General features: G+C 37.6%; 1 protein-coding gene across 1 annotated transcript; it reads left to right on the forward strand.

Moving 5' to 3' along the window:
* Positions 1 to 11,176: 11,176 nt before the first annotated feature.
* Positions 11,177 to 53,510, forward strand: LOC149775935 (beta-hexosaminidase subunit beta-like). The gene is made up of 16 exons (XM_089943543.1): positions 11,177 to 11,314; positions 12,505 to 12,542; positions 14,130 to 14,272; positions 17,688 to 18,212; positions 25,126 to 25,238; positions 32,273 to 32,383; positions 32,845 to 32,946; positions 34,982 to 35,087; positions 35,653 to 35,860; positions 36,404 to 36,511; positions 37,651 to 37,741; positions 43,790 to 43,961; positions 50,200 to 50,287; positions 51,234 to 51,338; positions 51,916 to 52,084; positions 53,297 to 53,510. Exons 1-16 carry the CDS (start codon positions 11,177 to 11,179, stop codon positions 53,408 to 53,410), a joined length of 2,331 nt encoding a protein of 776 aa, XP_089799669.1. The 3' UTR covers positions 53,411 to 53,510.
* Positions 53,511 to 72,089: the final 18,579 nt, after the last annotated feature.

A 72,089-nucleotide genomic window follows, 5' to 3' on the forward strand; every position in this document is an offset into this window, starting at 1 on the left:
AGATTCAGGTCAAACTGAATTTTCTGGAAAATATAAAATTCCTAGTGAACAAAAGTATATTACATTGACATGTAATGAAACTAAAAATTAAAAAATATTTAAAACCTACAAACCGACAATTGAATTAAATCGAATATAAATTAAATCCAATATACATAACACTTCCCCCATAAATAAAAAGAAAGATTTATATGATAAAGCTTTCTTTTTAGCATATATTAATTATACATGAGGTTAAAATGAACTCTTATAAAATATATAAAGTGTATATGAAATAATACATTTCTATACACGACAAAGTGCACCTGCCATTAAATAATATTTTCACTTGATGAGCCCGACGTCAATATTATATTCCTGTAACAACAAACTCTACCTTAGTAATCTTTGATTTCTATTTTTCATCTTACCGATGAAAGTAAGGGGGTTGTGGTCACTAAATACAATAATCGAAGAAGGAACTAATGTACACTTCAAAATCTTGTAATGCCACTATCAAAGACAAACATTCCTTCTCGACTGTTGAAACATTTCTTTGGTGCTTATTTAATTTCTTAGAAAAATAGTACACTGGATGATGAGTACCATTTTCGTCTTCTTGAATCAAAACTGCTCCAACCCTAACATCACCTGCATCAACATATAGTTTAAATGATTGGCTAAAATTTGGAGCTGTAAGAACAGGCGCGCTTTTAAGTATGGTTTTTAACTTGTCAAAAGCGTCCTGACATTTTTTCAGTCCAAATGAACTTGTTTTTCTCACTCAATAAATTTGTCAGAGGTTCAGCAGTTATAGAACAATTAGAACAAAATTTCCGATAGTATCCGGCCATACCCAATTATCCCATTGATACTTTTTATTAACAGGCACATAGAATTCAGAGATCACCTTGACCTTAGCATCTATAGGTTTAAATTGTCCGTGTCCCACGATATGTCTTAGAAAAGTTACACTAGCACAGCGAAACTCAATTTTGGATAAATTAATTGTTAAACTTGCATCTGTGAGTCTGTCAAAGAATTTCCGAATTGTTGCTAAATGTTCTTTCCCATGTGTCGTTGTAAATGATGACATCGTCGATGTAAGCATCACAATTGTCTAGACCAGAGATATATAGAATCTATTTTGGGGTTTGAACCGAGACAAGGAAATCCCAGTCAAGGGCTTACATTAGGTGTCTTCCGAGGAGGCTTGCCGAGGGGAGGAGATATATAATGTAACCCCGCGACTAGGATTTCCTTTGACGCACACATAATGCTCAATAGGTATTTTTTGTTACCTTGCTTAGTATTAGGTAAGGGACCAACACAGTCAACCATAATTCTAATGAATGGTTCGCCAAAAGCAAGTAATAGGTTGCAGATGAGCCTTAAGTATCTTCTGATTGGCTTTTACTACCATTTGACAAGTAACACAAGATCTACAGTATTTACAAACATCACTTTTGATTTTTGGCCAATAGAAGTGAGTCAAGAACTTGTGATAAATCTTATTAATCCCTAAATGACCAGCCAAAGGCGTTTTGTGGGCCAGACTAAGTATTTCCTGTCTGTTACGTTTTGGAACTACAATTTGATAGTTCAATGACCACTCTCCACCAGCAGGTACCTCGGGAGGTCTCCATTTTCTAATAAGAAATCCATTTGTCAATTAAATAATAGACAGGAACTTCAGTGGCTTTATTTTCACCAATGGCCCTTTGAAACAAACAGGAATTCTCAGAATATTTTCCTGTTGACCACAAGTGATTGTCGTTTGTCACCCTGATTAGAATAAAGAGAATGAGTGGTTAAAAGAGGATCACTGTGATCAATACCCTCTGATTGATCCAAACAAGGAGTGAAATTGTCCTCATTAAAAGCCTGACCAATACACGTGTTAGCTAAAGGAATACTTTCCTTATCAACATCATTTTCAAGATGTCTTTGCCATAGCTCTGGTAACTGCACAAGCTGGGAATAAATCAGGGGAATTCTTTTTCAATTGGATCGACTTTCTGATCCAAGCAAGGCTTGTCAGTTACAAGTGGATTAACCACAACCTTGTATCCAGCTAGGTCGTTTCCTAGTAATAAATGAATGCCCTCAGCGGGTAAAACAGACACTGTGCTGACTGTCACGGGTCCTGAGACTAAGTCTGATGACAAATTTACACAGTGGAGAGGAACATTAGCAAAGCCGCACTCTACTCCCTGAATAAGAACACGCCCAATAGAAAGAAAACTTCTGAGAAAAAGGCAACGTACCTACCAATAAAAGACTCTGAGAAGCTCCAGTGTCCCTTAAAATTTTAATAGGGGTAGGATTAGCCGGATCACACAAGAGTGATATAGAACCCTTCGATCTGAATAGTTCATAATGCTCCATAATAAAATCAGACTTGGGTTTATTTGACCCAACAAATGTATTGCTTTCAGTACATGATAGTGACCTAGGCCTATTAGAAATAAGAGCATTCGGAATAGACCTGTCTTGATTCTGATGCCTATTTTTCAATTTGTAGCAATAAAAATAGACCTGTCCTTTTTCTTGCATTAGGTACACGTAGGAAGAGACAAGTATATTTAATCAAGCTTATCAGAAGCTTGATTTTTATAAGTTGTACCAGTTAGAGTTTTAGAAGGACTTGTATTAGACTGAAATACTTTTCTGCCAGAAGATTGTTAAGCAGAAGTCTTATTTACAAAAAGGAACTGTATGAGTTAAAGAATACTCATCAGCAGCACGATCAGCATTTTCCAAGGTTTCAATCTGATGCTCGTCAAGATAAATCTTAATGTCACTATTGACACCGTTCTTGAACTCTTCAAGTAATTCAAGTTGTTTGAGACTTTCATAATCTTCTTCAACTTTCTTGGCTAAGCACCACCTTTGAAATAAATGCTCTCTTTCTCTAGCAAATTTGACACGAGTTTGTCTAGCTTCATTTTTACAGTTTCTGAATTCTTGACGATGAGCTTCAGGGTCTACCTTATAACCTCTTAAGATGCATTCCTTAACAGTATCATAGTCACCACTTTGTTGAACTGACAGTGAACGGTAAATATCACTAGCTTTACCAATAAGTACACATTGTAATAATTGAGTCAAATGCTCCCTTGGCCATTTCAAATTTTCAGCAACGTTTTCAAAATAAGGAAAATATTTGTCTACTTCTTTTTCTCTAAAAGGGGGCACTAACCTAATATTTTTTGTAACATAGAAACATAAATTTGGGTTTGAAGTGGGAATGTGGTTTTCACTTGCCAGCTCCATTTCTTTTATTCTACATTAACATTCCCTATATTCCTTCTCACTTTGCATCCTCATCTCTCTCTCTCTTCTCTTTTTCAAATTGTAACTGCATTTGTTTTTCTTGTAACTGCATTTGTCTTTCTTTCTCTTTTTCTTCTTTCTGAAGTTCCAGCTTCCTCAACTAAAATTCCTTCTTGTATTTTAATTATAATTTCTTCACTTTTATGTCAGAGTCTGATACACACTTACTGATCGAAGCCAAAGCATTTTTAACCACAACATTATTTTCTACCAAGTACTGGACCACAACATTTTTTATTTCTTGCTTCGTTATGGATGTCCTTACCTCAGAAGGATAATATTTTCTGGCAAGTTGAATTAATTCATCTTTTCTTGAAACGGTCTAATTGTTAGCCAAAATTCAAATATCCAAAGACTAGGCACGAATTCTTATGTTACGTGTTTAGGCTCTAATAAACTGTAACTACAAAGAAAGAGTGAAAACAACAGGCCCTGAAAAAATTGACAATCAATTTATTTCCCTGAATAAACAATGTAAAAAATTAATAAAATAAGATTGATTGATTGATTGATTTATTTTTAACGGCGCATCGGCACTGTTAGGCTATTTAGCGCCAAACAAAGTGTTATTTCTATAATCTTTTAAAACTTATAAAAGGTCCTATATCGACCAGCGATATAAAAGAACAAATGGTTGAAATTAAAAAACGGTAAGATGATAACGGTGCAAAATAAAGGTTCCCGCTCAACGGGAGATGTAAAAATGATGAATAGTTATTAAAATGGGACGGTATATGTATATTGCATAAAACTGCACAAGGTGATAGCATAAAAGTCAGAGTTTAGGGTAAATATTTACGGCTTTCAGGAACTCTATAATACGAGTGATGTTTATAGTATCAAAAAGTTCTTTCATGTCATGCACAATGTAATAACGATCGCGCGTAGGTTGTAGGTCAAAGCACTCTATCATAAAGTGCTTGACAGTGAATGGTTCATTGCAAGAAACGCACTCTGGAGGGTCTTCACCTTTTAGTATGTGGGTGTGGGTGATATAAGTATGACCAATTCGGATTCTTGCAATGACTATCTCCTCCCTACGAATGGTTCTGTAGGAAGGAGTCCACTCTCCTAGAGTTGGCTTGATGGCATGAAGTTTGTTATTTACAGCATCATTCCATGATGCCTGCCACTTCTGACGAAAGAACTTTCTGATACAAGGTTTAAAATCAGTATATGGTATTTTATAATCAGTTGGTTCTTGAGTAAGGGCCATTTTAGCAGCGCGATCTGCTTTTTCGTTACCTTTAATGCCAATGTGGCTAGGTAACCAACAGTATATTATATTGTGGGAGATACTCAGCTCGGTATTTTTTACGAGTATGTTTTTTAATAATGGGTTCTCCAGTTTTCTATTGTGTAGTGACTGGAGTACTGATAGCGAGTCGGAGAAGATGATACTGTTTAAAATGTGTTTCTTTTCTATATGTTGCAGAGCAAGGTCTATTGCTCTGATTTCGGCTGTAAAAATTGATGCTCCGTTTGGTAAACGAACTTGCGTTGTGTGATTTCCACAAACAAAGGCTGCAGCAGCCTTTTCCTCATCCTTTGATCCATCAGTGTAAATTCTGGTGTAGTTTTTAAATTCGGTGAGGAGTTCATGGTAAGAGTTGTGGAAGACAGAAGGGTTTGTTTCGGATTTTTTGCCATCGTGTAGCGTGAAAAGAACTTTTGTTTGTTTAATTAGCCAGGGTGGTGTTTCGGAGATGGACGTTTTCTGAATTTTAGAAAGATCTATATTTGTAGTGTCAAGGCTGGATGATATTCTAATGCCAAAGGAAGGTATGACGTTTGGTTTATTTTCGTATAAAGTTTTGTATTTGGGTTGAAAAACAGCCGAAAAAGCAGGATTCAGAGGGTTTGATTTTAATTTCAGAGCATACTGTGCGGAAAGCATTTGTCTGCGATGCGATAACGGTGGTTCATTCGCCTCAGCTAGAAGGCTTTCACACGGGGATGTTTTAAATGCTCCCAGAGCCAGTCTTATTTCCTGATGATGAATTGGATCAAGCATTTTAAGATATGACTTTCGGGCTGAACCATACACAACGCAACCATAGTCTAGTTTGGAGCGAATAAACGTTCTGTATAAATTTAGAAAGAGTGAAAACAACAAGCCTTGAAAAAATTGACAATCAATTTATTTCCCTGAATAAACAATGAAAAAAATTAATAAAATAAGAACTTACGGTTTTAAGAATCAAATCCAGAATTAATACAAGTATAATCCACAAATGAAATTTTAGACGTCCTAGTAATGAATTCAAGTTGGAAGGCGATGACGTCAATAGTAGTCAGTATGGTGCTGTAGTGTCTACAGTTCTTTGTCATTCCACAGACAAACATATTCCGATGTTTGAATCCCGAATAAAATTTAAATAAATGTCTTTGTCCAAGAATTCTTTATGAGTACTCAAATATTTCCAGGAAAAGAATCCAAATAATTTGAGCAAAAATTAAAATGTAACACCAAATTGATCACAAACATACACTTTCCGTGTCCAAGGTAAAAGCTCAACTGATTGTTTCTCTATAGACAAAAAGTGCGCAAAACAGATGCCCGTTTAATGGTCACGTGATCACATTTTTAGAACATTTTAGAAGGTGTGTGTGTGTGTGTGTGTGTGTGTGTGTGGTTTGGATTTTTAACGTAGCTCTAACAATTTTTCAGTCCTATCGCTGCGATGATGTCCAGCACTGGGATCACGTATTCCAGTACAACCTAGATTTCACTATTATCATTCACACATTAAAAATGAATTTCAAAAAGAAATTGGTTACTTGATTCTCAGTCAAGGCCAAGAACTAGGTCAGCAAAACATAAAAAGTTCCGTGTTTACGACTAACATTCAGGTCAAACTAATTTCTGGAAAATATCAAATTCTTAGTAAACAAAATTACATTACTTTGAAATGTACGAAATTAAAAATAAAAAGATTTGAAAACTTACAAACAATTAATTTAAATCAAATGTAAAATTAATCAAATGTGCATAACAGCTATATGTCTGCAGCATAATACCCCAGTGCTATACAAGAGTATAAACCGCCACACTGCAAATTTCGTAGCGATATGACTGGAAATTTGTATAGCTACGTTGAAAATCCAAATCTCTACCTAAATATCTCTCTCTCTCTCTCTCACACACACCCACGCACACACACACATTCAAAAATAAGCTACTTTAATAAAGTTGTTTTTCTTCTTATCTCATTTTTGTTACTGTGTTGTAGAGCAATGTACCACGATACATTTCGTACCACGTATACCTCGGTATTTCTAAACATCGCGCTAGATCTTCCATGGTATACTGCAGTTTTATTAGGGACTAAGAATATACATTTTCTGCCTATGGGGCCTGTGATTTATTTTAAATTTCAGGCTCTCAAACAGCTTTGAAAAAAGATACAATATTATATACGTTATAATACATGATACAAATTCATTGATGTAAGATAAAAGAAAATATAATGACTCGAAAGAAAATCGCTGACATTCATCCCCCTATCAAACAAAAATGTATGGGCCAGTACCTTATAGTTGGATGGATTTTCTATATGTATGTTAATTCTTGTATAAGTTGTCATCTGAAGATTATTAAGGTCGTCCATTTGATACGTACGCATGGAGGGGGTTAACCCAAATGCATACGCTTGCGTATGGGTGGGGGTCTACTGATAATGTACGTACACATGGGGTGGGGTGAAACCTCGATAATAATTTGTCTAATACGTAACCTATTCGACTTTCAGTCGGCGTTTGAATTTTAGCGGACAATAGACAAGCTTTTTATAGATACGCAGCTTATTTATTTGATGCAGCCAGACATTCAACGTCGGTGGACTATCTGTTTTATTAAACATGTTAATATTATTAATCCTTGATCGTTTCTGCGTGGATTAAATGTATGCCGTTCTATAGCATTGGGGGGGGGGGGAGGCGTCAAGCTTACATACGCATGTGGGTGTGTGTGTGTAAAAAAGTACCCATGTGTACAGGCAGGGTGGAGGGGTCAAGCTTTGCCAGATCTTTGCGTACGTACTAAATGAATGACCATAAGTTTACAAGGTAGATGTCGCCCTGCAAACAAAAAACTGTGATGACACTGGAGACGTTGTTGATAACAATGGGAAGTGTTGACATGGCCTACAGTTTAATAGCTGTACTATTGATATAATCGGCAGGTAACTTCTAGTCAGATGTTAACGCCCGGGAAAAATAATTATCAGTCATGGCCAGTAAACATAACACACCCTGGCTCATGAAATATGCGTGGGTGGGTGGGTCGATTTTTAAGGCAGCTTTAACAATTTGAGCAATATCGCTATGATGTCTGCATTGTGACACTTGATAATGATGTATAACACTGGGACATCATGCCGCAGACAAGTGGCATCATGTTTCATCCAGTCACTTTATGCTGACACCAGGCCTACCAGTCCTAACACTAGCCTCTTGTCGCTGAGCGCCAAGAGAGGCAGCTGCTAATATCATTTTGGAAGTCTTTGGTGTAACTCGGCCGGGGTTCAAACCCACGACCTCCCTCATCCAAGACGGGAGCTCTAACCACTTAGTCCACCAGAGTGGTCCTCATAAAATTAGAAAATATTTGATGGACTACAGAAATTGCGTACAATTTCAAACGAACATAACTGTTATCCTGAAAACAGTATAATAAATCGCAGTTAGAAAGGAATACTTGTAATTAACACATTAACATAAGCTAGCAAGTAATTAAAACACAATGACGTTTTGTTTTCCTTTTCTTTCGAAATTCTTTTCCAATAATTGTATTGTGGTATGAATATCTTTTGGATCATTCCATTCGGCTGCAATATTTGCATTCGTGACAAGTCTCAAAAATTGTAATTAAAAGTTCATAAAAATAATTATATTTGCAATATTTGAAATTAATTTGCGACAAAACATACATTAGGTAAAAGAAATTGCAATTGAAAAATGAAAACATTCTTTTATTATCGTTAAATTCGTAACAAGATTAATCGCGAATTTCCGTGCATTCCCTACTGACGATTAATACCGACGTATCGGTACAATAAAATAAAAACGTGGTACGTAACATCGGAAACTCTTACCTCGGTAAAGCGATATAAAGGTATTTGTTGTTGTTGTTGTTGTAGGGTTTAACGCCATTTTTCAGACATGATAGGCTATTAACGGCGGCCAGTATTAATGATGAAGGAAGATCCCGGTAAAACCCCGGAAAGAACCACCGACCCACGAGAAACTACTGGCAAGCTTTCTCACATACCCACATTGGCTGAATCCGAGACTCGAACCCACGCAGACAGAGGTGAGATGGCAGTGATCCCTAACGGAAAGCACTTTAGACCACTCGGCCACTCGGGGCCCCCGATATACAGGTAGCATCGCGCACGCCTAATCAGGGCCGTAAAGAGCGATCATGGGCCCTGGGGTAAGTGTTGTTCTGCCCGTGCCCTCGTACGGGCCCCGGGGATATATCTCCAGTTGCCACTACCCCCTCCTTGTCGGCCCTGCCTCTAATGTATAATATACGAGAGACAGACAGACATACGCATTGGGTAGGATAACAAAAAATAATAGCAATATGAAAAACATGGAGATTTTGCTCGAGGAAAAATAATTGGTGTGTGCGTCATGATGATACCAATCTGACCCTTATCATAGAGGAAAGGTGTCTGTACAAGATGAACTACGGACATGTAAATTTCACTGTCGATAGCCATGAGCGAAAATCAGCTACACTCTCTTTTAAAACGAGAAAAAAAAAAACATATTTTGCCTGTGGCTTGTGACGATGAAAAGTTTAAACATCAAAAACCTAGTGTAAGTCTGGATTGCACTGTCATCAGAGATTAAGTGATGATTCGACTCTAAGGATCAAGGTTACTGTATTTCAGTTCCTTTATTTAATTTTCCAACGGGCGTATTTGTTTTCAATTGCAATATATCTGGGATCCCTTTCGCAAAAGTTATGTCGCTGTCATTTTTTCTTCATTTTCATTTATCCCGTAACCTGGCCGGTCGTACGGGCGCCACTGACGACACTGCAACAATCTTTCTTCATTTTGCATTGTTCTCCTCAATTCTTTGGGACTTTGCAAAGTTCATGGCTATCCACGTTTTAATGTTATCTTCCCATCTCTTCTTCTGTGTATCTTATTTTCTTTTTCCTTTATCTGTGCGTTGTAGAATGGTCTTTGACAGGCCAAATGAGCTTGAGAAGTGATCCATTTGTGTTTCTTTACGGTAGTGAGCAGATCGGATTCGAACGCGCATCTTCTCATTAGAGACCTTGTCTAAGTTTGAGATTTTCAGGATCCTTAAGAAACACTGCATCTCTCAAGCATGGATTCTTCTCTCAAGTTATGCTATCAAGATCCATGTCTTACATACATACAGGAATACGAACGTGATGAAAGAACGCATAAGCTTGATCTTGCAATCAAACGTAATGTAGCTGTTCTTCCAAATAGGCGTCAGCCTAGCCAGCTAGTTATTATCTGCGCAATCCTGGAAAGAACCCCATGTTTTGAACGTTCATTACTGGTTATAACACCTAGATATTTCAAGCTTGTCATTATTCCCAGCTTTTGTTCATTCACTCTTATTTCCTTTATAATGCTATTCGGGTTGGTTGTCATTAGCTTGGTCTTTTCAGCTCTGATCCCCATCCCATACCTTAGTGATGCTTGAGAAGATTCACTAAGCTGTCCAGCTTGTTCATCTCTTGCTAAAGCCATATGTATCTTCAGCGAAACTCAAGGTGGTAATTGTTTTGTCTCCAACACTGATACTGCCTTCGTGGTCTTCCAAAGCATTGGACAGTTCCAGGCAGATGTTGAAGAGTGTGGGTGAGCCAAGGCACCCCTGTCTGACCCTGACTGTGGTTCTGAATCAATCTTATATATTGCCTTTGACGAGAACTGGGCTAATGGCCTTGTCATATGGGTTTTCTATGGTACTGATTAGTTTTGAGTTATGTTGTATCCGCATGGTGGCTCACAAGACTGCATATCATACCCTGTCGAAAGCTTTCTTGAAGTCAATCAAGACACGATAGAGGTCCTGTTGATACTGCAGATACTTCTTAAAGAGGATTCTAAGACTGGAGATCTGTTCTATAGTCGTACGTCCTCCTCAGAAACCTGCCTGTTCTTCAGCAGTGTAGTGCTTTCCTTTGGGGTTTAATTCTGTTGATCTTAAGCATAACCTTGCCTGGGTGACTGATGGGGCTGAGTTTTCGGTAGTGCTGGCACAGCTGCACTTTCCATTTCTTTGGAAGAGCGATGATCAAAGACTGGGTCCATGGGACGGGTCATTCTCCTGTTTGCCAGATTTTTTGAAAATTGTTGTGAGAACATCTTTCATAAAGGTTCCTTCTGCTTGAACGAGCTCTGCTCTTATGTTGTCTACTGAAGCTGAATTCCTTTTCTTTTGTACCTTTACTGTAGCCTCTACCTCTTCCGTTAGAATCGGTAGTCAACCTCTGCTGGGGTCAATGGGAAGAAGAGTACAGCTTCGTCTCCACAAGTCTACTGGTTGTAAAATTCTGAACAGTATTCCACCCAACTGTTAAGAATCTCTTGACTTTCTGTCATACTCTTACCAGCCTTGTCCTAGAGCGTGGTAGATCTCCCCTGTTTATCTGGTCTTAGGTCGTTCACTAGCCGGTATGCCTTTTTACTGTCATTCTCGTTCAGGCTTTTCTCAGCTTCCTTATATGTTTCTTCTGTCCAGCTTTTCTTCGCTTTATTTAAGCTCTTTTGACATTATTTTAATCTCCTTGTATTTTTCTGCTCCTCCGTGGTCTTTTTGCTTCCTCATTAAGTTTTTCCTCACATCAAAGAGATCGAAGATGTCTGCTGTGGCCCAGAGCTTCTTTATCTTACGATGCTATGTGCTTGCCAAGGATCTCGCTAGCTCGGCCTATTACTGCCATGTTGAAGGTGATGATCAAGCTCGGTCACTAGTAACCCTGGTAGGGACATATCAGGTATGATAAATCTAGCCATCATCATTTCGTCAGCGTTCTGTATAACTCAACTAAATATTGGTGTTAGTTCTATTGGGTCCGTGGCAGTTCTGGAGGAAATCATTAAACATGGTGTAGGTTTACAATTTAGGAAAAGCTGGTCTGGTTATCATCCGTTATCCTCGCCCGCTCACCCCATCACACCTCATCCCCGCATGCACACGCTTCAGTTACTGTAAAACAAACAACAACGCCCTGATTTCTCAAAACTGAAAAGAGGAAAATTAACGATCATGTTGGATTGTGGTGGTGACACTGCAAACAGCACGACTGCAATATAAATTAAATATTTGTTTTGGGAAGGAATGGAGATTTATACAATTTTAGACAAATAAATGACGAGTTTTTGTGTTGTTCGCGTTGTTGTTGATGTCGCTGTTGTAAGCGCCGTATTTTGACAAATGAACCAACCTTTCGAATTTTTCTTTTATTATGTACTTTTGTATTCAAATTCGAACTATTACGACTGTAAATCTTAAAATATGTAATAATAATAATAATAATAATAATAATCTTTATTTAACATGATAACACATTTGGTCATGAAGGACAATATACTTTACACAGGTGTACACATTTCAACATGTCAAATGTCATATATACATACATCGAATAAAACATGCACATGTTGTTTCTGGATACAAAGATATAAGTTTTCATTGGGAGGCTTTAATATATCATTCCAACTGATGAAGAAAGACATTTTTACTAGATATTTTAAACGAAGGAGGGGAATTTGAATTACGTATCTTCAGAGGTAAGGAATTCGAAAGGGTATCTGATGATGCAGTTTTTATCTTTGGTTCTCGACCACGGAATCTGGAAATCGTTGTTAGTTGTTGACCAGATTTTAGGCTACGTATCAATTATTTTTCCTCATTATATTTCACTTTTTTCTTCTTCTTCATTCAGTCATACTTACTCTTATTTATACATGTATTTTTTAATAACTATATGTATAATGCATCTTCTAAATACTGAGGCATGGAGGCATCAACTTTTTCTAAAGAAACGACACAATTTTCAGACTTCAAATTTGCAGATATGTTTTATTCGCTTTTAGGAACTCTGGATATGTTTTTATTTTATTTCTTTGTTCCTTGATTAAATTTTGTCTATTTATCATATATACAATTTCGTTGCCCTTGCAGCTAATTGTTTTGTCGGAGCAGGATAGTGACTTTGAAAGGTCAGTGTGATGAGTAACCCATTCCTGATTAGCTACGTTAAGAAAGTCATGTCCTAAATATTGTGACGGAAACACCTGGTACATGTGCAGCACAATGTGTGTGTGTGTGTGTGTGTGTGTGTGTGTGTGTGTGATTAAGATTTTAAACATAGCTTTAACAATTTTCCACACATATCGCTACGATGTCTGCAGTGTGCCAGTTTATAGTGATATCCAGCACTGGGGCATCATGCCGCAGACATGTAGCATGATGTCCCACCCAGTCACATTATCCTCACACCAGGCCCACCAGTCCTAAAATTAACATCCTAATGCTGAGCGCCAAGCGAGACAGCTGCTATTACCATTTTTGCAAGTCTTTGATATGACTCGGCCAGGGATCAAACCCACGACCTCCCCCGCTTCCGAGACGGACGCTCTAACCACTTGGCCACAGGAGCGGTCTGCAGCACGATGAAATAAACCATCAGATCGTTGAATCTTTCATGCTAACTGGTGGGGAATATATATATATATATATATATATATATATATATATATATATATATATATATATATATATATATATATATATATATATATATATATATATATCCCGGAAAACATGAAATCTGAACATGGCAAAAAAAACATAAATTCAAGTCATCTCACATAGTTACAATTCTACCAAAGTGCTCTATCAAAGCGAGATGATCATTGCAAATTATACCGTACTTATGCAATGATGATCATGGTCATTCATATCATATATATTCAATAATAATCATGGTCATTCATATCGTATATATTCAATGATGATCATGGTCATTTATATCGTATATATTCAATATGATCATGGTCATTCATATCGTATATATTCAATATGATCATGGTCATTTATACTGTACCTACCAGATGATGGTCGTGGCAATGATAAGTTCCTGCTTAATGATGAGCACTCTCTTCATATTTTAAATCTATTTGACGAGCATTTACAAGAATGTTTTTGTCTGATAACAGTTCAATTCGAAACTTTTTGAAAATATATTAGAATGACCTGCTTGTGTTTTAATTGGAAAAATTAAGTAATTAAATGGGATTATAGGAGAACTTCATACCGAGGAATGTTGTTGAAAACTCGTGTGAGGTCGCAAACGGTCAAACCGTGAAGTCAGTTGTCACATTTGCCCCAAGAGCTTGGAGGTAAGTCATTTGAGAGCACATGCCATCAACAACGCTGGCAATATTTTCCTTGGCACGTGACTTCCTGTGCATAAGCTCGATCCAGGAAAATAGTGTTAATAGCCCAATAAGAAACCGGTTTTCAAGACGGGTTGCATTGAACCTGCTGGTGGAATGGGCGTGATTCCAATTGTAAAAATGGCTGATAATTTGCGGTCAGAAAAAAAAAGAATAATGTCTCTTTAGGTACAAATTGTACGAGGAACAGAAGCAAGGAGTTCACGAAAGGATATATCTGATTTGCGTTGCAGATCCAAACAATTTGAATTAGTCGGTGCAAAGGTGAAAAAATATTCTGTTGAGCGTTCTAAAGAAATGAAACTGGTAACGAGGATGTTGATTTCTTGAATTATTTTATTCTAATAGTGACTTTGTCGCATCTGTAATATCAACATTTAAGGATATCATCTGTGCAATTAGTGATCCTTACAGGGAAGCAACCAACATTTACGCCACTGAGAGTGACCAAGATGGAGATGATTCAGTACCAGACATTGTACCCGTATTGAGTCAGCGAGGTTCTCTCTATAGTTTATTCTTCACAGCACTGTTATTCATCGACCGATGGCATATGTAATCTCGCTGAAAAAGAGCTGCTGTCCCTAGCAAGCCAAATTAAAGCTACAATGTCGATGTTACGTGCAAAAGGTCGTATATGCCAGATCATCTGAATAATACTGAATATTGAAGGATTTTGATCGGCAACACAAGATTTGATAACGTCACTGTTGTAAATATAAGCAACTAACACAACACTATGTGGGATTATCTTCGGCCCGAGTAAGCCCTTCATAGTATTTTCCAGCGCCCCAGCTGATCACCAATATTCATCCGAGTCACATTTTTATCTAATGCGCGGATTATCCTATCAAATCCACTTTGAAAAGCGAGCCCGTCTATCATCATGGAATGAATTGCCCACTGAACTTAGACACAAAGACACAGTGATCACATTCAAGAGTGCTCTCAAAACTCACTTATTTCGACAGCAAGAGCAAACTTAAAGACCTAATAATGTTTCCTACCTGAAATATTCTCAGCATGTTTTTTACTTTTTTTAATGTTTTTGTAATTTCATGTTGTTTGTTTTTGTAATAATATTATTATGTTTCTTATCTATAGGTGTTGTCTAAAGTTGTAAAGCGCTTAAAGCTTCTAAAGATTAGGCGCTATACAAAGTCCTCATTGTTATTATTATTATTATTATTATTATTATTTCCTCTCGAATCAATTTGTGCTCAACGTGCGAATGTTGTGATTATTACATTAGTCACTAACGGAATTTGTCGAATGTATCACATCACTACTTTTGGAACGCTCCAGAAAAAGATCGGAATTACGAGCGATTTCGTTGACTGAATTGGGGTTGTATATTTTACTCCTAAACTGAATATTTGAATGTCGTTTAAACCGAACATCTTGATTATATCAAATGATGATGTATGTAAAACGGCGGTATTCGGGCTTTAATGTTCACTCAGAGAGCTCATTACACATTATGGATATTGAAAATGACGATTTCTGTGATGTACTTATGCATTGATTCGCAAGACAAACTCGTGTGTGAAAGGTTTACATTGGAGAAATGGGCATTTCTTGCTGGCAATTTTCGACGTAGGATGCGAAGATCAAATACAACGATAAAATCTGGTGGATAAGTTTCTGGAGCCTTGGTAGAACAAATGTGACCGAAAGGATATTGGTTCGAATTATAAAATCAAGCCAACCTACGTCAACTGCCATGTTGTGCACTTTACTCCAATTTGCCTCGGCACTAAATAACCTACCTGTGTTGATGTACCTTCATACAGCAAGCCAAACCAAATATATCAACTGCATCTAGTCAGACAGTGGAATGGGATATACGTTTTAGGTTAGATACATCTGGAACGAAGTGGATTGATAGCCCTTGGCTTCGGAAGATGTTGAAACGCTTGTTTATTTATGTATTGGAGATACGGTGCATGTACTGTAATGGTTATCCAACAAATCGCAAAGCTGTTGTAGGTGATCTACCAGAACATAAGGTGCCTCGAGTGATTAATATGGCTGGTTTTCCACAGACTAGATATGTTTATTCCTGTATGCTTCTGATGTTTAGAATAGGCTTAAAAAAGTGAGATGTATTTTTTTTAAAATAAATTTTGCTGATAAAATCTTTTTTTTGTGTTGTTGTTTGCCATCCAAGACTAGGTAACTGCTAACTATACATGAATGAAATGACTATACATATAATATATTCACTGTTCAGTTTACCACATCCGCTGTTCGAAGATGCATGTTTTAAATACGTAAATAATAAGTAATTAATTAGACAATATTTTATTGAAAAAAGTAAAAACCATATTTTTGTTGTTTGAAATCACATATGACCACCAAAAGGAATACAGCCAAAAATCATGTATATGGATCTGTACCATATACATTTGAACACAGTTATGGCCACCATTATACCTGGTAAAGCAATCTAAGTATTACATTGAAGCAGAAAATAGCCCATGGCATTTAACTCTCGAATGTATATTTAAAAAGAAAGAAGGAATAAAAATTAATCGGTTTTGACCGTTACAATTTTAAACGGGATACTACATAAATATTTTTCAAATTCCTGTATTGTCTTAACCTTATGTAGCCTTCTGTAGTGGAGCCACTCAATATATGAAATCTGTCTTGATGTTTCCTTCCTTTGTAACCACCATGAGAGATATTTCATCACCTGTTTATTATTTATACAGGTGTGAACCGTCAAAAACTGAGTTTACATTGTGTATGGTTTCATTTTTTTAGTACATTATGTAACATTGTGTAAATATCGCGAAAGCGAATAGTAGCGCACTTGCTCTAATATTCACCTGGATTCGCATCTCTTGTTTGTCGTCAAAATTGTCAAGCCTTGATTACTCTGCCTAGTACTTGCTTGCAGTACTAATCGAATGTATGCCTTCTTTTCAGAGAGAGGATGAATATTCGGAGATGGATTCTTTTCTCGGTTGTCTATGGTACCGTGCACCAGCAAAATTTTATACCTGGTAGGTACACACGAAGAAAACAACCATACTACATCTTATGATGCACTGCATTAGGCCTGAGATGAAGCACTTTCGTTAGAGACGGGTGAAAGGGCGATATTATAAATTTCATTGTTATTTGCACACGATTTTCTGTATAAGGTGATTGTTAATTAACGACCAGAGTCCTTCCTTAGGAAGAAAAATCGTTCGAAAGCAGCGATCAAATATAAATTACCACGATTTCTTTTGTTTATGGACCATCTCTGTGTATACGAGTTAAAACAATATAGTACTCATGCTCGAAACATTTAATTTTCTTAACAATCAATATCTTAGTCAGAGGTTTCAACTGTTTTTACGAACTCCCTGAACCGCATTTGAAATACCTTGTCATATTTGCTTAAGATTAAGAAGAGATCATCGCTTTATAAGTTAAGTAATCTGTGTTACAAGCGCTTTATGTATTGTGGTATAATCTAAATATAATCAATACTGACATTTTCAAAAGATAAATGTAATTAATTACCTAGTTTGCATAGGTGTAGTAATATCCTTAACGTGGACTTTGACTAGTCACGTGTTAAATGTATGTATATTTAATATAATAGGTTTTCATTTGTTCCTGTCTTTTATTAAAGAAAAATTAAATATGCCTTAATAAACGTCGTCCACGGTCTGTCTAATGTTTATAAAGTGTCAGAGTCAAAAGTCAAGGTGTAGATATGAATCCACAATGGACATTACAAGTTGCAGTTTAGATTACAGTTTTTCACATTAAATCATTTCAGACGCTAAATGATACATAATTCATGTTTTGAACACGCACATGTTAAGTAAATGCAGCTAAATGTAATATCAAAATTATCGAAACATTTTATTTAATTGTACGGATTCATTTATATGTTCATTTCAGTTGCTTCTCTTATAGGGGATAAGACGAATTCAGACGGAAATAATTCTCAGGCATCTACGAAATCAAAACGTTCTCTAGATCATTTGGGACAGTTTATTGAAAAACATCTAAAACCTGTTATAAAATGGAATACTAATGAATTTGTCCTTCAAGTTGATCCACGCTATACTTTTAAACCTGATGTTTTATTTGCCCCACATCCAACATTAGGAGAGCCGTGGCCATTACCACGCTTCTACGACGTTTCTAAAGATAATTTGAATTGTATTGATGAAAAATTTAAAATAACTGCCGTCAGCAATACCTGTGATATTTTAGAAAAAGCCATGGAAAAATATTTAAAGTATATTCTTCGATATTCGGTGGAGGAGTCATCCAGTACGTTGGATAATATAATGGATGACAGCAAGACTAACCATGCGCCGAACAGTAACGTAATATCCTGCGACTTTCATTTGGATCATCTAGATGTCAGTGTTTCTGGCAATTGTGGAGGATATCCGAATGAACATTCTACCGAAACATGTATGTAATTTGCTTGTTTGTTTGTTTGGGTTTTTTTTATAATTTTTTTTTTATATTTATCTGTTTTACACTCCTTAAATGGGATCTGAAAATAATAAAAACAATATCATGCGTTGTAAGAATTCCAGTTTGTTTTACAGATTGTACACATTAGAAAATCATATGGATCGATCGTTCGTTAAAATTTCGAATCAGTTAATTCTACTGTTTTCCATCACTTGTTATCATCCCATAGCCTTAGCTATATAACCTTGCATCAGATCACCTCTGCATTATATGCCATCTTGACGTATCAGTCCATAACCGTCCACCTTTATCTGCTACTAACAGAAACCTCCGTATGATAAATAGAACCAAACTAATTCACGACATCCAAGCTAACCTAACTTCTAGCATAACTCCTACCTCACAATAATTCGATAACTGCCTGCGTTCATTGCTTGACAAACATGGCCCTGCTACCAAATGCAGAGTATCAATTTAAAAGTGTTCTCCATGGTATAGCAGTGTTAGGGACCAGCTTCGCACAACTAAAAGAGACCGCCGTAAAGCTGAGAGGCTCTGGCTTTCCACCAGACTCACTACTCATAAGCAACTCTATGAAGCCGCTAAGAAGAATGTTACAAATATAGCCCATGCAGGGAAATCAGCCCACTACACTACTAAGATCATGGAAAGTTCCAGCTGCAAAGAACTCTTCGAGGTTACTAACAAGCTAATGTCAAGGAACAAATTTACACCACTTCCAACTACCTTCTCTCCAGTCGACCTTCCAGACATGTTTGCAAATTTCTTCTGTGACAAAGTACAAATCATTAGAGATAAGCTTGACACCACAATCTCCATTGACTCGTCGTCACAATACAGTTGGGATACAGAATTTGAGCGACAACTATTAGTAGCATTTGAACCTGTCTCTATGGATTTCGTACGTACAATCGTGATGAAGAGTGTACCAAAGTCATGTGAACTTGATCCAATTCCAACATCACTGTTGCTTGAGTGCTTAGATCCAGTATTGACTTCACTAACTGATGTTATTAATACCTCTCTCGCATCAGGCGAATTCCCATCATTTTTCAAAACTGCCATTGTAAAGTCTCTGCTGAAGAAACCAACACTAGACCATAACGATTTAAAGAACTACTGTCCAGTTTCTAATCTCCCATTCGTATAAAAAAATCTTAGAAAAGGTTGTTCTATCCCAGCCTGTATCTCATCTGAATTCAAACAGTCTTTTCGGTAATGTACAATCTGCATATCTCCCTTGCCACAGTACTGAAACTACTCTTTAACAGTAGTTAATGACATTCTCTCTGCTTTGGATAACGGAAAGATTACAGTCCTCACCCTCCTTGATTTGTCTGCAGCATTTGACACAACAGACCATGATATATTACTTCACCGTCTCCAGCATGTATTTGGCATTCATGATATAGCCTTACTGTGGTTCAAGTCCTACTTGGTCAACAGGACACGAACTGTGTCTGCAAATGGAATACACTCCAGCCCAGTTGATCTATGTTGTGGTGTTCCACAGGGGTCTGTTCTTGGACCTGTTGTCTTCATTCTATACACTCAGCCGCTCTCAGGTGTCATGGATCATCATCCAGTGTCTCACCAATAGTACGCTGATGACACTCAGATATACAAATCTAGCTACCCAACTGAGGTTGATGCTACCATCTAAGGTGTAGAGAGGTGTATTTCTGATGTGAAATCATGGATGACATGTAAGAAGCTGCAGATGAATGATGATAAAACTGAGGCCATTCTGATCACAACACAAAGACTTTCTCATTTACATCCTTTACCTCAAATAATAAATATCAGCAAAACCAACTTTAAATTCACGCAATCAGTACGAAACCTAGGTGTTACTCTGGACAGTACTCTCACATTGCACCAACATGTCATGAAAATATGCAAGGCTGCATATCCTGGGCTGTGACGCATCAGCTCAATTCGCAAATATCTTTCAGTTGATGCCACTAAAACACTTGTGTGTTCATTAGTACTTTCAAGACTGGACTATTGTAACTCAATTCTGTCTGGTTCATCTCAATATCTGCTCCAGAAACTTCAAAAAGTTCAAAACACAGCTGCCTTGATCATACTTAGAGTACACGATCAGAGCACACCTCCCCGCTGCTCTGTACCCTACAATGGCTACCCATTCGATCCAGAATCAAACACAAAATTTGTTTTTTGTGCTACGTTTCACTGTCGGACTCTAGTCCAACATACCTATCCGTCCTCACCCATGTGTATATACCAACAATATACGTACGCTCCTGTTTTGACAGTCTTGTACTCATTATTCCCACTTTAAAACAAAGTCATATGGACAGCGTTCTTTTACATACCAGGGCATAGCAACGTGGAATGAATTGCCCACTGAACTTAGACACAAAGACACAATGATCACATTCAAGAGGGCTCTCAAAACTCGCTTATTTCCACTGCAAGAACAAACTTAAAGATCTAATAATGTTTCCTACCTTAAATATTCTCAGCATGTTTTTTTATTAATGTTTTCTAATTTCATCTTGTTTATTTTTGTAATCATATCATTATATGTTTTTTTTTATCTTATAGGTGTTGTCTAATGTTGTAAAGCGCTTAGAGCTTCTAAAGATTAGGCGCTATACAAAGTCCTCATTATTATTATTATTGTTATTATTATTATCATATATATATATATATATATATATATATATATATATATATATATATATATATATATATATATATATATATATATATATCTTGGAGTCATAGGAAAAGCATTTAAATATTGCTGCTACCAAAGAAATTACCGTATTTCGTTGTCGTACATAAATTGCAAAGACAGCTGAAATGAAAATGTTACAAGAAACTTACGAGTTCCTTTTCATTATGCCTGCAGGATGACAGCTAATTGCTAACAGTGGCGACAAGTAGACGGAAATATTAAATATCAATATTAAAATCTAATGGTTTGTCTAATTTCGCAAGAAAAACCGGACATATTTTAGTTGCAAAGCAAGAAAACCCGAGAGTGGTAAAAGAGAAAGCTTGCAAAGGTTTCAAGATTTCAAGTGTGACCATAAATTTAAACTATTTATAAAATATACGAAAATAAAATTATGTGATAACAATAATGCCAGTGTTTGATATGCGACATTGGGATGATAGGAGGAAATTACTCGGAAGTTCGTATTATAAAAATACGAAGATTCAACAATTATATACCTAAACATCAAAGCGATTGAATACAAGGCTTGCTCATCTTAATTTCTTAGATTTTCTTTTTGCCGTTTATTATGAATGCATATGCCACGGGTACTATCTAAGGTTTACATGTTTTTGTCTGTTTTTCTGTTAAGTTTTTCCTGAAAACAAAGTGAAGCACAAGGTTTGTCCATCTTAATCCTTTAGATTTCTATTTGCTATTCGTTATGAATGCATATAATGATTGCCATGTATAATATATCAACAAGTACAAGACCAGGTTTCAAGGTTGTTTTGTCTCTACTACGAAAAGTAAGTGAAGCCAAGATGCGAGTCGAACTTTAAAATGTAGTCATTGTAAGTAACCTAAACCTGAATTAAGTGGAATGAAATCCGTATGAATCTAAACTTTTATTTTTTATTTGAAATGCGTGTTTTAAGGACAGAAAAGGCTTGCATGAAAGGCAGTGAAAGAAATTAAAAAAGCACTCCAGCTCCACCACCACATCTCCGTTTCTTTGGACAGTATACTGAGACTTTAATTTTGCGCAGAAAACAAATGTTTTAAGACAATCGCCTAATGAAGTTCACCAGACAAGAGCTGTAAATATGGCTCAAATGAAAATGCAGTAAACAACGAAATTTGATCCTACTCAGTTTACTAGGTTAAATTGGTCAGACGCCTGCATCTATGGCCACTCGGGTTCAATCATTAAGTACTGAACATATTTAATAAGTTTTAAATAGTTTATATTGCCGGTCTGTCATGTGTTTTACTCTGTTTTCTGCTTTTAATGATGATTAGTTCAATTGGTGGCTATAAATTTAAAATTTTCATTACTGTTGTTTCCATTCCTTTAATACAATAGTAATGTCGTTTAAGACTGTGCTGCCACCGATTGGGAGACTTGCAAGAAAGGGTTGGTTACGGCTGATACTAAAACGTCGGAATTTCACAATTTGCTTGAGTACAGATCATTTTTTTTCATGATTTACAAATTATATCTGATTTGCTTTTAAATTTTGTTTTCACTTAAATTAAATGTTATTTATGAGGAGGAAAGACCTGCAATGTATTGGTTTTAGGACCATAATGAAATAGTTTCATGAGCTTTATAAACATTATGACATGCATACAGTTAGGTCATTATTTTGTTGTTGTATTTTCTGTTAAATTGGGATTCTTTTAAATTTTCAGCAACAAAGGTTTAAATCCACGTTTATTGTCAGCACAACACTGGCTTTATGGTACCTAACAAAAGTAACATTTTACCACCATTAATTTCGCAAACTCTTGACAACAGTTTACGTTTTTCTTTCACTTAAATTTTCTTCCAATTTAAAAAATGTATTTAAATTAATTTAAGTTAGTTTAACTTTTATCGTTTAGTACTTTTTTAATGCTTGTTTAAGCCTTTATCTTCATCTTAACCAGTATTGTACTGACGCAACATGTCTGTTTTCTAACACTACTTTTAGTCGCCATCATATAGCCAGTATTGTACCGGTGTAACGTTAACCCAAGACTATATAATACTTAGTCACATCACTGAAGTTTTCACCGATTTGAAGCAAATACCTACTTTAAAAAAAATATATATATGGAATACATTTCTGTTAGATAGTTTTGACAACAATAAAGATGGCGCATATTTTCATTATGGATCTACTTGTTCATGTCACTAACTGGATTCCTTAGTTCTAACCAAATATATTTGAGTTTTGAGAGCTCACGTGAGACGTATCGTAAAAGATGGCGTTACACAAAACTTTTCCTTTTTTATTATTTTATTTCTTTCTTGTATTTTCTTTGTGAATATCCAGTCAAAAATAGTATTACTTCTGTAAATAACATTTCACTGTTACGTTTTGTTCTTGTCAGAATCGTACCATAATCGTGTGATAGTGAAAATGGAATCGATGGATTCCAAAAGTGTACAGTCTGAATTCATACGGGTTTTGCGATGCTCTTTGCCAGTATTTATAGGTTACTGCATTTGTATGGGAAAATATGAACCAGTTTTTCGGATGGAAAAGCTGTACGTCCTTGTACAAGTCTATATTTTCCTATACAAATGCAGTAACCTTTTTACCATATGCTCATTTTCTTTTTCTACCTAAGGCTTAATCATATAAACAAAATACACTACAAGGAACAAAGCAATTGAATGTATGTTGTATTCCAAACTAAATGCACAAGTATTCATCATTACACAACAACTGTATTAATGCGCACATAACTCAGCCCAGATAAATTTGAACTTGGTCGCTCACTAGACATAACTTTCGAAAGAAAATAGCGTTTCGGTCTACTTAAAATTGAAATCTGGAATCATATTGTGAATGAATGCACGTTACAACAACGTTTCCGTTTGATCTGGAACGAATAGAATTTGGTATTTTTGTCGATTCTACGAAAGTTCGTGATTATGGACTGAATTTATCTGTGATAATTCTACATTAAATACATCGGATTGAAGCAGCGAGGGAGAAGCGTGTTGACATCTGCAAGTGTGTTTCTGTTTTGTCATGAATGTTTGAAATCATAATGTGGGGAAAATGTGAAGTCTTTCAATTGCAATTACCAAAAAGACGCTATGGAATATAATGTTTATTTCATTTTGAGTGCAGTAAGAATGTTGTAATTTTACTTGGAATGTAGTCGAAAGTACATTACAATTTCGAAATGTGTAATCAAGCTTGAGAACCCATGACATGGCTCATATAATTCGGATTTGCAGAACTAAGGACGTAGATTTTGATGAAATTCAGGATGCAAAACTGTAAGCATATTTTTTGCCATTCTTATTACCAGCCAAAGAAGATAGTTTATGCCTTGACACTCGCATGTTATTTGTAGGTACCCAGCAATTTTATGAAATCTGCCATCCACCACCCGCCTAAATCCGACATATTGTATCAAAAACGTTAACGCGGAATGTAGCAAAGCAGCTGGTATGTGGCAGTCCACAAAACATCTGCTTTAGTTCATTCACAAACAAATTTAATCAACCAAAACGTTAACCGCCTACTACATGGGTGTACATGATTTGTTTAGAAATCAAAATTGCTGGCGTATGTATCCACTGTTTACCAAAGTAGTTCCTTTATGAGTGCAATATGAAGTTCTGCGCGAGTTCAGCATCGTAAAATACTGAAAGATTCTGACAATGGAAAGTTAACGGAGACAAAAATGAGCATATAATAAATATGAATTCTCCGACGAACACGTCCTTTATGACCCGGTGCAAGTTGGAAAGACTTATTTGCCGAGAGATATATGATAAAAGCGCCATATATCTTAGACATTTTTTGAAGCGTGCATTAAAAATCGCGTCAGGTGTTGTAACAAATAAATCAATGAAAATGTTTTTAAATAGTATATGTCTGAATTTCACTTGATCTGTCCTTTTGAAAGATCGCTATCTTTGAGAAGTTTAACTGAATTTGAAATATTAAAAACGCAATTTATTTAGTTTTGGACCGGAAATAATAAAATGGTTTCACACGTTTCGTAAACTACTGTAGTTGCATAATTAATAACAGGCTCTGATCTCCGTGCATATAGACATATATGCATACTTGTATTTAATTGTTGTAACTGCGTTAAATCCTTGTTTGTTACTTTGATGCAGAGTTGCCACAAGAATGGATAAGCTGGAAAATAAATAATGCTCTATTTTCTCTCCCTTCCACTCAGACAGAATATATGTTAATAACGGCAAGGCTGAATTATCCGCTCCTGAAGTCTGGGGTGCCTTAAGAGGTCTCGAGACCTTCAGTCAGTTGGTCTTCAAGCAGATGGATGGAAAGGTCTCTCTCTCTCTCTCTCTCTCTCCAAGACCTATTTACATATATTAATAAAACATATTATATATATATATATATATATATATATATATATATATATATACAAAACAGTGCGAAACTGGTATCTAACTAGCATGAGCGCTTTCGACTCTACAATGAGTCTTTTTCAACGGCAAATACAAAACATAGACAAGACAACAAATAAAACAAAAATACGGTTATGTTTGCAAAACTTTACATGCCTGTTTCTACAGGAAACAAACCTTTAACTTTATCATGTTTCAGCTCGTTTATTCAGCTTGTTGCTGATACTGTAAAATATTTGTATTGACCTAGAAATGGATGAGCCATAACGACATCTATTATTTTGTGTAAATTGATTTAAGCGCAAATTATATCCCGGATATTTCATTGTTTAAGTAGTTATTGTAGGCTTAAAGCAAATTTAGAGAATTATTTACAACCGCAACTGGAGTTCCCAGACCAGAAATGAAAAGGAATCTTACTGGATACGCCGCCTTAGAACATTGAAACCAAGCGTTTTGAACCAAGAAGACTAGAAAAGACACCTATGCACAAATAAAATTATGTTTTGCAGCCGACACTTTTTCTGTTAAATAATTCTCTAAAGTTGCTTAATAGCCTATAATAACTACTATATATATATATATATATATATATATATATATATATATATATATATATATGCTATGTACAGATTGACACACACACACACATTTATATATATATATATATATATATATATATATATATATATATATATATATATATATATATATATACTGTGTCAATCTGTACATAGCAGTCACTTTAGTTGCTGCAGGTATAACGCCATTTTCCATCACAAGACAGGCAACCAGCACCCTGCCCTGGCTATTTATCTGGGGATGACAATTTTAATATTCATACTGACTGAGAGACAGATGGACAACCCTTGCTGAAAGACATACAGACAACCCTTGCTGACAGACATACGGACATCTGTCTTACGAGGCAAAATATGTTTTGTCATAGGTCCCTTTGCTCGGTTTCAAAAGAAAACTTGAGTGACAATCTAACTCCCACTTAGCATTCCATATGTTCGGACAAAACCTCATTTAAAAGCTTAGTGTGATCAATGACATAACATTGCTTGAAAGAACAGGTTATCATGAAATATATATGTTGTGGTGGACGTCGTTGTTCATCCAGTTAAGAAATGCAGACATGAAAATCAAATTAAATCAGAATTATCTCATTCCAAGGTGCATTGACTGCTTTTTGATCCGGAGTTTAGTTAATACATATTTCCTCTTGTGCAGGGTTTCATGGTTGCGAGATATGCCCAACGTTTGAGGCATTGACAAATACACATTTTCTTTGTTCATCGTGTCCTATACAAGGTTTGATCATTGCATGCTGTCTTCGTGAATAGTATAGTTCAGACTTTGAAATCAGTATGGATATGAACCATCGATTCATATTCAGGTTAATATCTCAGTAAGCGATAACTGTTTTTGGATATATATATATATATATATATATATATATATATATATATATATATATGGACCCAGCCGGCATTGACAATTCATTTCAGGCTTTTAACAGTAGGGTGTAGGTGTGCGGATCAGATTGATCTACTTATTATTAATAAGATATAGTTCCCCTCCCTCCTTCCATCTGTTCATTACATATAACATACAAGCTGCCTTTTTTAGTACTTTGTTTTTCCCAATTATTTGCGTATATATATATATATATATATATATATATATATATATATATATATATATATATATATATATATATATATTAAAAATAACATGGCAAGTGTTGGTATACAGCAATTTGATATACCAATACTATTGTTATATCAAAATTTTGATCCGCCCATGACACAATAATAAGCTTATATAAACATTCTAGTAAACGACTGCAGTTGGTTCTAGAGCAACGATGAATTTTCACACATTATTCATTAGTGACGTATGAAAATAACGAAAAAAAGTATTAACAATCCTCGATTTCTAAATTGATGTAATATCGTACACATTTTCATCACAATCCTTTCTGATTTCTGTTCCCCCCTCCCCTCATGCATAACGGAGAAACTACGCAGAAATATGGAGTGAGAGAGAAAAGGAATTTGGGTTGGATTTAAACCTTGAAATAGAAATTACACCAAGTAACCTACAATAATATGGTTCGTCGTAACGATAAGCGTGCCCTTTCCTTGGGATTTATTTACAGTGCTTATCAATGATGCAAAGTTGCAAACCACGTCGACATTATATAGCAAATTCCTCGGTTACGTGGTACAAAGACTGGTGTATTTCATGTTTTGTTTTTGTTTCTTAAACATAATATAATGTTCTAAAAATCGATTATTAATTAAATATGAAAATTTCCAAAGGCCTCTCTCTCAGACCCTCCGCCTCGTATGCGGGAGGTCTATGAAATGACGAACGTAGTGGATTTTAGTTTGTGTCATCCAACGATATCTCTGGACTTATGAATGATGGTAAAAGTTAAGTCAAACCGACGAATGAGAGAGAGAGAGAGAGAGAGAGAGAGAGAGAGAGAGAGAGATTGTGGTCGGTGGTGCTGTTAATAAAGCAGAATAATGATTTAGATCAACTGTAAATATATTAAAATATTTTAATTATCTCTTGTTGGCTCGTCCTTTCCCTTAGTTTCTATTCCACACTAATTTCCATGAGCCGGTAGATGAACGGCTTAGCGTTCACGTGAATGGCGATGATAACCAAGTGTTTCTAATGCTCTACTTTTATTATTAAAACCATATTTCATGTTTAAATCATAAGTGTGTATTATATTGATTTAATCAATGTGAAGAAATATGGAAACTAAAAAAAAATTTAAAAAAAGTCAACTTTTCGATATACAGTGGTGATTGAGAACATCCACAAAAGGCATAGAACTACATTTTGTAGCGGAGACACTGGGAGATGTGAGTTCATTCATTCACTAGGTCCATACACAGCTGCCTGTGGTAGTAAATCTCAACTCCGTTCAAAAGGCATCATCATCATCATCTTTATTTCCTTCCATGGAAGATTACATGATATAAGAATAAATCATCTGAATACAATCAATAAATATTTAAAAAAAAAAAAAAAAAAAAAAAAAAAATGTTTTATATTGGAATACAAATTCTTACGCAATATCAATCAACAAAGTGTTCGTCAACTCATAAGTTGCAAGTTTCAGTACCTTATTTACAGAAGATAGCTGCACACTGCATGACAAAGTATGCTGCATACAGGACGAATAGCTTGGAGTTTTCTTTGTCGATTACTCCTGATGGTAACCTTTTACCTAAAAGATATTGTAGTTGCAGCTCATCTTCTGCATTAAATAACGTAATGTGCAGGCTCAGGGGAAATTTATCAGTAAGGAAATCCCAGAAAGAATTTCGAAAGTTCGACATATAAGGACAACTAACACAACAATGAAGTATCAAGTCTGTATAAACATTCCCACATCTAATACACATATCAAGCTGTGTTTGTGGAACAGCAGCCCATAGTTTAGCTACATATGTAAATACCTTAGTGTGTTGTCTAGTTTTAGCCGACTGCCACACTGAGGCAGGTCGTAAGTATTCGTGTATCGAAGAGAATCTATCAAAATCTGCTTGATTAGACATACGAACTCTCCAGAGGCTATTTTCAAGACCAACAATTTTTGACCTTACAATTTCTTTCCAATTATGTTTATCTGGAATTTCAGAATGATGTAAATAATCAGTTAGATACCCGAGCAAGTCAAACTTCTTTGAGATATAATATAAATTTGAAATTAACCCGCAGCTTGACATGCATCCGCTCAGAATGAAGTGAAATAACGCAACGTTAAACACACGTTTAGTATGTACATTGTTAGGCATCAAACACAATCTGTGTAAAAACATCAATTTTCTTCTATCAATTTCGGACTGCGCTGATGTCCATCCTAGCATTCCCAGGGCAATGTCTGATCTTGTATGTATTGGAAAACCTTGTAAATGTTTGGCAAAATACCTCAGAGTTTTATCCAATAAAGCGAGGTCACTTTTTGAAATGTTACACCATAATTCACTTCCATAAAACATTGAAGGGAAAATTACCTTTTTAATTACATTTGCAGCAACCAAAGGATTTAAACCATTTGGTTTAATGCCAATACCAAACAGACCGTGAAAAGATTTTTTCCCTTTTTTGCATGCATCGAGTATTGCGTCATGCGACGTCAGCTTTGAGTTAATCCGGTGACCCAGGTGTGTTGCCGAATCGGTAACCGGCAAACATGACGGGCCAAGATACCATTTCATATTGATAAAATTCTTGTATTGGGGTCCGAAAATGATAATGTATGACTTTGTAACACTAAGCTCAAATCGCCACTTATTACTGTAGTCGTATGCTATATCTAACAGCTTTTGTAGATTGCTAGGATATATAGCCAAAAGTGAAATATCATCAGCTAGGGTTGGATTTCCCACAGCTAAGGATCCAATCTTTGCTCCAAATCCACTATTTTCTAACTGTAGCAGCAAGTCATTTATAAATATTGTGTACATCAAGGTTGACAAAACACCCCCTTGTCTCACTCCTTGGCCAGTTGAGAACCAATCTGAAAATTGCCCATTTACAAGAACTTTACTCTGTAAATTTGTATACATGTTAGAAAATATCAAAAGGGATTTACCCGTAATTCCCAACGTGAATAATTTAAAAAGCAGTCCTTCGTGCCACACGGTATCAAATGCCTTTTTTGTATCAAGAAAAGCAGCAAAAACCCGTGAACCCATGTTTACATTATATTGTACTGATTGCAACAGCACAAAACTCGCTGTTGTGCAGCCTAAACCTTTTTGGTAACCATGTTGTTGTGAACTGGGTATACTAGAATTAGTATCTTTGAGCCAAGTTACCAAACGTTCATGAATAACTTTCTCAAAGGTTTTGTAGATAACAAGTAACAGGCCTGTAACTTTCGAGGGAGTTCTTTGATTTTCTGTTACCTTTGTACAGTGGTATTACTAACCCTTTTTTGCAATCTACAGGTATGTAAGATTGATCAATCATCCGAGTAAATAAAATTGTCATACACTCGATGAGGTAGTCGCTGCCATAGATCAAATGTTCATTGCAAATTTGATCATGGCCCGATGCTTTTGATTTCTTTAGACCTTTAATGATTTCTCTTACTTCATTTAATCTGATACTGGTCTGTAAGGCCTCGATATGGCTTACTTCGTCCTGTAGACCCCGATTTAATTCTCTCTCTATAAATTCATAAAAGTTTCCGTCAAAACTATGGTTTAAATTCGGCGTGTGAATGTCCTCATAGTATCTAGCAAAGCCATTTGCGATGGAATCATCATCACGGACACAAACTCCATCAGTTGATAGTTCCTGACAAAAATTTGTATTGTTCCCTCTCTTAATGTTGATCATTTTCCAAAAGTGTCTTACATCGCATTCATGTGCTTTTTCAATTTCTTCATACACCTCCCCCATATATTTTTCCACAGCCAGTTTTTGAACGTTTCTAAAGTCTCTCTTCTTGTCTTTATATTCTCTGTAAGAATTAAATTGACTACCCCTCGGTCTTCCCTCATTTATCCAAGTATACCTAGCTTGTCTTTGAAGTTTATGTGCTTCTTTGAGTTCATTTGACCAATATGGTTTGGCATGATAATTGAATTTAGACTTTGGAAGCGCGATGTCGCTTGACTGCTGTATTGCATTAACAATGTGCTGGTAAAAGCTATCAACATTGTCCGAAATAGTATCTATATCTAAAGTTTTCAGGCGAAGGTCCAGCTCAGATTGATAGTTTTTCAAGATATCAGCGTTTAATTTATTCCAGGCTATGTTGTTTCTCTTCATAGACTGTCTGAAGTCTCTCCCACAGGTCACTGTACGAAGGGAAGTAAGGATAGGGAGGTGGTCAGATATCGCGTGCTCTTCGTGATCTGAAACAATGTGCACACTTCGTAATCTACCTATGCATTGATCCGACAGTACAAAATGATCAATCATCGTTCTTGCTGGGGTGAACGTATAGCGGGAACCAGTGCATATTATTAAATGTCCAGCACTCACTAGATTATTATATCGCAAGAACTCATGAAATACTCTATCTTTGTAATCTCTGAAAGTGGCTGGTTCAGCTACTGCATTGAAATCACCAGTAAAATACACGTCCCCCAGCTGTGAGTACTGATCATAGAGATTTTGAATCAACTCAATTTGCGCTTTGTAACAATCTATGCCATATAATAGGGTCGGCATATATACACAAAAAATATATACATTTTGCATATCGGGAAATTTGAATTCTATGCCAACAACTCTGTCACTATTAACTTCATCTATAAAGTTAGCGTATCTCATGAGAGAAGTTTTGCAGAAGATTGCAACTCCTCCTTTACCACATTTTATTAACATACAATTAGAGGAAATATCCTCTGCCTTAGCAGTGCATTTATAATCAGAACGAATAGTATCGCAAAATGGAAGTATGTGCTGTAATAGTTTATGTTCAGTTACGCAAGCTACGTCAACATTATATCTATCCAGCATTGCACTAAAGCTAAGAGCAGAGGACATAATTCCTCTAACATGTATGTATTAGTATGAGATATAAATAAAATATATGTATATTATGTACGCTGTATAAATGATATACCATTCGTTGTATACATTTTACATTAAAAAAATGAAGCCTTGTTTCCTTTTAATGAAAAGTTTATAATCTCATGCTATCATTGACACGACTTACGTAGTCACACACATACGATATATGCTAATTCCATTCCACAAACTAGTGAAAGTAAGTGAAGAAAATGTGTCTTATGATATGATACCTGCTTTAAAATGTAACGTTTTTCTTTTGCTGTGATCAAATTAGAACAAACAGCGTAGAACTAGAACAAACAGCATATATGGTTGTACGCAGTTTGCAGCTAATGAGTGTTACGAGTATAATACCAGAGTACTCATGGTAAATTTAAATAATTCCAGCTTTACATTCGAGAGACTCGTGTCAAGGATTATCCTAGATTTCAGCACCGTGGCGTCCTAATTGACACTGCACGGCATTACATTTTCAAGGAAGTTCTTTTTGAGGTGTTGGTAAGTCGTTTGTTTCTTTTTGTTTTTGTTCTCTAATTCCTTTTTATGTTTTTGTCTACAAATGAAGAAGCATCTCATGTCATGTTTAAGCGTCAGGGGTTACAAATATGCACAGACTACAATCAATGTAAATGAAGTCGAGATCAAATCGTTATAAGGCGAAACCAAGTAATTTCTTGCCTTATTCTGTGACAGTTATATGTCCACATGTTTGCTATACTATTTTATTTGTCTGATGAATTTAGGCATGCACATGCTTATATCAGTAAGAACTTTGAACTGTCAATAAACTTGCTCAGATATGTGCATCATAACGACAACCACATTGCTTTGTAGGTAAAAAGAGGAAAACTACATAACGGAAAAAAGTGGTCTTACTTGCCTAACCTTACTGCCATGGAACGAATTCACGTAAGAATTCAGTATCATATCCAAATGGAATTATTAACTTTATTTTACAGGAATCCATGGCCCAAAATAAGCTAAATGTTCTACACTGGCACATAGTGGATGACAACTCATTTCCTTATCAAAGCGAAGTTCTTCCTAAATTAAGCCAAAAGGTAATAATCTCTCTCTCTCTCTCTCTCTCTCCTTACGTGTATAAATGTTATATATTTGACTCGTGCATGTACACACGAAAGAGACAGGCTGTATAAATATCTCAATAGTTCGGGTACTTGTTTGCAGAGGTTTTAGCGAAATCCCTGAAATAAATAAGAATTTCGCGGAATTAATAAATGAATCACGGACACCTACTTTTGTCCGCTATGAACTGTACTCATTAAAAATGAATGCACTAGTCAAGTTCATAACTACGTACCATGGTTTCGGAGAAACAACGCTATATGCAAACTCTTAACATAATCGCTGCATCTTGAAATGTAGGTCGCTATGGCGTACTTATGGTCGTGGTGGTAATATCTTCTTTGATAAAAATTTTCCTCAAGTTTCATAAATGTACAGACAAAGATGCAAGAAAAAGGCTTAATAACTCGAGCATGAAAATGTCTCTGCAACATAAACTTCCCGCGGTGAATAGTACCATTTGAAAAGAATAGACTTATTATGTTTAATGGCTATACATACAAAATCGTCAGATAAACTGAGCTAATTGCAAATACATGGCATAATCGCTGGAGCGTTGAATATCAGCCAGTGTGACTTATTTTTGCCAGTGGAGAGAGTATTACCTTCCAAAATGAATAGACCAATTAGGTTTAAGGCTCTCCCGTACGACAGTGTTTGAGAAACTGAGCTAAATGAAAAAACTTAACGTTATCAATTGTGTGTGAAAAGTAGGTCACTGGAAACAATTTTTCCTTATTGAGTATCAACCTACAAGATGAATCGAACCATCAAATTTCATGACTGTACAGGCAGTAAAGTCATGAAAACTTAGCCTTTTGGGAAAAAATTAATGTGATCACTGGAGCATGAAATGTAGGTTATCGTAACACGTATGTTCCGTTAATGGATAGGACCCTTCAATATAAATAGACCCATCCATTTTCATGACTGTACATTTAACGATATAAGAAAAGCTGAGCTAAAAGCAAAGACTCAAACAAACATGAGCTTCAGACCAATATGACGAACTCTTACCCTTCAAGTTTCATGGCTACATTCAGCATTATCAGACAAATGGAGCTAAGTGCAAAAAACACGAGGCAACAATCTGAGCGTGAGAAATCGTTTAGTGTGATATATTTTTACCCACTGGTGAAAAGTACCGTCCTTGATGAATAGACAATCAAGTTTATGACTACATATAACATTGTCGGATAAAATCAGTTAAATGCAAAACTTAGTATAATAACTGCAGCGTAATTCAATATCACTCTGACTTAGACTTTGAAAAATAGTGCCATACAACTCACAGTCAGGTTTCATGACATTACATGGAACATTGTTATAGAAACTGAAATAAACGCCCAAATAAGTTTATCTTGACGCACACGCCGTCAGAAAATTGATTCTTATGCCCATCGTCTATTCTCACGGACGAAACAAAACTTGGCAACATATCCTCTGCTGGTTAATAACCTAGGTATGTTCAATCTGGTTACATTGAATTATGAATTATAACTGAAGAATCAAAATGACTGATATAACTGTACTGATTGATCTTCATTGGAAATCAAAATATTTGTAATATCTGTTTCGACAGTATTCACCCGTCTAGCATATGATATATATATATATATATATATATATATATATATATATATATATATATATATATATATATATATATATATATAATAATTGATTTATTAATTAAAGAGCTCAAGAGCTTCACAATGGAGACTGCGTGCACGTCAACAACCATTATGTCATTGCCTTTGAGTGCCAGGTCTTGCAGGGCGTTGTTCGAATAGAAAATGTAAAGTCACGTATGAAACAATTTCCTTGCAAACGTTTTCCAGTTTTCATTTTAGCTCTACTTTACATCGTCTGGACTTAAATTCAGTCTTGTTTGCAAAGTTATTCACAAAATATTCACTTGTTTAGTATTGGAACTTATTTGGTATATTTCGCTGTAAGACATGCGGATCAAATAATTCGGCCTAATTTATGTTCGTTTACATTTTGCAGGGGGCATTTCATCCGACATTAGTATATACTCAAAAAGACATCGCAGAAATAATTGAATATGCCCGCCTCAGAGGTATTCGGGTCATACCGGAATTTGACTCTCCAGGTAAATAAAACTGAAAGAGCGGGAGGGGGGAAGTGTCGCTTATTTTCTGCAAATAAAGTATGCGATATATTGCAATTAATCAACTAGCGTCATTTATAACAATACGTAGGCTCCTCTGATATCTTAAAGTTAAGGACCATAATCATGTGACTTCTATACAATATAGTTATATTGATGATGAATAAGAGTTTTAAGTAAACTTTCACGTAGAAGCACGAGACAGACATATACAAGTGTCTCAAATTATAAACGTATGCAATATCAATAGTGCGCACGAATATGAGACAACCCTTCAAGAGCATTTAAATAAAACTGCATGTCTTCAATTTTTAGTATAGTCTTGGAAAAACGTGCAAATAGGTAAATAAATCTTGCATACCGTAGCGTACATGCTATTCTTGTTACTCCTTCATGTACACGTTGTACATTACCATTTGTCTCATTAAGTTGAAAGAACATCTCAGATCATACTTTTTTAAAAAAATAATCAAGACTGGACTCTTAATATTGATATTTATTTATTTATTTATTTATTTATTTATTTATTTATTTATTTCGTCTACAGGACATACGTTTGCCTGGGGATTAGGATATCCAGAGATCAAAACGAAATGTTACGAAAATGGAAAACCGCTCTTTGGTCCTTTAGGACCTTTGGATCCTTCTAAAAATACGACCTATGAGTTTTTACGTTCCCTCTTCAGAGAACTTTTTCATGTGTTTCCTGACAACTATATCCATCTTGGTGGTGACGAGGTTCACACTATTTGCTGGTTAGCATGTAACGCTTTCGATACCCGCGGCAACACTTGGCGACACTCAGACTTAGTTATATATTACTGTCAGTGTGCACGGTTCGACTATGACCTTAATTGTGCACTAAATGTGAAAACTGTAGACACACCTACGTACACACACACAGACACACACACACACAAAGTATACTGGTATACTGAATTTATGTATTGAAATATTTAATAAGGTTTTGTAAATAATAGCTTCAGTCCCGTGAAACTAAGGAAAATTGAAAAAGAAAAATATTACTCATTTTGATTAAATACTCGATTTGCAAGAAGACGTAAATCGGCCACTAATTAGAATGTCATAAATGGCATAGAACAATGACTACTAAGTACCCTCATTTTACCTGATCGATTTTACGAGTTAACTTCTAACACACACACACACACACACACACACACACGCACGCGCACGCATGCACGCACGCACACACACACACACATACATAAATACATGCATACATACATACATACATACATACATACATACATACTTTCGTATTTATCTCCTTTAAGGTGGACGAACCCGGAACTTCGGAGTACCATGCAAAGACTAGCTGGCATATCACCTGACCTTAATCCCAAGGACTATGTCCAGAGCGTGATCAGTTATTATTTTGACAGGTATACATAAATTGGTTAACCTGATAGGTTATTATTTTGACAGGTGCAGATGTATATTGCTCGTTGAATCTTGTTCAAAGGGAACCTCAGGAGAGAGAGAGAGAGAGAGAGAGAGAGAGAGAGAGAGAGAGAGAGAGAGAGAGATTAAACATCACGTTACTAAATTGTATTTCACTTCCATAATATTTGAATGCAATGACGACAGCGACTTGAATGTTAAAAGAAACAATCAGTTCACCTGATTCCGTATTAAGCCTTTCCTGGTCTAGTGGCAGATAAATAACTTAACAGTTAATAGAATCAATAATATATAAAGATGAACATGAGTGAAAGTTTTGTTTTATACAGGATCGATCTACACAGTGTAAACATATCCACAGTGTAAATGCTGCAACACAGTGTAAACATTACACCACAGTGCAAACATTAAAACACAGCGTAAACGTTACAACATACAGCAAAAATCCTACCAATCAGAGTTATTCTCATACAGTCATAATAATCTACATTTTAAAGTCTATTAAATTCAATATGAGATAAAGAACACGTTAAATAATGTATTTTGTTAAGGGCTCCCTAAATGACTAGTGGTCTAAGGCACTCGCCTTTACAGATGACACACACATCTGATCTCTGTACGTGCCAGCGATAGCCTCCACTCGACCAGCGTATCTTTATTCCTCCACCAAATATACTGGCTTTCATGTGCTGAAAAATGGCGTTAAACCCGACAAAACCAAATCGATCCTCATGTAAAGCAAGAGTTATCTGCTCTTTCATGAATTTTTCATCAAGACGTTTCCTATATGTTCTGTCCTTTCAGACAAAAATAATATACACTTATTATTTTACCATTTGAAACAATTCAGCGAACGCCTTGCGTACGATATCAGAACTACCTACTCTTTTACGAACGTTTCATCAACACGTTTCACAAAAAAAATTGTCTTTGCCAAAACAATAATAATAGACACATGTAAATTTACCATTGTAAATTATTCAGCGAAAGCCTAGGGTGCAATGTCAGAACTGATTTGAATTGCTTAATTCATGAATAGATAATGTTTTATTCAAACTCGGAGCCGGACGAAAAATCAGTTTTAAATGTTTTAATGAATATTGAAATTTTTATTTTCTAGATTAACCAAGGACTTGACAGAACTTACACAAAACCAATCAACTCGGAAAAGTTTCATCATGTGGGAAGATGTGGCAAAATCTGCCAATGCAGTGAGTTTTCAGCAGCTACCATATTTGTTTGTTTGTGTAGTTAAAGTATTGGCTGGTTATATGGATCTTAAGTCGTAATAGCGATGCAGCACTAGCAAAGCCGGTAACCTTATTCGTGACGGGTATTTAGGTCGCCTTTGACATTTCTGGTGTGCATTTTAACAAATGTAACAATCAGTGAAAGTACTTTACCAAGGAATCGGAGCCGCTTAAACAGTATAAGGACTCAGATAAAACCTGCTTGTTTAGTGTATTTGGTGCGCTACATAAATGCATTAGGTGATCAGGATGACTTTGGCATGGCTTGGCATGTGCTAATTGAAACATCAGAATTGCACGTGCTGTTGTAGTACATGTGTGTGTGTGTGTGTGTGTGTGTGTGTGTGTGTGTGTGTAACTCTTTGTTGGTGTATAATTTCGAACGAAATCGTTTATCATATGTGTGTGTATTTTTTATTTTTTTATTTTTGACCTAGCTTTAACATTTTTTTCAGTCATATCGCTACGATGTCTGCAGTGTGGCAGTTATAAGTATGTCTAATACTGGGGCATCATGCCGCAGACATGTAGCATGATGTCCCACCCAGTCACATTATCCTGACACCAGGCTGACCAGTCCTAATACTAACCTCTTAATGCTGAGCGCCAAGCGAGGTATCTGTTAGTACCGCTTTTGTAAGTCTTTGGTATGACTCGGCCGGGTATCGAACCCACGATCTCCAGTCGGACGCTCTAACCACTTTGGTCACCGGAGCGGTTCGTCTATCATATAAGAATAAGAAATATATGCAGCTTGTAGTGTGTTAACGTTTATAGGGTCACTAGGACAATACAAAGACATTGAATCTTCAAACTCTTCCATTCGATAGAATATGCAATAGTCATAAACCTTCTTAACAAATCACTCTGAGTACGACATTATAACCCTAAATGACCTTTCACGCTGTCTGAATGAGCTAATCAGAGTTTCTCTTCAACCCACATTCATTTTATCGATCGATAAAACTGGCTTTTTATTACTGTGAAGAAGTTTGTTACATTGTGATATTGATTAGGTGTTTTGTTTATGTATATTCCTTAAAAAAAAACAGCAAATATCAGCTAAAGCAGCCCCCGGTGATAAAGGAATGTCGTGAATTATCGCCCATATCTTGCGACGACAGACGTCCGCAATTTAAAAAAAAAAAAAAGAAAGAAGAAAAAACGTTTACCGTGGAATCATTGAGCAGTAGCGTGGCGAAAATTATGCCACTTCCAAAATGTGATTCTCTAGTCCCATTCCAATAACCAAAAAAAAAAAAATTGTTGCCAATGGTTTGGCCCTGACTGAGCTTGGGATCACCAACCCCACCACATTGGCGGGAGTAGCCTGGGCGGTTACCAAGTCCTTGTGGTTAAGACCATAATTATTCATGCGCTTCGGATGGTTGTTGCAGATGACCCTTCGACACGCGGTAGATAACCACGCCCACATCAATTCACGCGACTGTTTCCAGAGGCCATCCTTGCATTCTGATACCTGCTTGTTGTGGATACAAAATAATATGAATTTAGTAGCAGTAGTATTTTACAAATTGACACAAGACATACTTTTGCCGCATACGTTTGTATCTGGGTTGGAGAGGTGTTTATGTTAGTGATATTTAAAGCTTTGAAAGACAATTTATATATACAACTCAATAGAGACTGGTTATTTGCAGCTACAGTACTTATAAACTTGTACTTTTAGTGTATGTTAAACGTATGTAGATTTGTATTCTTCAGTTTATTGAAACAAATAAAGATTTGAACGCCAGTTAGTAACCATTACGAAACTGTTTGTACCATAGTTAGGGGGCAGGGACCAGTTTCTATGTACAAATTTAATACCTCAATCAGCGACCTAGTATAAAAAATCATAAAAAATCAAAGACACAAGTGAGGTCAAAAAGGTCCATATTTTTAGATACCTATATTAAAACAAAGCATAAGAATAGTATTTACTTGACCATAGAAGTCAATGGCAGTTCATAGCAGAAAAAGTTTATGCACCCCAACCCTATTTTACACATGCATTTTTCACATCCAAAGGCCATTTTTGAAGCATGTGGTGCTGACAGTGCAAACGCAAGCTCTTTCCCTGGATGAAAATTATGAAAAAAATTGTCTACTAAATAGTTTGATGCAATTAAGAATAGTTGTCATCCAAGCCGTTTTTGAGATACTCTACTTGCCTTGAACCCACGTGTCTACTGCTATTGGAGGCTAGCTCTTCTTCCTAGCCGACTATTGGTATTTAACTATTAACATACTGCAGAGCAACTATGGAAGGTGTACATGCCTGACATCATTTCAAGAACAACACAAGCCCGAAACACCTAGTTCACAAATATATCCATATCTATAAGTAGTAAACAATAATAGCTGAAAAATTCACACCATAGCCTTAAGTTAAGAAATTTGACAGGGGCCAATTTACGAAACTGGACCCTGCCACCTTATTGTGTAGAGTAATCAACAGTGTCAGCTTCTCAGAGAGGTATACACTTTCATTTTCGGTTGGTGGGGGTGCTAGCATTTTGTTGAAAACAAATTCGGACCAAAAAATGCTTGGAAAAATATTCTAGTTCTGATTCTGTACTCAACAAGAACTAGTTATAATTGTGAAATTATTTCAAAAATAGTATTCTTAGGTGATAGAGAAAAAATATAAATATGTTCTGACTGGGAAACGTACTAGTCGCCTCACCCACACAAACACCCACACCCAACGAAAATTAAATAGTAGGTCCCTTATCCAATCTCTGCATGACAAGATTCGTAGTTCCACGTCGCTCTTTGTAGGTAGCCGAACCAGAGCCTTGAACTATCTCTCTGCAGTTGAAAGTGTTAGTGGCTATAACAAACTGAATCAATGACCAATATGTTAGATATTCATTATGATATTATTTGTAATGCCTACATGATTAACTCCGAGAAAAGCATGTGTGTATAAGTTTTAAATTGTAACAGCGAAAATCTTATATATGTGATTGTCTAAGAAGACCGTCATATTTATTACCGGGGCGCCGAGCCAAGTTGTCTAAAGCGCTCTCCGTTACGGATCACTGCCATCTCACCTCTGTCTGCGTGGGTTCGAGTCTCGGATTCGGCCAATGTGGGTATGTGAGAAAGCTTTGAGATGTGAGCTTATTTAAAACACTGCAAAAATATGACAAAACAGACATTTAAGTTTTAACCAGCTGAGCTAGTAAAATACAAGATAACCTCATTAATATGCGTGGATCTCGCTAAAACATGTATTCATCTGAGACCTGGTTAATTGAAATCTTAACTTTATCAACCTCAATCACAGCAGAATCAGAAATTCAGTCTGTAAAACGCTAACATGTCCAGCCAATCAAATGCAAGATCACAGTAATAATATTCGTGATTCTCCCTCATCAACCATAAAAGGATATATTCCAAAATATGCTCATCATATCATTGCGCTAATAGTCAAAGGTGTAATTGCAGCGATTGGTTGCCATTTTTTAACATACTTTCTTCCTGATTTATCTTCAACAATTGATGATTTGCAATAGAAGGTAAAGACCTTGATGATTTAGTTCATACACCTAAGTACATGCCTCTGTTTTGCAAAGTAATGCTTACATGATATGGTCAAAAATAAAATTCATAGATACGGTTGTTCAAAGTGTTGTGGGTACAAAGGAGGCTGTTATCGGACTTTTTGGGCACATTGGGTAAAATGTATAAGTACAATGAAAACTGTATGCATATAAATTCGTATGTATGCAATACCATTTGACTGAACATAGGCTTATACGCATGCTCATCATCTGCGGAAGTTCATGACATAATTTGCAACTGGCGGGAAAATATTTATTGAAAAATGTATTTAAAAAACAGAGCAGAAATGGACTGTAATCCAGTAATAGCGGACACACTTATTGTAGGCATGAATGTTTTATTAGTGAAAATAACCTAGATGTGCATGTTGTTTTTGTTTTATTGGGGGGGGGGGGTATTTGTGTGTGTGGGTGTTGTGATTTTGCTTTTAAGCAAGTGAATACATATGTTTGATTGGGTGATTATAGATTACTTTTTACATATTTTTTATCTGCTTGTAATTATCCTGCTCTAGAGAGCCTTATTTGCTGGATTTAAAGCCAATCACAAAACCAGTCATGACGGGTTATCAGTAGAGGGATTACTTCAAGAATAGGGGCCCCGAGTGGCTGAGTGGTCTAAAGCGCTTTCCGTTACGGATCACTGTCATCTCACCTCTGTCTGCGTGGGTTCGAGTCTCGGATTCGGCTAATGCGGGTATGTGAGAAAGTTTGCCAGTAGCTTCTCGTGGATGGGTGGTTCTTTCTGGGGTTTTCCCGGGTTCTTCCTCCACCATTAATACTGGCCGCCATGGATCGTGTGCTGAAAAATAGCGTTAAACCCTACAACAACAACAACTTCAAAAATACTTAAAGGAAATTGTAGCTTTGGATAGCCCTTTGATAAGTCGTAATGGAATGACAGTGTATCGACATTGCTATTTCGAAATAATTCATCGCTGCTTCTGACAAATCATACACAATATTTTCGTAAACACGTAATAAAAAAGACAGGATGGGCAAGCCAGCCATTTTGATAGCTATATATTTTTAAATAGTTCCAGAATTTGTTACTAATCTTGTCCCAAGCTTACCCTTTGTTCAGATAAAATCTGTATTTAAACACCTCTCGAGCGTCATCTGAATGATCAAAATGATATATCACTCAAAAGTCTCAGATTTCTCCCGTAAGACGATTCAATTGCAAATATAGACTTTAGTTTTGATCCTAGGTGAAACAATACTGAATTGAATTTGAAAATAGCTATGAAAAAATTTAAGGAAATATCGTGCGTCCAACATCAGCCTTTTTGCATACTTAAATAAGTACATTATAAAGTATTGTTACAAATATCTGTATCATCTGTTAAATTATAATATAGTTTTATTTTAATCATTTGGATTTAGGACATTTATATTTCAAATTCTTTAACTCAGTGATTGACTTCATTATTGTAAAGTGCATGTACATTACATGTAGAACTCTCATTCATAAATCAAGTTTGATTGCCTAGGTTAAGTCAGTAACTTTCGATCAAGCACACAACGCATTTGTTCTGAATGGAGTTATGAAAATGTCACGTGCAGCTATGAGTGCATTTGTCCAGTAAGTATCATGCACGCCTTAATTACTCATTAAAATGAGAAATTCAGATTATTTCTGTTATTGTATAATGTACAGATCTAAACTGTTCGAGAATCTTTCAATAAATCAGATTTTGTTGATTTGCTGCGCATATAAAGAGTATATAAGTGAATATAAACACCACGTATGTTATCCTATGGATTATGCCAGCTTTATAATATAGAGGAAATCATGATTTATTTATAACTGTTCGTTGAAATAGCGGAGTGGAAAACATTTAATTTAGGTTTTCAATTTCCGTCGGATTGAGTGAAATCATTCAAAGACTTGAGTATCTTTAAAAATTGCTGGATTATCTGAAACTTTCAAAGACTTTAGAGTGATATTCTACTTTCACGTGATTACTTTGAAGAAAAAGCTTTTGTATTGAGAACTTACATTCGAAATACATTTGGACAGTTTCCAGATTAATGTGAAATTGATAGTACAGTATAAGACATTCTTGGAATTAACACTATATGTTATTATCGACTCTTTTATTTTTATATTTTATGGAAATATATTTATATTTTGGAAATTTGAATGCTTGTTGAGATTTACCTTGTGTTATTAGTTAAGTTTATGACCCTATACGTAACAGTATATCATATCACAAATATAAGTTAAAGTATAATAAATTCATCAAAAAGGACCTTTTCTATGCGACTCGATCCCTGTATGCCATTTTCCGTTACATATACGACAAAAAAGAGAAAAAGGTGTTCCGAACGCTTCCCGAGTTCGCAAATATAAATGAACATTATCTTTAAACGAGTTGCTAAATCTCTCACTCCCTCACTCACAATAGTAATAAACTGATATTTGGCATTTCAGATACCTCAGGATTCAATATTACAAGTATGGATGAACAGGCAAAACTATGTACAACAGTTGAATGAACAGGGTTATAGAACAATCTACTCCAGCTGTTGGTACCTGGATCACAGCAAATACGGGATCCAGTGGAGCGAATACTATTTATGTGACCCGTCACCTTACTTTGATGGTGAATATCGATAAATGTGAAGTTAGCACGGTTAAAATGTGTTTATAGATGGGAAAATATAAGCCAGTTTACTCCCTTTCTTCTTTCAATACGTTAGCCAATCATGATACCTTAGACAGTGCTCGATCAGAGGGATCATCCCTTCGCACAGGGATTGGCAGCAAATCCCGTGAATAGCCCGTTCTTGCTAAGCCACACATTATGGGTAGCCTATGCGACTCCACAATAGTTATGGTTATATGTGTAATTTATATGAGCGTGCAAGTCTGTAGTGAGCTATAGAAAATTCAAAACATATTTATAATTTCCGCTGCGACCGGGTATATACATGTAAGTTTTCTATACCAATGCAATTTTAGCCAAACGCCACTGAATTTACATGTACAGGCCGCCATTGAGCCTTCCTATAGGTAGGATTAAATTGGTATTATATACTGACTCTGCATTGCTTTCATTAAGTCGTCAGTTAGCACCAATTTCTAGGCAACACATTATAACTATAGCACTGTGCCAACATTTATTGTGTTACCAAACAACTGGACAGGGCTACACGCGTTTATAAGTTCTGCTCTATTTTTTGTCTTGTTGCAGATTAGATCACTGCAAGGCTAGATATAAACTTTGCAAACGCTGAAAGAATGATAACGGCAATCACCCTAAATGTGTGGTATGTTCCAGTTGTGAAACTATTAGCTCGAGCAAATTTTGTACACTATGTCCTGAAGATCAATATAATACTGTGCTTGAGGCACCAAAAGGGAAAGCCCCAAAATGCACATCCAAAGGAGGAAGACACCATAAGTATACATGCTCACGTGTCCCCAGTGTTTGATGTCTTACGGAGAAGGGATACAAATCTATAAATTGTGCATCAGCAACACAACACCTAAAATCTACACTTGAAGAGACAGTTCCGGCACCCCGCTCACCTCCACGGTACTAGTCTTTCTTGGCAATATCAATAGGCCTTTCCACTTCAAGCTTCTACTCCATATATGTCGCTGAACAAGGAGTAAATGAGCAAACCACATAGCCAAACTACAATCTCGCACACCAGATGCACGTACCGGCGTTGTGGATCAAACATTCGGTACCCAGACCCAACATCACGAACTGGACGATGTTCTCCCAACAAAATGGCCCACTTCGGTTGCAACTGGTTTATGCCATATTAAAGGGATTATAACGGGTCACGACCACAACACATAATGCATTATAAGCCACCAGAAGAACACCTCTTGAGCAGTATGCCGAACCCGGTCTATGCAGGTACTAGCATGGATCCGCCTACCCACAATATTCTCATATTTTTGCCATTCAGAGAGACCCTTTAATCAGCGACCGCTTGGAAGTCAGAGCTCTCCGTTAATTTGTGAGCGACAGACCTCGACATTATTTGGCAGCTAATTCTCAGGCAGCTAATTCTCAGGCAGCACAAGAGATGTCAAACTCGTCACCTACAGTCAGAGATGACGATGCTTGGTCTCAAGTTTCTTCGTCGTTACTATAATATATGTTTACGCGTGAAGACATATTCCAAGCTTCAATCGAAGAAAATATCCGGATTTTACCATCTCAATTCTGCCTTCCTTCGATAACTTCATCAACTACCTGGATCAGAGTTTCAGCATCAGTTGATATTCTGACTAACAATTAAGAATCCGGCTTCAAACAAGTTACGCAAGACTGGCGGAGTTACTGACAGTTTGGGCTGTCTAAATCGTCAGTTACAGGACCCAAACGTCAACTGACTATTTTTCTCACAAAAGCACCAGCCACTGAATTTTCGTATGGCATTTATATAAGTTCAGTACTCCAATATTTAAGATGGACAACTCAGCAGTCCACCGTGATACCATAACCTTGGGGATGACGAAATGGTAATCCAAACTAATGGATTGAAATTCTTTCAATGACACTAAGCAGATGGTACGCAATATCGTATCCGTGGACTCTGTGTTGGGCTTAGTATCTATGGCAATCTTCCGACAGGCTGAAAACAACTTATCTTCTCCCGCTCTGAATAATACAGGATATTGGTGTCGTTCTCCTGAATGGCCTGATTATTAAACAGAGCTGCTTAATACACCCATGCTGTAACAGTAGCTGAGAATTTACAACTGGCGGAACGATATCGGATCCCACTCTGAATACTACAGGATATGGATGTCGGTCTCCTGAATTCCGCAAGTATTAAACAGTGCTGCTCAACACACCAATCCCATAACTGTAGCTGCGAATTTACAACTGGCCGTGTTCTCTGCCTCTGTCTTCCTTAAGGATGATCACCAAAAGACGAAACTACGATCGCAACATTTAAATTCTATTCTCCTATTTAACGGCCAGGTTGACAAAATCTGTAAATAATCAATCACGGAGACTAATTTCCCTCCCACACAACCTAGTCATCAGCGCAGGTACGTTTCGGAAAATTAACAGAAAGAACACATGATCTCGTCTGGGACACAGGCCTCTGGGAAGCAGTCCAACGGACGTTACATCCTTCGTAAACTATAGTTCTCGCGCACAAAAGTGGATAAGAGACAGAGATAGTTTCTCCACAAAATAGACTCCATTTCTCAAAATATTTCATCATTTTCACACTGTCCTTACCATAAATCCCGGAAGGCGGAAGGCTCCAATTATTTGCTTTCGAATGAGAGATTTGCGACAACGATCAGTGTATTCGATAAGTTGATTTCGAGGGACTCTGAATCACTTTCAGGAAACCTCCTCCTCCGCCCCGTTAGTTGCAAACCCCATCACAGACACATTCAAAGTCACCACTTTGCAGCGAGGAATGACATTTTCCAGAAAAGGGCGGTAGAAACCGTTCAAATTGTAAAGTTTCAGAAGTTTTATTCAAGACTATTTTTAGTCCCAAAGAAAAACGGTAGCCTGTCATCGACCTAAGTGCCCTCATTCAGTTCATGTGCGCCCCTTGATGCATGATAAAAAACACCAGGGTGCATTTTAAATGCCGTCCAGGAGGGAGAGTTAACAATCAGTATGGACTTTGATAAAGGACGCACATTTTCGCTTCCTTATCCAAACGGCTTCTAGGATGATCCTGCGATTCTCCTACAAAGGCATCATAAAAAAATTTCAGAGTGCTTCCAATTGGACTCGAGATTAGTCCCTGGGTATTCACCCGTCTGATTAACCGAGTAATGTTTCGTATCCGGATCATCTGTAACGGTGGCAACATCAAGCTGCCTGGACGACATTCTGCAACAATTTCATGTAAGTTTTATATTATAGCACGACATGATAACTCTTTTTATACTTCTCATAAACATTGGTTTCCCTGCTAACATGGACAAATCCGACCTTATACAGTCTCAACAATTTGTTCATCTAGGTATGGAGTTCAACAACAGATAAACAATGTACGGACATTTGAAAAACAGTACCATGGTGGATTCTTTACTTTTGATGAAAACTCCGGTCGAGAATTCCTTCCTTCGCCTACTAGGCCTAATAAAGATGCAGCGGACCTCATAGTCCTAGGTTGACTTTTTATGCGCCCTTTACAAATGATTCTCTTGTCATAATGAAAGCCAATAGTATGGACCAACTGCTCTCTATCTGCACACAAATAAGGTACCATCTCCGACAATAGATCATCCTTTCTTGGATCACGTCGGGTATACCTCTGCAAGTACAACCGCCAGAAATCAGTCTGTACGGATGCAAGTACAATGAACTGAGGAGGCACACGTACGACCGTCTTTTCGCGAAGCCAGCGGAGTGTGGTCTCCCCAGAAAAGTCATCTACATATAAAATAAACTAGAGATTAAAGCCATTTTGAAAGCATTGCATTGGTGGCAGGAATACCTAAATGGAAAGGGAAATTCTTATCTTAGCCAAAAAAACTACGGTGGTGGCTTACCTCAAACGGCAGGGTGGTACTAAATCCCACGACCTTTCCATCCTGGTGTTTTTTTTTTTTAAAGTGGTGTCTTCAATGATAAATCCACGTCCAAGTTCGTCATATTCTATAACAACTAAACGTAATAGCAGATTCATTGCCTCGGAACAATCAACTAATACAGACAGAATGGTCTCTCCATCCATCTGAATTTTTCTTCTTCAGATTTGTGCCTGATGGGAACGACTATTCGTGGATCTATTTGCGACAAGGTTGAATATCAAACTTCCAACATACGTTTCTGCAGTCCCAGATTCCAACGCCTGGGCAGTCGATGCGTTATCTGTAGATTGGGACGGTCTAGGCTCATACGCTTACTCTCCAACACCTCTGATTCCAACGATGATGCAGAAAGGAAGAAAATCAGAGTGTCGTCTTACCTTGATTGCAGCATTCAGATGGGAGAAGTCGTGGACGACCTCAACGATCTCATCAATCTTGCAATGGAAGTCAAAGGAAAATTTATATATTCCCTAATCTTCGCAAGCAGCCACAACCGTAGTTGTTTCATCCGAATCCAGAGGTACTAAACCTACACGTCTATATCATATTAAACAGGATATCAATAATAAACAGTTCTCACAACTAGTCGTGGAGAGAATCGCTCAAGCAAGAAGGCACTACACTGTGACAGCATGCTAAGGCAACTGACAAATCTTCACATAATGGGTACACAAGAAAACATTGTACCTCTGTATGCATCTTTACATCAAATAACTAACGTCTTTTCAAAGAGAAAATTGTTGCACCAAGTACAACAAAAGGTTACCGCTCCACAATCGCCGACAACTGCGCCATCACTGAAGAGAATATATTGGTCGAAACCAAAACTTATCCGACATTCTCTCCAACTTTTATTATACACAGCCAAGAAACGTTGGCTCTGTTCCCAACAAGCTCGCGTAGATGGGTAACAAGACATTCATTAATTAAATCGCTGTCTGGTCTGGACATTTCAGCTCAAGGCCACCTACAAGACATAACGCGAGCTCTGAAGTGGTATCTGAAAAGAACATAACCATTGCGTCCAGTGAGATTACGTCTCTTGTTCCCTCTGAAAAACAATAAGAAGTTAAATCATCACAGACATTTTTTGTCCTGGATAAAGTGGGTTATTTTCTCTGAATATCGAATAAATAACCCCAGTTCAAATGATTTTGTTACGCATTTCGGCTCACGTAGTTAAAACTGTCGCAACAACCATAGCATTTGAGCGAAACTGTTCTTTAATGGCATTACCCATGCCGTGGCATGGAGCTGGAGGTCCACATTCACCAGCTTTTGTCTAAGATAATTTTCACCCCAAAGGGCTCAGCTCGATCTAGAGGGACCTATAGCAGTGGTACAACAGGTCACGTTACCAGGTCGTTCGATATCTTTATAAGGATGCGGCTTCAAGACCTCAGCTGTATTTGCGGAGGGGAAAAATTTCCCTGTGTCAAGCCCCTCCCAAACAGATAGAATATATTCCAGTCGGGTTATCTAGAAGTTGTCTCACATACCATAAGGCACTCTGAGATGGCCTTCGGGTAAGAGTTTTACATGTACTTCCTTCAACCCCTTACGTGTTCGTCTAATGTATTATGGTTGGGTAACATATTGAAGGAAGAAACAATTTTTATAGTATAATATTTCTTTAATAATATATAAAAAAATCAGGATACTCATATATCCTCCCAGCGTCCCAGCAATTATATTGGTATATAGAGCGTGCCATACAATCATGGGCTTTGCCGCCAATCCATATGCCAAGGGGAGATCATTCTGACCGACCACCACCTTGTTTGGCAAATAACATTAAGCTTTTTAAAACTGAAAGTTTTATCTTCGAGGGATGGATTTGCGCGGCAGTAGTAATTCTTCTAAGGTATTATGATTATGTCAAATAGCACACATATGTCGTGATCTGCCGTAGTATAATGCGTCTAGAGATCAAGGTATATGTTGTTTGTTCTACCGATTACTCGTAGCATACTGCAAAGACCCATGCCAGATTTGTCGACATATTATGCGGTGGCAGATTTGGATCTGTGCAATTTGCAGTTGGACTGGTCTTATAAGCAAATATATACGATATTTAATCAATGTGCATCTAATTGATTTTTAAAAAAAGAACGAATTGACGCTGTTCTATATAATGATATATATTATTGTGCTTATTGTTTACCATTATTTTAAAAATAATAACAATGCAATGCTTCCACTGTCCCCAAAACACTGATACATGTGTTTTAATGCAAAAATACAGAACGAAGATGATCGAAAATGTACTTGAAATAATCAATTATTTTGTTTTTTCATCACAGAGGGTGCTGAGAAAGACAAACTCCTGGGTGGAGAGGCATGCCTGTGGTCAGAATACGTAGATAATAATAACCTCATGACCATGCTTTGGTGAGTTCCTGTAACCCTGGAATAAATTTGCATGAGACATTCCTCTTTCTTTGTATGAGTTCAATACACAAAAAGAGGGACAGTGTGTTATTGCTATTCTAAAACTGTTTGATTAGTGGATTCTCTCTCTCTCTCTCTCTCTCTCAAGTTTGGCATGAGAACTGCTATTGTGGAGAAAATACAACTAATGTAGCAATAAGTCTTTAGAACAGAGGCCATCAGATGATAAGGGCTTTTGTTAGAAAATTATGTTCAAGATATTGCTCTGTTAAAATGTCATTTTGGAATATTGTTCAGTTAGAAAAAATGATACATGAATGACGCATACTCTGAGTGAATAACGGATATAATTCATAACGTTGTTGAAAAATTCACTATTTTCACTAGCGGCGAGGCCATGAATTTTTCACCCACGAGATGAAATATATCCGTTACTGAAAAATGTTCATTTTATTTTATGCTCATACGTATTGGATAGCAATATGTTTAACATTGAATTGCGACCGATTTCTTTCTTTATCACGCGTGATAATGTCAGCGGTTTACCATTTATGTTCTGGTGTATTGTGGATATATTAGCACTAAATGTCAGTAGTAACATAATTATTCTTTCAAGGTACAACAGCGTATCAAATATGAAAAATGTATGACTACAATGTGTGATTTGAACTTGGTTTGTCTGCATGGGAGGCTGACAATCTACTAAATCAAAAGCGTGATTTTAAACTTATTTCAAATGTATTGGCCATAGTGTTATCGATGACAGGCCATTTAACAAATATTTCTAGTATTGCACTACAATCAGTTATCAAAATTATTTCTGTTTGAAAATCCGGTAATTCACAGCGTAGCAGAAAACAAACAAATATATTGTACCATTTGTCCTTTTTATTTTTGTTTTATTTTGTTTGTTTTGGGGGTGATTTTGTGGGTTTTTTTTATGTAGGCCGCGAGCTTCTGCTGTAGCTGAAAGACTATGGAGCGCGAAAACAATCCGGGACATTAACAGCGCTGGAAGAAGATTACAGGAGCACAAGTGTAGAATGATGAGGTATGTACCGATACGAAAAAACTTAGCTATTTGCATACAAATGGTACGTCCACTCGAAATTGTTGGTGTTTAGATTCAACGTACCAAACACACTTGACACTGCTTTACTTCGTATTATTATATAATGTATAACAAATGCATGACACAGCGTACCGATACGTTGTAATTACTACTTCCATCTTTAAGATTGCTCACAACAACCAGCTATAGTCACGTTTTCATTGGGACGGTAATACTATAATTGTTAAAACACTGGTACAAATATGAATGTCAACCAATTGATTGTTTATATGTAGCTACTTTAAACGCATTTGTATATCAATATATTTTTTTCTGGCCCTTACCATTTTCATCTCTAAAGTATTTTTACAAAAACTATTGCAAGTCGAAAACCATAATATTTTAAAGGCGATTAGATGTGTCTTTCGATCAAAAGGTTGCCTACATTACCCATTTAAATGGAGTAATATGTCGATACAATTTTATGGCTCTTTTTTCTATTATCTACAATGCATGTACACAAGATATTATTGTATTATTAATATTTAGTTGCTTTCATTTTTATTGTCGCTTGCAGACGTGGATTTAATGTCGGTTATGCCAGCGGTCCTGATTATTGTCTCCGTCCGCTTGAATCCAAAGAGTCGCACGAAGATGACGCAGGCTCATCCAGTGAAGAAATCATCATAAGGAACATAAAAAGTATTGGCGGGAAAGCAGCGTTAAAACTAGGATCAAGCACAATAGTGAGTTACATTCATGTTGACTCTGCTGTTTGAATTATTTAGTATGCTTATTTAGCTTTCCTTCGTCGTTCAGGAATTTACTTTGTTCGCACACTAAACTGATACTTTCAGTTATTGATTTGATGAAACATACAATCGTAATATGTTCCATATCTTAGTACCCTCGCAGTTATCAGAATCACAAGAACGGATTTGTAGTCTGAGGGAAACAATGACGTTTTGTTTTCACTTTGAATCTAAATCAGTCTTTTGAATTTCAGTACTTTATTTCATTCGCTATTTATATTTTTCTCAGCAATTGTACGTAGTGTTTTACGTTTGAATAGAATGACGCTACAAACTTTACCTCTTTCTGCTGCTGCTGATGCATTCAAGCAGTTTCCCGAATAGTGATCATTCAGCGTAGAGCAAAAGAATCTACCAATGGTCGAATTATGGATGTAAAGGACGTGCATAAAATCTATTTTATCCCTAAACGAATTTTAATTTTGAAGACTTGTATTTGATTCAGTAATATTTTTCTTTTGACAAAATGCACACAAACTGTTAAGATAAACTTGCTAAATATACACCGATATAGGATAGAAAATAAAATAACAAAATTCTACAATTTTACACAACGCAAGCCCGACGCCACCTTGAGTTTCAGTGAAAACAAGTAATTAGAATTATGGAAAGTAGTCTATTTATTCAATTAAATTTGCTTGGGAAGCATTTCTGATTTCTTATTAAAACATCGCCCACAAGGAAGACAAATTTTTAAGAGGAAATTGTGATAAATATATAAATTTCTGCATGGTCCTTTCGCTAACCAAGTTTTGTTTTTATGTTTATAATTTCGAAAGGCGTTATTGATATAATTCTGTGAATCCTGGTGGCAGCAAGAGGGAAACTGGTCTAATAACAATTTACGAACATTTGTGTCACACTTTAGGGGTAATGTTAGATACATATCGGCACCATCTTGAACGAATGCAAGGAAAATCTTACTCAGCATGCACCGCGGAGGATTAAGGGCCTAGCAGTTCAAAGGGTTACCCACAGATATTTAGAATTATCGTAAGTCTCTACCCAAACAGTCAGGAGCCAGATTTTAGTAGTCACCAGTCTGTGAAGTTGCATTATTGACTTGTCCCCCTATTAAGATCGGAAACAGCAAATTTTCGGGAATAAGTTCATTTCTTGAAATCTTTGTTGTATATCTGCTTTCAGGTACTCCCAATCATGAATACTGCCATCATAGTGGCGGGACTGTTGCTGATTTACAAAATAGTTCGGAGTTGGCGGCGAAAATGGACTATTTTACCCAGAATGCAGAAGGTGTAATAAACGTGCTTCCAAGTCTGCCATGTTCGAATTATGTCCTTTATAATGGATGCCTCTAACTATCTTTAAGAAACATTCTATTGTGAAAGTGTGACCCAGAATTGTGAATCTTTTTGTATTTTCTCACTGAGATGTGACAAAATTTTTTTTCATTTTATTTCATGTGTGTGTGTGTGTGTGTGTGTGTGTTTATGATGACAGTCTTTCAGTGAAAGATAAAGGTTGTAGGATCACTGTTCAATAGCTAACGCATACGTGTCTTCCGTATTTATGATAGCTTTTTGTCACCAATGCATGAAACTAATTTACTTTTCTGGAGGTTAATTGTTAATATAATGTAATAGACCTGGGGCTCTAAAGCTGTAATAGGATGGATGGGAAGGGTGTTTTTTTCTATGTCATAAATTTAACATGTTGTACATGTCAATGAACATATAAACTGCTGAAAGAATGAATTTAAACATTGTAATGTATCAGAAGTGTATAGATCGCGACATACCTTGATATCTGTATTAAACCGTTCATGTTTATGTCAACTGTGATTGCCGGTCATGTGGTAACATGCGTCATGAAATTCAACCTCGCACATCGTTAAATACTCACAAAATCTTCTGGAATCTTATTTCATATGAATTTGTCACACCAAGAAATATGTTTATCACCCTTAAATTCCCATGACAGCTCATCATTTGAATAGCACTAAGCTCTATTCCAACAGCTGACATCACGAAAATACGTCTGCAGGCAAGATGGCCGACACTAGATCACATGACCGGTTCCACACAGTAAATTTGTCAAGTGCACATTTTTTAAAATTAAATTTCACTTGTTGATTGTAAATGCTGGCCTTCTTTTATACTAGAATAAGTATGTTTTGAATATTTAATGGTGTATTCTTCGTTTTTATGCTGGTCAATATATTTTCAATGTTATCAGCGTTCATTGGTAGTTGTGTACTCTTCACCCAAGCTTAACTGTCTTGGTTACGATTTCAAGTACGTTGACGTTTGACGGACACGACAAAATACGTAATGTTTATATATTTGCTAATGACAGAGTGTGGACGGACAAGTGATGATAGTTAAATTGTATATTAACCCTCAGTTTGTGTCGCTGGTTGTAGAGTATCTGTTCGGCACCACCAGACCTGTTCGGCGTCCCGGACAAGCAATGATTGGTTATGTTTACATCACATGACTACTTTCCAAAGAGTATAAATAGGAGTGAAATTCGAAATTCGGCAGATAGCTGTCAACATCAGCGCTTTAATCAACATCTCTCCACCATTGAGGTAGTTATAATTACAACTTTATTGGATGGTGTTAAAAAGCTCACAGATACTTATAAAAAGAAGACAAGTCTACAAATTTTAATTTCTTTATTCTCAAAACTAGACTGGAATTATATATAGTACAACAACAGGAATCAATTCAATTCAAACAAATTCAATTCACTGCTATTGAGTCACGCTTAATATAAAAGTAATATGGTGCCACATAAATAAACAGCTATCTCCCGCCACACTAAGAATTTAGGGTTAACTTTCAAAATACTCCGTGGGTCGTCCATTTCTTGCTGAGTGATTATGTTAAGGTTATGAAGGCCAGCATATTATAGCATTTGTGTATTGCATACGTTACACGTAATCAAACACATACATTTGTGTATTGCATACGTTACACGTAATCAAACACATACATTCATGTTTTAGTCATATTTCTTGTACTAAGCATCTTACCACAATTTCATAGTCAAAAATAAAAAAGGTCCTGACTTTGAGCATTGTTACAATTTATTATTACTTATACACAAGTTAGCCCATACCCCCCCCATCTGTTACAATAATCATAATAATAATAATAATAATAATAATAATAATGAGGACTTTGTATAGCGCCTAATCTTTAGAAGCTCTAAGCGCTTTACAACAATAGACAACACCTTCAAGATAAAAAAAAAACATATAATGACATGACTACAAAAACAAACACCATGAAATTAGAAAACATTAAAAAAAAATAACTTACTGAGAATATTTAAGGTAGGAAACATTACTAGGTCGTTAAGTTTGTTCTTGCAGTCGAAATAAGTGAGTTTTGAGAGCACTCTTACATGTGATCACTGTGTCTTTGTGTCTAAGTTCAGTGGGCAATTCATTCCACGTTGAGCCCTGGTATGCAAAAGAACGCTGTCCATATGACTTTTTTTCATACTTGGAATAATGAGTATACGATTGTCAGAAGAGGAGCGTAAGTATCTTGCTGGTGTATGCACATGGGTGATGTTGGATAACTATGTAGGAATATAGTCCGACAGTGAAACGTAGCACAGAGAACAAATTTTGTGCTTGATTCGGAATCGAATGGATAGCCAGTGTAGGGTACAGAGCAGCGGGGAGGTGTGCTCTGATCGTGGTACTCTAAGTATGATCCGAGCAGCTGTGTTTTGAACTTTTTGAAGTTTCTGAAGCAGATATTGAGATGAACCAGACAGAATTGAGTTACAATAGCCTAGTCTTGAAAATACTAATGAACACACAAGTGTTTTGGTAGCATCAACTGAAAGATATTTGCGAACTGAGCTGATGCGACTCAGCTCAAGATATGCAGCCTTGCATATGTTCATGACATGTTGGTGCAATGTGAGAGTACTGTCCAGAGTAACACCTAGGTTTCGTACTGATTGTGTGAATTTAATGTTGGTGTTGCTGATATTTATTGCTTGAGGTAATGATAAAGTCTTTGTGTTGTAATCAGAGTGGCCTCAGTTTTATCATCATTCATCTGCAGCTTCTTACATGTCATCCATGATTTCACATCAGAAATGCACCTCTCTACACCTTGGATGGTAGCATCAACCTCAGTTGGGTAGCTAGATTTGTATATTTGAGTGTCATCAGCGTACAATTGGTGAGACACTGGATGATGATCTATGACACTTGAGAGCGGCTGAGTGTATAGAACGAAGAGAACAGGTCCAAGAACAGACCCCTGTGGAACACCACAACATAGATCAACTGGGCTGGAGTGTATTCCATTTGCAGACACAGTTCGTGTCCTGTTGACCAAGCAGGACTTGAACCACAGTAAGGCTGTATCATGAATGCCAAATACATGCTGGAGACGGTGAAGTAATATATCTTGGTCTATTGTGTCAAATGCTGCAGACAAATCAAGGAGGGTGAGGACTGTAATCTTTCCGCTATCCAAAGCAGAGAGAATGTCATTAACTACTTTTAAAGAGTAGTTTCAGTGCTGTGGCAAGGGCGATATGCAGAATGTACATTGCTTAAAAAGACTGTTTGAATTGAGATGAGATACAAGCTGGGATAGAACAACCTTTTCTAAGATTTTTGATATGAATGGGAGATTAGAAACTGGGCGGTAGTTCTTTAAATCGTTATGGTCTAGTGTTGGTTTCTTCAGCAGAGGCTTTACAATGGCAGTTTTGGAAAATGATGGGAATTCGCCTGATGCGAGAGAGGTATTAATAACATCAGTTAGTGAAGTAAATACTGGATCTAAGCACTCAAGCAGCAGTGATGTTGGAATTGGATCAAGTTCACATGACTTTGGTGCACTCTTCATCAGGATTGTACGTACGCATGCTGAACAAACCGACTACCATAAATATCATTATTGAAATCTCTAGCTACATGCAGGTGGTATATGAGAACATCGTAATATTTACATGCTAGGTGAGAGAGTGTGTAAAGAGTAGTTGTTAAACGTTTTAGTATACAAATAGATATAAAACAAAATAAACGGGTTGAGCGTTACTATGGTATGATGTAAAACACGTAAGCAGTACATTGTAAAGAACACGTTTTGTAACGTATTACATATTCATGTACGTACATCCACCGATATATACACGTAGACATACATATATTTGGGTATTTACTCGCGCACGTAAGAAAATCTACAAGTGCACATCCAGTCGGAGATGCAAATGATATATTACTGTTAGTTGGATGAAGAAAAAAAAACAGAATTACGTCTGCAAATTTAGAAAGACTTTTTAATACTAAGCAATATTTGCAGGAAAAGAATTTACCAAACTCTATTGAATAGGATTAACACATCGCAAAGATAGTCACAATCTATATCCCTCTACTGGCAACACCAGGACAGACGAATAAATAGAAAAATTCATTACCTATGTCATCCCCACAGCAAAGTGCATTTTTCTGTCTTGTCTTGGTATGTTTTCCCAACTCCCTGACTCTACCAGAAGTTTGCTTTTGCTTGTTCTAAATTTAGCAATTGCAAATAATCATTGTTTTTAAGCTATCAAATTCTTATCAAAGTTTAAATCTTTTTAAATATTAGATAAATCGTACTCTTCTATTCTTTGCCTCCGTTCCTGCAGAAATAAGTAATTTAATGATTGTGCAACAACTGCTTTCAGAGCTTGAGGGTTGCGAATTGATGCTTTGTAGAGACGACCAATTCTTCCAATTGAAATCAGTATGTTTCTAACATGCTCAAACCATTTACAAATATTACTCAAAATTATGTTGTATGACGTTTTTGGAAATTTCGAATTATTTTGCATACATTGTCATTTTAAGGAATTTTGTTATTCTTTTTGTAGAGGTTTAATACATTTAATGATTTCCTTGTAAGTTATTAGTGAATGCAATATATTACCATCGTTGTCTAATTCCATGTCCAAATCGTCGAAGTTACTGGGGTTGTCTTCATCAGCGTTCTCATTATAATCTTTTTAAAATGTCATTTAACGTATCTAATGGAATGCTGGAATTATCGTGCTTATTTTCAATAGTATTAATAAGTTTCCTGAAATCTCCCAGGATTTAAATTTTTAGTAGTCACATCTTTGCGTATATACTGTAATTATACGTATTAACATGGAACTTTGTGATTTTCTTATAATATTTACTTGCACTTTGGACATTACCATTATTCCTTCGTGAAGGACTACTTATTATAAAGTTATTTTGATAAGCTTTAGTGTTTTCGCGCATTGTGACACTGCTTCTCAAACCAATGTTTGTTATTAGTTTTTTCTTCTTCAGTATTTTCATTATTAGTGCTATCTTTAGAACTTAGGAAACTTTTATCCGCTAAATCAAGAAATAATTTCGATATGCTTGAGCAGATGTTACAACATTGGTAATCTACAATATACTCACCACATATTCATCGTATGTTGATGATATTTACTGTATCGGACGGACGTTTATAAATGTGGATGTACCGTGCGTTATAATAATGTTTCAACTCTTCTTAATTAGAACATTTTGTGTGATATACGTGTTGTAAAGGCACGAATCTATTTGTATCCCTGCACTTTAGAGTGAGCATATAGTGAGTGATACCCGTCCGACCGTCCGTCTGGTCGTAATTGTATTTCCTCCTAAACCGCTGGGAGGATATTCACAACTTACTATGTGAGTTGTTCACTCATTAACCATTAACTGCAAACGAAGGAGGAAAAACGTTTGGCTCCTTACCTTGGGTCGAAACGAGAGGTAGAAATTCAAATATAAATTTCAAAACAGCAATTACTGCCACATTTTGTAATAATTTTAAAGCCAAACTTTACACATGCAGTCATAGCAGGAGGGCGCATTAGGTATGAAATGGATTGTGAGAAACGACCCTGGGTTACAGTCTGGAAGTTGGGGCGAGGACAGGGTCAGCATGGAAATGTTATGAAAATCGTGAGGTCTTTTCACGAAGATCTATAAGATTTGTTCTATATTGGTTTTGTTTTGTTTTTATATGGGGGGGGGGGGGTCAGCTCAGTTATTTGTACAAAAAGTGAAAGACGCGATTAATAACGCTGACAATTTAGAATACATTAATAGGTCTGGAAAGTTTGGTTGGTCGACTCTCTCTCTCTCTCTCTCTCTCTCTCTGAGAAATTCATAGTTAGATTTACATGGCTTAATTTAGGACGAGGTCACTGAACCTCAACTTGAATGTTAGATCAAGATAATGGTAAATAGATTATATAATTCCAACTATTATCGAATGATACTTTATATTACTTACATGGCGAAAGTATAAAATTAATATTTATCAAACATACCTGAGATTGTATGTCAAGTCCACTAAAAAGGATTTTTTTAAAAATCTCGTACAGAATTATCTTTGAAAATCATGATGAAAAAAAAAATCACTATACCATCAATACTTACGGCTATTGGAAAATCATTAGCAGTAACAGGATACTCGGAGTCATATACACGACAATATAATGTAGTCTTGCGGTATTTTCCAGGTAAATAAATACCTTTAGGTTTTAACTCCTCGCCTGACTTGCCGCTAAGAAATTGAATTGATGTCATTTATGAATGATATATTAATTGCTTCGGGATACAATCCGCCAATATTTCATTAAAAAAAAATTTTGCTCTGGTCTTTTTTCTGGACCATTATCAAGACTGCACGAAATGCTTTAGTTTTAAATGTACTTACAGACAACGCGCTTTTGCATACAGTGGATTTTGTTCGTTCCTATGTTTGTTTGTTTATGTTTTGGGTGTGGTTTTTTTTTGTTGTTGTTTTTCTTGGGATGGGTGTCAGGGACCTAGTGGTCGAAGGCACTTACCTTTACATAACTGTCCGCGTGAGTTCGAGTCTCGAATATGTAAGAAAGTTTGTCAGTAGCTTACCGTGATTTATTGGTTCGTCCCGGGTTCTTCCTCCGTCAAATATATGCTGGCCGGCAGGTCTATCATGTGCTGAAAAATGTCGTTAAATTCCACAAAATGAACCTTTCTCTCTATTATTTAAAGCTACACTTCGCAGAGTATTGCTTTCTTTTTATTGCCAATTTTAATACATTGTGGGCTGTAGGTTGTATTATGGTATGAAAATGGGATCTAAGTGCCTTTCGGAAGAACTCACTGAGACAGCTGACCATGGCTAGCCTAGGCTGGTATCGAATCCCCCAGCATTCGATTACGAATTCGACGCTCTACCAAAGCAGCTTTTACAGATCCCTTCACGGCGTTAAAATAAGAAATAATCTTGTGAGAACTAATTTGTAGCCTTGGCCAAATGAAATTAATGCTACAATTGTGTTTTTGAGTTAAGAGAATGTGTACGAGAACCCAGAATGTGTACAGAGAATATATGTATAGTATGTATGCTGTATAACTGATATACCACATCTATTATTTTTTCATTAAGAGGAAACGAGGCTTGACGAAATTCCTTAGTAGTTAAGTAGGATACCCTAGCGTCAATGGGAATTAGCATTACAGACCCCCCTTGGGACAATCTAGCGTCAATGGAAAAGTAACACGGAGAAAAATCGTGGGACAATCTAGCGTCAAGGGGAATCTAACATGGGAATAAATCGTGGGACTGTCTAGCGTCAAGGGGAATTGAACATGGGAATAAATCGTGGGACTGTCTAGCGTCAAGGGGAATTGAATATGGGATTTTTTTTTTAAAAAAAAATTTTTTAAATTTAAATTTAAATTTAAAAAAGGGGTAGGCAATTGAAAAGTCATTCTCTTTTCGAGAAATATGGCTGGCCCTGAAAAGGGCCTTTGGGTTTATGTTAATATTAATATTAACATAGATGGCATCTGTCACATCTTCTTCTTCTTCTTAAACTCCTTCTAACTGCAGGTCCATACACAAGTACCCTCTTGAGACATCCTTGTCTTTCTATGTAAACTCTTCTCATCCATAGACTAGTATCTGTCCTATCAACAATAGTCCACTTGGACCGGACATACATGAGCATGTCCGTCCTAAACATCATGGAAGACACAAGGGTGGATGACTCAACTGTTGTCCACATCTTGAAGCGACTAGAACAGGTGAATCAATGCAGTGAACTGCGCTTATTTATAGGCAGAGGAAGGATTGAAACGAATTGAGTTCATTCACCAATCTGAACACGCGTTACAAAATTCAGTCAGCTCGCATTCAATCCGAAGAGAGCAGTCTGTGACGTCACGTGGTCTATATAGATTTGCTAGCGCTTGTGTGCAGTCAATCTATGCGACAGTGATTCAACATGACGGAAACTCAGAAAACGATCCATTGGGGTGCACCAACAGGGGAGACCGCCCGAGGGAACCCGGTCTTACTTTCAGAAGAGGTGAATTGGGATTTTGTGGATTTTCTTACCTCGCAAGAATTTGTTCCGGAACCTTCGTTACCTTCTTCATTACCGCAAGTGGAGAATTTTAGACAGAGACAGAAAGAAGAATTGGAGAAAATTATACAACGAGAAAAGGAAGCGGAACAAGCTTTTCTCCTACAGCAGCAGCAAGAAGAAGAGGTAAGAAAAAAACAAGAGCAACAACAGCAAGAAGAAGAAGAAGTAGCAGCAAAGAAACAAGAGGGTGAAAATCAAACGGTCACGCTACTGTTGGACATTTTAGCGGAGTTAAGAAGTCTGAAACAAATGTATCAGACTTCTTTATTACGACCGAAGAGAATACGACCTTCCCGAGCTAAACACGTTAACCCTGTGACTAAGCTTACCGTACCACCCTTAGTGATTTCAACCAAATCATCATCATCATCATCATCATCAACAGTACGCAGTCCAGAAGTAGGCCTTGGCCGTGGCAAAGGCTTAAGACAGTTAAAGTTGATTGCTTAAACTTACCCCTACACCATAAAGAAGAAAGGCCCTTTTCAGGGCCACCCACATTTCTCGAAAAGAGATAGCCTTTCAATTTGCCAATAACTCAAAAAAAAACCCCACCCATTTTACCCTTATAGTACGTGTCTGTGTATGAGTGCGTGAGTGTAGCTTCTTATTTTAAAATCAAAACTCGAAGACACTTACCTTATATCATTCATTTATTCTTTTATCCATTGTTACAATCCAATTCACAATTCACAACATAACACTTTAATTAAAAGTTCATTGACTTCTTCTGTCTCCTTGTTTAGCCTCTCTGTTTTTTGAATTTTTTCACCGTCACACTCTTTTCCTCTTCTTCTTCCTCCTCCTCCTCGCTTTCTTCCCTTCTTCTTTTTTTTCTCCTGTTTCTTTTTCTTCACCTGTCTTCTTTCTTCCTCAGAAGAATCCTTCTCTTCCTCTGAAGAATCCCTCTCTTCTTCTGAAGAATTCCTCTTTTCTTCTGATTCCTCTTGTTTCTTTTTTGGGCAATCTGGAAACCAATGGCCTTTTTCTTTACAATAATAACAGGTATCTTGACTTTTGTCTTTTTTAGTCCCTGTTTTTTTTTTTTCTTTTTTGACGGTCTGGACACTCTGAAGACCAATGCCCTTTCTTCTGACAGATATAGCAAGTATCTTGACTTTTATCTCGAAAGGAAGGAGAGTAGTCCGTCGGCCGGTCTGAAGAGAATTTTCTAATGACCCCTCGCAAAGCTCTGACGAAACGTTCGATTTGGTTAGTCTCTTCCATCGTTGTGCTCGGCTTGAGAGTGAAATGAATAGTGAAAGGACAAGACACACACCCTTTTATATACGCTGGTTTGGCATGACTATAAATTAGTCTATGGTGTTTAATCTTGAGTCATTTGACGTTTTACACTCAAGATGAAACGATCCTATTCATTCGAGAAGAAAGAAGAAGAAGAAAGTAAGAGGCAGAAACGTGATCTATCGCCTCGAACTAGGGCTGAAATCTTGGCACAAATTCATGCCAGTGATTTTGAAGAGGACATGAGTGAACCAGAATTTGAAACCTCTAAACCAAGTTCACCACCCTTAGTCAACCCTGAAAAATACTATTCCATTCGAGAGACGGAAAAGCGCTCCTCTAGAAAATTTAGAACCACGGCTTACAAATACACGGTGAAGTTTAAAGATTTCAAGGCTGAAGTGCCGTTAGAGAAAGCAGAAGTGTTTATCACTGGGGTGTGGGATTCTTTGCTCACTGCACTCAAGCGACAATGTCAACCCAAAGAAGACGATCGCTTGAGACTTTCCATACAACACGACGGTTTGAAATCCCCTGTTTGGATCGAGTTTAGCACCCCTGCAGAATTGACCGCTTCCAAAGTCATGGATAAGATTCAACACGTACAACAATCTAATGACCAGTTTGACAGTTTGAAAAAGCCACACTGGACATGACCCACGTCTCTCCTCCTCAAGGGACTGGACGCAAAAAGATGTTATTGGTGGACTAGCTTCGCAGCACCAAAACAAGTCTCGTCCGAATTCACAACCCTCATGACCAGATGTGTTTAGCCCGTGCCATCGTGGTGGGACGAACCTATGCCAACAAGAACGACACGGTAGAATGGAAAAGAACCTGGAAAACTATTCAACAATCCGACCGAGCCAAACAACGAAATGAAGCAGAACTCCTGTTACAACAAGCCGGACTGTCCAAAGACACACCCTGTGGCATTCCTGAGATGCAAAAATTGCAAGATGCCCTAGCTCCACGCTACATCTTGAAAGTGCACCCTCAAGAAATGCGCGGGCCTCTGTTGTTTCGAGGCCAAGAATTTAAGGACGGAAAATACATTCATGTCTATAAAACGATGGCCATTTCGATACCATTACCAGTATCACTGGATTCCTAGGATACGGTTATTATTGTGAGAAATGTGATTATGGTTATAACAATCGAGAGCAACACAAGCATTGTGGATCGAAATGCCCAGGATGTTTGGCCTCTCCACCCTGTCTGAGCGAAGAACCAGTGCCTTGTTCAACTTGTCTGCGCACGTTTGTCAGCCCTTCCTGTTACCAACAACATTTGAAAACACAAGGTTCACAGAAGAAATGTGCTTGTCAACTCCTGAAATTGTGCCCTACTTGTGGACAAGGCATATGTACCAATAATGCCAAGGCACACGTATGTCGAGGAAAGAAAAAATGTCACATTTGTCACCACATCGTGGACTTGGAACACGAATGCTACGTGCAAAAATACCAACCCCCGCCAGAGAAAGAGTCACAAGAAGAAAGGCAATTTCATCTTTTTCGATTTCGAATGCATGCAAGAGACCGGCATTCACATTCCTAATTTTTGCGTGGCTCATCGAGCGTGCGAGAAGTGCATTCAAGAACCTATCTTCAGTCATTGCCCTCATTGCAGCAAGATTCCTGGAGGGCGTGAAAAAATCTTTCGGGGACCGATCACGTTAGCCGATTTTGCCCAATGGGTTTTGGACCCCATCGACAAGACGTGGAGCCAAGAGGACATCGAACGTTACGGAGATTGTCATCGTCATGCCACGGTGATGGCTCACAATTTTTCCGGATACGATGGACAGTTTCTTCTCAGATACTATACGGAACAAGGCACCGAGCGTCCTAAAGTGACTTTGAACGGAGCCAAAATCATTTTCATGCAAGTGGGACAAGTGCAGTTTAAAGATTCGATGAGTTACTTGACCATGCCTTTGAGTCGAATGCCTAAAACGTTTGGAATGACAGAAATGGCTAAAGGGTACTTTCCACACTTTTTCAATACGGAAGCCAATCAACACGCCGTTCTACCCCATTTGCCCGAGGCTCACTATTACGACCCCGACAACATGCGTACCGAACAACGAGAAGCTTTCTACGCTTGGTACCAGGCTCACGCCTCTGACCCCTTCGACTTTCAGGAAGAAATGTTAAAGTATTGTCGTTCCGACGTGGACATTTTACGGCGTTGCTGTGGAAAATTTCGAGAACTGTTCATGGAACACGGAGGGGTCGATCCTTTGAAAGAAGCTTGCACCATTGCCAAAGCGTGTTCCTTAGTGTATCAACAACGATTCATGCCTGAAAACACCGTGGCTGTCATCAGCCCTCAAACGACCCACTTTGTCAAACGTCAATACTCGGTCAAAGCCCTACGTTGGTTACATTACTTGTGCGACAAGGAAGACAAGTGGATTCAGCATGCCCGCAAAGGAGGGGGCGTAAAGACCATCGGAACGTATTCGGTCGATGGCTGGGACTTAGAAAACCCCAAGATCGTGTACGAGTTTAACGGTTGCTTATTTCACGGATGTCCCGTCTGTTACCCTGACCGTGGCACTAAAAATCAGTTTTTGCAACGAACCATGGAAGACTTGTATCAGGCCACTTGTCAGCGGCGCCTAAAGTTAGAACAGCAAGGATACCAAGTGGTGGAAATGTGGGAACACGAGTACGATCACCGTATGAAAACCGATCCCGAGTTTAAACGTGTCGTGGAAAGTTACCAGTTCATGGACCCGTTGAACCCGAGGGATAGTTTGTACGGAGGAAGGACCAATGCCACCTGTTTGCTGTACCAAGCCGACGAAGAGAAAGAAGAAGAAATGAAATACTTGGACGTGTGTTCGCTGTATCCCTAAGTGTGCAAATATTGTCGCTTTCCTGTAGGGCACCCACAATTGTTAACGGAACACATCGACCTGAAAAACATTCGACAATACGAAGGCTTGGTCAAGTGTAAAGTTTTGCCTCCCACGAACCTATACCATCCCGTCTTACCTCACCATTGTCAAGGCAAACTGATGTTTCCCTTGTGCCGTACTTGTGCCGAAACGTGCAACCAAGACCAACCTTGTCAGCACACCCATGAAGAACGGGCCTTGACGGGAACCTGGGTCAGCGTAGAATTGTTCAAAGCTTTGGACATGGGATACCAACTGTTAGAAGTGTACGAAATTTGTCACTTTCCCAAGACACAACAATACCACAAGTGTAACCCCAGTCAGAAAGGCATTTTCGCTGACTACGTGGATGCCTTTTTGAAACTGAAGCAAGAAGCCAGCGGCTATCCTTCCTGGTGTCACACTCCCGAAGACCAAATACAATTCAAATAGAAATACTATGAACAAGAAGGCATCACTTTAGACCACATCGAGAAAAACGAAGGCAGGCGGTCGTTTGCCAAAGTGATGTTAAATTGCTTGTGGGGTAAAATGGCACAACGACCGTGTTTACCCAAGACGGAATATTTGACAGAACCTTCCCGCTACTTCCAGATGATTCACGACAAAACCAAATACATGAAACACGTGGACGTCGTTCGCGAGGATTTGATCTTGGTCAATTACGAAGAAGATCTGGACTTTGTACAAGACGACCCTTTTGGAAATGTCATCATTGCGGCTTACGTGACAGCCCATGCTCGCTTAAAATTGTACGAAGCTTTAGAACTGTTAGGGGAACGCGTCCTGTACTTTGACACGGACAGTTGCATTTACATCCATCACCCGATTCAACATAACCCTGACATCGAAGGAGACCGTTTAGGAGCCTGGACAGACGAACATCCCGACGACAAGATTCTAAGTTTCGTCAGTGGTGGTCCCAAAAATTACGGCTACGAATACCGGGACCCACATGGAGAATTGCACACGACGTGTAAAGTGAAAGGATTGACTCTGAATCATCGTACCAGTCGTGTGGTGAACTTTGGGGTATTGAAAGAAGCCTTGCAATCGGGAGAGGATGCAAACTTTAAAGTGACCACTCACCAACCGAACAAAATTGTACGTTTACCCACTCACCACATCGTCAGTCGGCCCTTGGAAAAAGTCTATCAAATCGTGTACCAGAAGCGAGTGCGACTTCCCAATCATTTCACCTTACCTTATGGACACGTCGGTATTGGTCTGTATATAAAAAAGGAACCCTAGGCAAGATCGATTGTTCATTGTGACTACCAAGACCGAGCGAACAAGATGAATACTTTCAGAGAAACACAAAACAAGTTGTTTAGAAAGGCACAATTCAAGTGTGGGGCTTCGGAAGTGGAATGCGATTGTGAGCCTTGTGATGGATACGATGCTGTACCTTGTGACCTGAGCGATGGCGTAAAGCATCATGGGAACTTTAGTGTCACTACCTCTATCATGGAAAGTGATGCTGTGCGTGTCAAACCTGAGGCATGCGAAAGGGATGCCGCTCGTCCTCTTGGACATTTTACTGGGTTTCGTTTTAAAGGGGAATGTTCACCTTCACGTCTACCCCCCTACGGATGTCATCCAGCCCTGAGCAAACTCCTGTTCCTGTCACCCAACCCTTATCGAAACGAACCTGTGAAAGACGAATATTCGTTTCGTGTGCGTTTGTCGGAATACTGCGACTTTGAAAATCGTCTTCAATCGTTCAAAGGAAAATGGCCTAAGTATCTGGGAGGACCGACCCCCGAAGAATTAGCCAGAGCCGGATTTTTCTACTTGGGCGAAGGAGATAAAGTCAAGTGCTTCAGTTGTGGTGTGCCACTTCACCACTGGGAACCGCAAGATTCGGCCTACGTAGAACATGCTCGATGGTCACCGAATTGTCATTACTTACCCTTAGTGGGACCGAGACATTGAAGTAACTTACCATGTCGTTGACGAAGAAGAAACCAGATTGGTTAGGAGTCAAATGTTGGACATCACCGAGACCAGTATTTAAACTTCATTTCAAAAACGATATTGAATCATTACCTAAAGAACTACAAGAGAAGATTTACAAAGAAGTTTGGCAGGGGTTTGCCAGAGTGAAATCTCAATGGGTCACTGTAGAACTTTTGTGTCGAGAAATTCACAAGAGGAAAGTGAAAAAAGTCAACCAGTGTGTTAGATTGCTTTGGGTCAAGGGTGCATTCATCCTATTATATCGCTTTAGACCGTTTACATCAAAAGAGTTCAGTGACATTCTTGGACGTTACCCTGAATGGCAGTGGTCAGAAATTACTCACAATGTGGATTACTTTTGCTCTCTATGAGAAGATTGTGAATTGTACGGACTGACCTATTCATGGATACTTTACAAGAGAACATTCGTGCTTTGCCTGTGGAATTGAGAGAATGCATTTACCGAGAGCTGGTCAAAATACAAGTCAAACGTAATGAACAATTGCATCCGTTACGTCACCAGATCTTTAAGCACTGGTACCTGAATGGTATAAGAGAACTGATTCGTCAGAAATTGTTTCAGTGGTCAGACCTTGTTCAATACTTCCAGGCCCCCGATGATCCACGTGTTGATCATTTTGGTTACTTCGAGATTCACCTAGAGCAACGCATTGAGGAAGACGAGGTAAAGGATTACCAACATATTTTCCGTGGAATCTACTTAGCGGAAGAGGAAACTTCTAATCGAAATCTGAAGTTCAGGTTACAGTATGCAAGATTTACATTCCCAACTCGAGAACGAACATCACTGGCTAGAAAGTACGTGTATTGCTTCCGAAACAAAGAGACTATAAAAACAGGCTGCCATGCCACGACTTATGTCGTATGTAATCCAACAGATTCCGTGGAAGGAACTCAATGGCCATATTCAAACCGTGGATCATTACCATCGATTATTACAAGAACTGTATCCATTCAATTTGGGTCGACAAGTGGTGTGTGTCTTAGTGACTTGTTTTCTGGGATTTCGTTTACCAGCCGATTCTTTGTGGACTCTTTACGATCAATACTTACCATACCCCCATGGCCTTAAATGGTCACGAAAAACTCCTTTTGCTCAAAGCCTTGCGGTTTCATTTGGATACTTCTCGATCTCAACGGGAAAAAAAGATTCGTCAACTTTTAGCGACCCAAGACGTGTATGACTATGTGTGTGTAGCTTGTGACTTACATCCCCATTGGACAGATGTCCGTGCCTGGAAAGAATGGGGTTTTGAGGCTTGGACCCAAGAAGTGGCCCAGTATGCACGAGAGTTGTTCAAGGAAAAAAGTTACTTTTCAACCTGTGTTAGTGACGGTGCCAGAAGAACCCGTCACCCAGGACAGGACTGTCGTGGACAGACCTGAAAGACCCTTTCGGGAGGACACTTGTGTGACCTTACCCCCTACTATAGAACTGGTTAGAACATTATCCAAAACATGTTGTACAGACACTTGTTTTTATTCCACGTTCATGGTTATTATGTGCCTTTTATCCTGTACTTAAGCCTCTGGCTTTTATGTATTTTTGTCTTTCGTATTCATGTTTGAAAAAAAAACATTCAATAAACGTGTTCTGAAAAAAGTATATAAACTCTTGTCTTGTTTGTTTTCGTGTCACAAGTGACATTTCTCACACAATGGCTACCTCTGCTGTCTCTGCTCCCTCTTCCTTTACTGTCAAAGTCATCGACGAACACTTAGATCGTGCCAGTTGGGAGGCTTTGTATCTTCGCCATCCCTTTAACATGCTCATTGCTGGACCTAGCGGTTCAGGCAAAACCGAATTCGTCAAACGTTTGATCGAACATAAACATCATTTGATCGATCGGCCACCTCAACGGATCGTGTGGTGTTACAAAGAGTGGCAATCGGCGTACAACCTCTTGCGAGAAAGTCAAGGTGATTCCATCGTGTTTGTGGAAGGCATTCCTAAAGAAGACGACGGCATCGTCTCTGACTCCCGTCAAACCCATTTGGTCATTTTCGACGACATGTTAGGAGAAGACGAAGAAGAAATTAAACTGTGGTTCACGCGCAAAGGGCATCACTGTAATGCCAGTGTCGTTTACATCACCCAAAATTTGTTTCAACAAAGTAAAGCCCATCGCACCATCAGTCTCAATGCGCATTACGTGGTCTTGTTTAAAAGCCCTCGAGATAAATCGCAAGTGCAAGTCTTAGCCAAACAGTTAGGAACACCTTGGCTGACTCAGGCGTACGACGATGCCACTCAAACGCCACACGCCTATTTACTCGTCGATTTGAAACCTACCACCCCCGAGGATTTGCGATTTCGTACTCACTTGTTTCACCACTGGTGCCAAGACGGAGGACCTGTCCTTTACACGTCTCCGTCCTCGACTTCATTTCACTCCCCATAAAAAATCTATAAAAACCTCAAGCCCTTTTCGTCTGTCTCACACACAGTGTGAACATGACGTCCCTTCAGTCGCATATTCCCGTCAAATTGATTCGTGCCTTGTATGGCATTAGTCGAGAAAAAAATCCACAAACACGAGCTCGTGTCTTAGAAGCTAGACTCAAAGAAGTCTTACGATGGTTCACGGTGACGGCACGTCAATTACTCCAAGGAATCATTCAGATTCCTCATCAAACCAAACGCTTTTTCGATCGAAACAAAGTCGCTTTGGTCCAACTGGCCGATCCACGCATCGACACTCAAACCAAAAAACAAATCATTTTGAAACCTGGAGGGAGCGGTACTCTAGGAGGCGTCATCATTCGCTCACTCTTAAGATGGGATCCTAATGCCCCCAAAGTTATCCCCAAGAAAAAAGTCCAACGAAGCCCCAAGAAGAAAAAGACCAAGTCCCCAAGGAGAACTTCTCCAGTGGCGGGACCCTCCTCTTACCAGACACCACCCCGGAAAAAGAAAAGAAGCCCCCAGAAAAAGAAACAGAGAAAAAGTCCCCAGAAAAAGAAAAGTCCACAGAAGAAAACTAGTCGCAAGAGAGGCACTTCGGCCAGGACGCAACCTTACACTCGCAAACCACGACCTGCCACGTCGGTGACTGTGTCTCCGGCAGCCTCACGTTTATCCACTTCTCCGTTGATGACACCAGGAACTGAAGAGTACATGGAGACGTTGATCACACCAAGAACTTCTCCGTTGATGACCCCGAAAGAACTTCCCCAGTGGCAGGACCCTCCAATTTAGTAGCAATGGCTGCTGCTCACAAAGTACCTTCTCCCAAAATCAAAGTCCATGAAAGATCGGGCATGTTACAAAGTTTACTGGATTTGTCCAAGCAAGAACTGGCTCGATTTAGTCCGTTGCGTACCCCTGCACGACGTGTCATGCCTTTCATGAAGTTGATACGACGTAAAGACAATCAGTGGCGACGCGTTCCAGTATAAAAAAGGCCTGTGACCAAGTCGGAGGTATCAGTGTGTTTTTGGTGCTCCCTAAGACTCAAAGATGTCACCCTCCAGAAAACCCAAAGGAAAGAAAAGGAAAGGACTGCCTCCTCGTTTAGTCAAACATGGGGACATGTTATCTGTCCTGTCCAAAGCTTCTTCACCTCTACGAAAAAAACTCATTCAATCAGCCTCCAAAGAGGTCATCGATACCGTGTGCGAATGTTGTTTGAACGTTTTGAAAGGCACGATCCCTTTGTCCAAACACCAGAAACAATGCTTAGGCAAACATCGTCACGTTCTTCGCCAAATGGTTCGAAGGAAAATTCCCATTCGTCAAAAGAAGAAGATGTTAGTGCAAGGTGGAGGCATTTTGCCTCTTTTGTTAGGCCCCATACTGAAAGGAGTCTTGGGAACCATGTTGGGAGGACTGGTGGGAGCAAGATAAAAAGGCCCTCGGAAGTCCCAAGATCTCAGAATTGACCCCTGACAACCCCATGGAAGGACGAAAACTAGCTTTAGTGCCTTACAAACGATGGATGGAATACCATAGGTGGCAAGAACAACGCACCCCGCATTTACCTCCCAATCCCAATTTGAGCCAGATGTCCCAGTTGCAACACGAATTGCAGTCCTTGATGGATCGCCAAGATTTGTCCGAAACAGAAAAATCGCAAAAGTACGGTCAACTCTTGCAACGACTGCAACTCTTTCACCAGAAAGCTTTAGACGAAACAGCTCTACCCACTTTGAAAGATTTTAAGACCTTGATGAAAAGTCCAGCACCATCACCAGTACGAGTACCAGTCTCACCAGTACCAGTGACCAAGACAGAAAAAGGAAAAGAAGAAGAAGAAGAAGGGTTTCAAACTCCACCAGAAAAAGTACGCAAGTTAACAACACCACCTACCTCCAGAATTGGATGGATTAAAAAGATGATGGCCACCCCTTCTTCATCACAAGAGAAAAAGAAAGTGAAGACAGAAGTGAAACAAG

Source organism: Sinohyriopsis cumingii, chromosome 19 (genome assembly GCF_028554795.1).
Source record: "Sinohyriopsis cumingii isolate HCF-2022 chromosome 19, ASM2855479v2, whole genome shotgun sequence".
Taxonomy (NCBI): Eukaryota; Metazoa; Mollusca; class Bivalvia; order Unionida; family Unionidae; genus Sinohyriopsis; species Sinohyriopsis cumingii.

What these genes read in the sequence shown, in the direction of transcription:
- LOC149775935 (XM_089943543.1), top strand. Translation starts at nt 11,177, where the DNA reads ATGTCTGCTGTGGCCCAGAGCTTCTTTATCTTACGATGCTATGTGCTT. An exon ending in GAGGTTCACACTATTTGCTG is followed by an intron (nt 35,861 to 36,403) that starts GTTAGCATGTAA and finishes ATCTCCTTTAAG; the next exon opens with GTGGACGAACCCGGAACTTC. An exon ending in ATCAGTTATTATTTTGACAG is followed by an intron (nt 36,512 to 37,650) that starts GTATACATAAAT and finishes TTTATTTTCTAG; the next exon opens with ATTAACCAAGGACTTGACAG.